Raw genomic sequence first — 72089 nt, 5'->3', positions numbered from 1 at the left:
CATGTGTGCTAAGGATTATAACTCAGGTCCTGATGTTTGTGCAGCAAGCACTCTTATCTGCTGAAACATCCCTTAACCTCTGATTATACTTTTCAAGTACTTTACATAGCAACTTTGTATCAGATAGTCTACATATCAATTTTAGTATATATCTATGTGTGCATATATGAATCTATTTATAGGCTACTTATTCAGTTATCTACGTACTATTCAACAATACATTATGGTATTATTGTTACTTTATAAAATGCATTTTATTGTCTTGCCAACTTCTTATAATTCTCTTTGAAATGCTTGTTTTTCATTCTCCTTTGATTAATCTTTTCCATGTTTTTCATGAACTTTTCTTCTCTGTCTACCTGAAATGAGTCTATTTAAAACCCTGTAACATGTGCTTCTAACTTGCTTTTCTAGCCATACTTTTGGATATTCTTCCCCCTTCATGCTTCAGCCCCAAACAATACATTCTTTGATCCCTGACCCACTTTCTTTAATGTCTTTGGGCATGGAGTTTCTTTTTTGGCTGTGAATTAAAAAAATATTGCATAGTTGACCCATCATGGCTCTGTGTATCTATGAGTACCTTCTGATTTAAGAGAGTCAACCTCTGGGATGTTCTGAAGGACCAGCCAGGGAGGGAGCTGCTACTCAAAGATCCTCTTGAATGGAATTCAGTGCTCAGACTGGGGTAGTCTGAGAGCACAGGAGCAGATAGGAAAGTGGGGCAGAAAATATGGCTGTTTGGAGAGTTGGATATAGGATCTTTCAAAAAAGAATACAAAGCTACATATGATTATTAATCATTAGTAAATGTTGAACTTCAAATAGGACATGCACTAAGGACTAGGTCACAAAATGGCACTTGGAATTAAAGCTAATGAGTACAATTAATGTGATAAGCTAAATAAAATGTGAGATGAGTTGTCTACTGCAGGGATCCACCCTTGGAAATTATTAAGTGTACTGCCAATGAGTAAAGTTGTTTCTCAATGTTCCCTCAAGGATATTAAGTGTGTTTGCAATGAGGGTAGGAAGAGGATGGATACTAATTAGTGTTTCTAGCAGTGTCAAGAAAGAGGAGGCTGCTCTGGCCTTCAATATTTGTAGTTTAATTACTGGAGTGTAAGACAGTGTGATGGTAGGAGACCTGTGTAAGGAGCAGATAGACTTGGATGTAAAATCTTTGTAGTGAAAACAAGTCACTTAACTTTTTAGAGTCTGTTTCCTCTTTAATAAAATGATTATAATACCATAAAGCATTGGGTTGTTATGAGAGTAAAATTAAATGATAAATAGTATGTTGAGTAATTTATACTAAGCACAGTGAATAAAGTAATGCTCCTAGCTTATAAGCATTACTTATTGAACAGTAAGGTCACTTTGTGTTGTTCCTTCCCTTTCATGAAAAATTATTGAAGTTTTCAGGTTACCATAGTGTGGTAATGGAATATTAGTACTGAAATCCTTTGCTCTAAAGCTCATCTAATCACCTTTGATATCTTTTAAACAAATTGATCAAATGGGAGAGAATATCCTATGACAACTGGTTCCAGTTTTTTTTTTGTTTTGTTTTTGACTTCATAGTTAGCAAAGTAGACCATCAACTTCTTGCTTAGTATGAATTAGCCTTCCAGATTGCAGCTGAATTACCAGGGAAATAAACCTGGAGAATTAGAACTTCTCCCCTTATCTTCAGAAGTGAGACCCAGCCCCTGGCTAAGGTGTTGACATCCTGCCGAGTTACTTAGCCCTCGGTTTTTCTCTTTTAGCAGCAACAGTTAGGTTCTGAGATTATGGAATCATAACAAGAAGAGAAATACCATAACAAGCTTGGCTTAGCTATACAGCTAAATATTTATTTGAAATTCTTTGTTTTTTTCTTAGAAAGATTTTCATATTACTTACCTCTTGAAATTTGGAAGGTAAGGAATAAGGTTGGAATGTTGTGTAGAAAAAGCCAGGGTCTGGGCCTGCTTTTTCCTTGTAGACCCAGAAACACACTAATACTAGTACCCTGGACTTGGTGAGAATCAGAAAAATCTCTTTCATGGTAACTTACCTTGCTAGGAACTGAAGCATGAAAAACAGAATGCTAGATTATTAACTTAAAACAGAAACGGGTGCTTTTTCCTTTTGGGAAATTGATGGGCAGAAGGCCCAGATTAATTGCAGGTTAGACAGAATATTTGCTATGTGACTCAGCTGATGACTATCATCATGGATTAATGTGGTGAGAAATTTATGTAAAAAACTGGGACATGCTAGACCAATATATCAATGGACTAGCTTGCTGGAGCACTTTCTCCCTGGAGCTGCTCTTGATGGGCATTCTAACAATGGTCTTTGGAGACATGTTTTTTTTTTTTTTTTTGGTTTTTCGAGACAGGGTTTCTCTGTGTAGCTTTGCGCCTTTCCTGGAGCTCACTTGGTAGCCCCGCTGCTCGAACTCACAAAGATCCGCCTGCTCTGCCTCCCGAGTGCTGGGATTAAAGGCGTGCGCCACCACGCCCAGCTTGGAGACATGTTTTTATTTTGAAATACTTTGTGGTTTACACACAAGTACAGGAAATCATGTAACAAATGGCATCTTGATTCATAGATGTTTGGGCCTTGTATATTGTTAGTCTCATTTTCTCCATTCCCTCCAGAGTACCCAGTATCATGAATTTGTATTTATTGTTTCCTGATCTTATATTTATCATATACATGTTCGATAAAATTTTCACTGAATATTTTGATTTTGAAGTTCGCACATATGTGGTGAAACATGTATATGTGACATGATTTCAATGTATGCAGTATTATAAAATTAACCAATATTACCATACATTTTGTGTTTAATAGCTAAGACAAGACAAAATTGTTTTTGTTTCTACTCAGGACTTTCTCTTTTTACTTTTTATGACAAATATTTCAGATATAAGGCTTTTTTGGGGGGTATGGAAAATTGTTAGATTTGTAAATTTGTGTCCAAAAGCAACTTCAAACTGGTATTGTACTAGCTTAGTTTACAATTTTTAAATATAAATGAGGAGCTTCTAAGATATATTTTTGGAGTTGTTCAAATTGATATTTTATTTCTCTTTTTTTTCTTTTTCTTTTTTTTTTTTAAGATTTATTTATTATGTATACAGAAGAGGGTGCCAAATCTCATTACAGATGGTTGTGAGCCCCCATGTGGGGGCTGGGAATTGAACTCAGGACCTCTGGAAGAGCAGTCGGTGCTCTTAACCTCTGAGCCATCTCTCCAGCCCTTATTTCTCTTTTTAATACTTAAAAATTATGTGTTTTAGAAAAAGAGTTGTGGTGTTTTTTTTTTTTTTTTCGGTAGTATAAGTATTAACTCCTCTGGAGACAATTACATGCTAGTTTAGATGACATGAAGGCAAACACACATGCTACTCAATTGCAACTGTTAAAAAACATTGGGTTCCTAACTAAATGTGAGAGTCCATAAGAGCTGTAATCTGAAACCACAGTAGACTCAAGTCAAGCGAAGCCAGTGCAGTTCAGCCAGTCTGTGTGGAGGTTATGCTGGAGAGACCCTTATCAGCATTTCCTCAGAGCGTTCCTTGTGCCCAGTGAGACAACAATGTTCCAAAGAGAAGACAGAAGCAGGAAACACATATTTACTAAGCATTTTTGAGTGTCTTCTGAGATTTTTTTTCATAATTTAAGATCTCAGTAATTCATGAAAACATTCACACAGTTCTTTAGAATGCCCCTTTGTTATTTGAAAGAGAAGGAAGTAAGTCTTCCTAATTCATTTTTGGTGTCTGAGACAGCTCTGTGACTGGACAGAATATAATCAGTGCTGTTCAACAGAGGCAGGCATAAGGAAAGAGAGAACAAGAAGAGAAAGTGTTTTCTGCAACACACTAAAATAGACTGATGGACAACATACTGCAGTATTAATGCTGTTTGATTAAATACAGTACTCAAGTTTGAACTTTTAAAGCATACAGAGATTGTCTTCTGAAAGAAAAGCTGTAGCTCCCTTTCTGTAACTTTATAAGCTTTCTCCTCACTAATGTCTGGTGTTCATACATGTAGAAGCTTTGATGTAAGATAATGCTGCTTCAGTGGTCAGAGATTTAGGAGGGTTCCTGCAGTCAGCCTTCAGACCTTCCATCAGAAGATTGGGCAACTTCATCTTCATCTCCAGTTTCTTCATATTTCCCTGAACACCCTTTCTGGATTGTAACTCTGCATTTAAATGTTGAATCTTTCAGCTGATTTTTGTGCTGGGAGCTCTGTTTTCATGTCTCATAATTCTATTTCTGTTGTTTCAGAACTGCCAAAGACTTTTCTACAGAGAAGAACCTATGTGGAGAGATGGTGAAGCTGGCATGGTTGTAATGCTGCTTATCCCTGCGCTGCCCAGCTGCTCTTCAGAGGAAACAGTGACAAATGGGTTATCCTGTTGTATGGGTAACATAGTGGTTTTAACTTAATGTGATGGGGGTGCTGGGGTTTTTGTTCACATTTCTAGTACTTCTGTGTAATATGACTTCTTAAGAGACCTACTGCAAAGACCTTTAAGTTCTCAGCATTCTTTTGCTTCTCAGGGGTGTTCACCATGGTCTACATTTGTGATATTTTGTAGCTTATTAATAAACAGGCTGTCAGAGCTGCTGGGAATATCTTCTGCTTGAAATACAGCACATGTAGAGGTGTTCCTTAATTTCAGGTGAGGACAGTGCCCTGGCTTCGCAGCTGGCAGCTGAGTCCTCTTTTACTGTGAGTCAGCCCAGGAAGTCTCTTCACTGCCTCTGTGAGTAGAATGTACAAGTCTCTTTTTTTTTCTGGATTTGTTTTAGATAATATGATGTCTAAACTAGGAACTAGTGATGAAGTGCCAAGTATCTGGTGGGAATCCTGAGCCTCAGCTATGCTCGCATCAAGCCTTGTAATTGCTTTTTGCCTTAGTTTACAATGGAAACTAACAGGATATACAGTACACTTTGTCCTTGAACCCCTTCATGCACTGCCAAGTCCAGTTCTCAACAGTATCTGCTATCTCTTTGTCTTTGTCAGCCATTTTTCTTGGTGCAAAAGTTTCTCCTGATGTTTCAACATCTGTAGCAGGTTTGCCAAAATTCAATGTCCTAATTTCCTGGGAGTCGGGAACTGTGATGCAATGAGGATGTTCTGCTAGGGCAGGTTAGCTGGGGCCTGAGCTGTTGGGTTCTTCCACAGACCTTGACCCTGGCACTGGCTTCATGGTCAGTGGAGACTCAAGGGCACAAATGGCACTTGACATTTTCCCTGCATAAGATACTTTGAAACAATCATATTTAGCTACATTTACTAACAAGGATGGCAAAACGGCTATGTAGATGTCCTTGCAGAAGGATTTTGGGGTAAGTTTGAGGTGGCTGTTTGTATAGGTTGTAGTCCCACTGGAGTCTTCTGTGGTGATTACAATTAGGCTAACATATGTGATACTCTTCCCTTATAACCTTCTGGCTTAAAAGTTTTATCTGTTTGTGAAAGAATGGGTAAACTTTTTACTTTCACATAAAATATTTACTTTTTATATATTTTTAACCCCAGGAACTTGAGTTACAGATGGTTGTGAACCACCATGTGGGTGCTGGATATCAAACCAGGTCCTCTAGAACAGCCAGTGCTCTTAACCATTAAGCCATCTCTCTAGCCCCATTTTTTATTTTTAAAAATATAATGATAATAGATGAAAACCAGTCTACTGTAATAATGTCTCCAGAACTTATAATAGAGTTCTTAACCTTTGACTAATGTCTCCCCATTTCTCCCTGATTCCTGGAGACCACTCTGCTGCTCTTCTTTCTGTGAGTTCAACTTTTAAAGATTCCACTAAGTGAAAGTGTGTATTAATTAACTGTATTTTTGTGTCTGCTTTATTTCAATTAGCATGATGTCCTCTAGATTCATCCTCGAGGTTGTAAATGACACTAATTCCTTCATTTTAAGGATAGAATAAGGTCTGGAGGGATGGCTTATCGAGTAAGAGTACTCACTGCTCTTGCAGAGGACCTGGATTCTGTTTGCCGCACCCACAATGTAAGTGTCCTTAACTCTAGTTCCAGAGGATCCAGTACCCTCTTTTGACTCCATGGGCATCAGGAGCACATGGGGTGCACACTATACTTGTAAGGAAAACACTCATAAAAGGAGTTTGGGAGTGCTCCTCTCAATTTTTAAAAATAGTTTAAGGTTTGGCTGTGGATCTTTTTTGAGAGTCTGGTAGACTATGCTATGAACCCATCTGGCCCTGAATTTTTTAGTTGCAAGGCTTTTCATTACTCTTTCAATGTCCTCATTTGTTGTGTGTCTGTTTAGGTTGTTGGCTTTTTGGTTTTGTGATGGTCCTCTCTTTCTTTCTTTTGGTTGGTTGGGACAAGGATCTGTCAATCTTTATTTTCTCGAAGAACCAGCTCTTAGATTTGTTGAGTATTTGCATTATTTATTTCATTTCTATTACATTAATTTCTGCTCTGATTTTTATTATTTCTTGCCCTCAACTGGTTTGGGATTTGGTTAGTTCTTATTTTTTCCAAAGTTTGAGTTTCATCATTAATTTTTTAATTTATGCTCTTTCTGATTTTTTTAATGTAGACATTTACAGCTGTAAGTTTACCCTATGGAGTTGATTTAAATATGTCCTAGAGGTTTTGCTGTGTTGTGATTTTCATTTAGTTCCAGAAAATTTTTTTATTTCTTTCCTGATTTCTTCTTTGACCCATTCATCATTTAGCAATGAATTGTTTAATCTCTATGGATTTTTGTATCTACAAGAAACTTGTTTGCTGTTACTTTTAAGTTTTATTGTATTATGGTCAGATAGGATAAACAAAACTATTTCAAACTTTTTGAACTTGTAAGGATTTGTTTTATGTCACAAGATGTGGTCTTATTGTAGAGACATGATGGAATGCTGCTGAGTAGAATGAATCAAAGACCTAAACATGAGACAGGGAAACTGCTGGAAGAAAACTAGGCAGTACCCTACATGATATAGGTGTAGGAAAGGACTTTCAGAAAAGAACTCCATTGCACAGGAATTCAGATCAATAATTCACACGTGGGACCTCAGAAAACAAACTTCTGCACATCTAATTAAACAATTAAGTGAAAAGGAAGCCCATAGTAGAGAATTTGGAGGAGAACCTATAGCTACAACTTTCCTAAAACATTTCTAACCACACTATATTTATCCTCATACCCACATGTAAGTGTGATCCTTACCCCTCATCAAGGAAGCTTTCTGTGCCACAGATGGAAACCATTATGGAAAATCATAACCAATCAAGTCCCAATTGATCCATCTACAAAGCAACTCCTGGACCCAAGGCTTGGGAAAGATCACTGAAGAGTGGACAGAAAGATTGTAAGTGCCAGGGGATCAGGGAATTTGATGTGAGAGTGTGTCTCCTAGGAATGTAGAAGTTACACTCAGAAAGTCTCGCCAGCAGGACTGCCCAAACCTAACCTGAAAGGGGCAATAATAGACATGCAAATATGGATGGGGTAGAGACCACAAGGCCTCAATCCTACACAAAGAGCTGCAGGAACTTAAGGAATGCTGAGAGTGGGAGAGATAGTGTTCCCTAGGGAAGATCACACCAACTGGTTTAGCACTACCAAATGGTCAGCCCTGAAAACATACAAGTACATTGTACAGACTAAGCAAGTTTTATTTATGTATTTAGGAATATACATGTATGTAACAACAATTAATGAAAAAAAAAGGCCGTGAATTTGAAAGAGTGCAAGGAGGGATATATAGGAGGGTTGGAGGGGGAAGGAAACGGAAGGGGGGAATGATGTAATTATATTATAGTCTCAAAAACTAAAACAAGTACTTTTAAAAAGCATTTTCCTTTATAATGTTCTGAACTGGTGTCTGTTGTCATGTTTGCCTGATCATTTCTGATTCTGTTCACTTGTGCTCTTTCTTTCCTTTGATTAGTTAGGCCAGTGATCTGACGATCTTGTTTATCTTCTCAAGGAAACAGCCCTGCGATTTGTTGACAGACTGTCTTGGCCTTTCATGTTAGTGTTTTTGCGATGAGACTTGGCATGCTGTTGGTGGTGTGTTTGATGTGAGCTTAGGTTTATTTTGTTTCTGTCCAGGATTGGTTGATTTCAGAGCAGGTATGAGGAACTATGAGGAACTGGTAGGTTGATCCGTCAGACACTCAGAGTTGATTTTTTTTTTTACTAGACTGAGTCCAGTTCTGTATTAAACAAGAAAATGTGTGAGTGGGACAAATGGATGGATCTCATTTGTCTGATGTGCAATCCATACTACTCAAGATTTAGCTGGGAATATGAGGATTCCATTGGTAGGCTGGATAATTCACTCACCACCTTAGGCTGGTATACAGGCTGTGGAACAGAGATGAAGATTTGGGATGGCATGGATGTTCTAGGGACTTAACTGTGTGACTGAGGCTCGACCTGAGGATTGGATAGGATGAACAACTGAGTTTCCAGGAACTCATCAGGCTTTGCCAGCACACAAGTATATATCCCAGGATAGGCATGGAGGTTAGATATGATACAGGCTGAGTAGAGTCCAGGAGACTCACTAGACTGGATTAGCATATAGGATGTATGACCTAGGCTAAGTCTGGAGGTTTGATATAGCATGAGTAGGATAGAATCTGGTGAACCCAACACCCACGCCTGGCACAGAAGTTTTGCCACTGGGTCCATGCCTGCAGATAGAGAATGGTATAAAGCTCTTCAGACTAGGCTGGGACACTCAGCATAAAAGTTGGCCTGGGTGTGGGAACTGGGGAGGGTGTAGGCAGAATAGGAGCAGGTGGAGTCGTCATCACTAGGCCAGGGCACAGGATGTGGAGCATGGGCTAGTCCTGGAGGGCCCCATTAACATTTCTTTCTTTAGTATTTCTCCTATCTTCTTCTCCCCTCCCTTGCCCTTCCCTCCCCTCCCCTCTCCTCTCCTCTCCTTTCTTCTCCTCTCCTCTCCTTTCCTTTCCCTTCCTATTAAGGCTGGATAAGGCAACCCAGTAGGAAGGAAGGGTCCCAAAAGCAGGTAACAGAGTCTGAGATAGTCCCTGCTCCCACTGTTAGGAGTCCCACAAGATCCAGTTACACAACTGTAAAATATGTGCAGAGGGCCCAAGTAGGTCCATGCAGACTCTCTGGTTGGCGGTTCAGTCTCTGTGAGCCCCTGTGCACCCAGGTGAGTTGATTCTGTCAGTTTTCTTGTGATGTCCTTGACCCCTCTGACTCCCCTAATTCTTCCTCCCCCTCTTCCACAGAATTCCCTGAGCTACGTCTAATGTTTGTCTGTGGGTTTCTGCATCTGTTTCCGTCAGAAACTGGGTGAAGCCTCTTTGATAACGATTATGCTAGACAACAATCTGTGAGTGTAATGTATAGCAAAATGTCATTAGGAATCATTTTGTTGACTTTTTATTTTTTGCCAGTCATGTTTGGCTCTATCCTAGGTCTCTGGGCTGTTCAGCCTCTGGGTCCTGGCCCTCCAGGCAATGTCAGGAGTGGGCTCCCTCTCATGATATGGGTCTCAAGCTGGGCCAGTCATTGGTTGGCTGCTCCCATAATTTCTGCACCACTTTACCCCAGCATATCTTGTAGGAAGGGCAAATTGTAGGTCAAAGGTTATGTATGTGACTGGGTTAGGGTTCCAGTCCCTCCAGGGGAAGTCTTGCCTGGTTACAGGAGATGACTGGTTCAGGCTCCATATCCACCATTGCTAGGAGTCTTAGCTATAGATTTCTAGGAGTTTCCATTGTACTAGGTTTCTAGCTCATCTCAGAGATACCCCCTGACGATGTTCATAGCAGCATTATTCATAATAGCTAGAGATTGGAAACAACCTATATGTCCATCAACCAAAGAATGGATAAAGAAAATGTGGTACATTTACACAATGGAGTGTTACTCAGCTGTTAAAAACAATGGCATCATGAGATTTTCAGGCAAATGGATGGAACTAGCAAAGATCATCCTGTGTGAGGTAACCCAAATATAGAAAGACAAGTATTGTATATACTGACTTATAAGTGGATATTAGCTGTAAAGTAAAGGATAACCATGCTACAATTCATAGCCCAAGAGAAGCTAAGTTAAAAGGAGGGCAAAGGTGAGAGGGGGCACATGATTCTCACTGTGAAGGGGAAATAGAATAGACATCACAGGTGAATTGGGGGAGGGGTCTGGATGAGGGTGGGCATGGGAACAGTAGGAATCAGGTGGGGAGAGGATGAAGGTAAAGAGTGCTGGGAGACTTTAAAACTTTCTATCTGGATTGACTGTAGATTATGGGACTTTGGGAAATAGCTACTTGCATTGATTTCTTTGACCACTTGTGTGAAAGAAGTGATGTGAAGCAGAGGAAAGACAAATCTTAGTATTTAATCACCACTAATTTATTGTCAATATTAATGCAATCCAGTTATTTGAATTAAAAGATTAGAAACAAATCCATTACAGTCAAAAGAAGAACTATGTAACAATGGCAAGCTTCCTTTCCATTGGGTTATTGATGATATCTCTGCATAGGAGGACCAGTAAGCCACTTATATTTCCGTGTATAATGTGCCTAACGTTTTCTAATCTGAAACAGTTTCTTAGAAATGAAAACAAAGATCTTTCTTGATGAAATAAAGTTAAGGCCCATATATGGATCCTTTGGTCATGTACCCCTTTTCCAGTGGCTAGGGAGAAGCATCTAAAGAAAATTTTAATGCCACTTGTTTACTTACTAATTTAAAATGTACCAAAGAAGTATCTTGGTGATTTTGGTAAAAATAGAAACCACCAATACTTTGTAACTTTTTCCCCACAATGTCTTGCCATCTAACATAATATACATTAAAATTCTGACTGTATATTGACATAAGATGAAGCTTTGACAACTGGAATGATAATAGATTAATAATATATTGCCCTTTAAAACTACAAGCTTATATCCCAAGCTAAATAATAATCTTTTAGATAGACACCTTAATGAAACCCCAAACTCTTTAAATTATTCTTCTAAACTTAATCCAAATAAACCCAAACTCTATAAGTTAATCTTCAACACTTAATTTCCCTAAAACCAAGCATTTTTTCTATTGCGATAGATCACAAGTATGCCAAATATCATACATTGTTTGAGAGGAACTCAGTAACAAGGAATATAGGCTAATTTTCATTTTAAAAGAAAAGAATGAGAGCAGACATGTCCATATTGAGAAAGAAATTGCATGATGAGTTCTACAACAATTTTTTAACTTCTTAAATTAACATTTAAGTTAATTTTACCTCAGTTCCTTACTCACTCTGAGAATTAGCGTCTCTGCTCTTGTACATACTCATAGAGTGGAGTGCTACTACTGAAACTATGAGAATCCAAGCCTCTATTTCTCATTCCAGAGTTACCTTCCCTGATTCTCCGATAGTCAGAGTCACCTTGTCTATTATCCACATTGCAAAGTGAAAATTGACCAGGAGTATTAGATCTACTATGTGCATGTGAAGGTGTAAATTGTCCAAATTCACAACCTGAGGAGGTTTCTACTTGCCTATACACACTTATTGATTGATTTTCATTATAAATTGAGGGGCTGCAGCCAGATTGCCAATTGTTGCCACATCTCCCATTTGATTGAGGCTGATCATAACTAGAATATTGACCATATCCAGAACCACATGATCCAGAACTAAATGAATGACATGAATCAGACCCATATTGTGGTGAACTAGGACATTGACCAGATCTGGGACAATTTTGTCTAGAGATAGAAGAGGGATACGAACCAGACCCATATTGTTCAGAGCTAAAACTCTGACTACACCCAGCCCTATGTTGACTGTGGCTAGAATGATGATTTGAGGGACATTCATGATGGCCATAGTAAGAAGACTGACTTGAACCAGATCCTTGTTGACCACAATAAGAAGACTGGTTTGAATTAGATCCACACTGACTACCACAGTATGACTGTTCTGATGTTGGACTATATTGTCCATAGCCTGAGGATTGGTTGATATTGGATCCCTGTTGGCTGTAAGTAGAATGACCTGAACTAGATACCTGGTTACCAAATCCAGAACACTCTACTGAGCTAGAACCACATTGGCCAAAGTTGGAAGACCCTCCAGAGGTAGATCCATGATGACTACAGGAGGATGGCTGATAAGATCCAGGCTGTTGCTGGTCATAGGAGGAAGACTGCCAAGAAGTAGAACCATGCTGACCACAGTTAGAGGACTGACCTGAGCTATATTGAGAAGGCCCAGAAAATGGTAAATGTCTAGATGATGAACAATGTTGGCCTCTGCTAGATAAGTGACCAGTGTCAGATCCATGCTGACTACAGACTGATGACTGTCTAGAGAAAGAACCATGTTCTCTACTACCAGAAGATTGACCTTGCCCAGATCCATGTTGACAACATTGAGAAGACTCTCTTGAGCTAGACCCATGTTGTTGGGAGCCAAAAGACTCACTTGAGCTACAACTGCTTCTCCTAGGCTTAGATGTCTGGTTTGATCCTGATCCTTGTGTGCCATGGAAAGTGGAGTGACCTGAGCTCAAGCCTGATGACTGTCCTGATGAAGCACCATAGTGTCCAGACCCAGAGGTGTGACCTTGCCATAACCTTGGCCTGTGGAGCCAGAAGACTGTCCTGATGCAGAACCATATTGACCTGAACCACAAGACTGTCCTGACCCAGAGCCATGTCTCCTCTGGGTAGAAGTATTGCTTGAGCCTGAGTAGTGTGAGCCAGAGCTGGAAGACTGACCATAACCAGAGGTCTGCTGGCCACTGCCTGATGACTGTCCAGAGAAAGAACCATGTTCCCCACTACTAGAAGATGGAAAATGCCCAGTACCATGTACACAACATCCAGAAGACCCTCCTGAGCCAGACCCATATTGCTGGGAGCCAGAAAACTCCTGTGAGTTACCCCTGCTTCTCCTCTGCATAGATGCCTGGCTTGATCCTGATCCTTGTGTGCCCTGAGAAGTGGAGTGACCTGAGCTCAAGCCTGATGACTGTCCTGATGAAGCACCATAGTGTCCAGAACCAGAGGAGTGACCTTGTCCAAACCCTTGGCCTGTGGAGCCAGAAGACTGTCCTGATGCAGAACCATATTGACCTGAACCACAAGACTGTCCTGACCTAGAGCCATGTCTCCTCTGGGTAGAAGTATTGCTTGAGCCTGAGTAGTGTGTGCCAGAGCTGGAAGACTGACCATAGCCAGAGACCTGCTGGCCACTGCCTGATGACTGTCCAGAGAAAGAACCATGTTCCCTACTACCAGAAGACTGACCTTGCCTAGATCCATGATGACTACATCCAGAAGACCCTCCTGAGCCAGACCCATGTTGCCGGGAGCCAAAAGTCTCACTTGAGCTAGAACTGCTTCTCCTATGCTTAGATGCTTGGCCTGATCCTGATCCTTGTGTGCCCTGAGAAGTGGAGTGACCTGAGCTCAAGCCTGATGACTGTCCTGATGAAGCACCATAGTGTCCAGAACCAGAGGAGTGACCTTGTCCAAACCCTTGGCCTGTGGAGCCAGAAGACTGTCCTGATGCAGAACCATATTGACCTGAACCACAAGACTGTCCTGACCTAGAGCCATGTCTCCTCTGGGTAGAAGTATTGCTTGAGCCTGAGTAGTGTGAGCCAGAGCTGGAAGACTGACCATAGCCAGAGACCTGCTGGCCACTGCCTGATGACTGTCCAGAGAAAGAACCATGTTCCCTACTACCAGAAGACTGACCTTGCCCAGATCCATGATGACTACATCCAGAAGACCCTCCTGAGCCAGACCCATGTTGCTGGGAGCCAAAAGTCTCACTTGAGCTAGAACTGCTTCTCCTATGCTTAGATGCTTGGCCTGATCCTGATCCTTGTGTGCCCTGAGAAGTGGAGTGACCTGAGCTCAAGCCTGATGACTGTCCTGATGAAGCACCATAGTGTCCAGAACCAGAGGAGTGACCTTGTCCAAACCCTTGGCCTGTGGAGCCAGAAGACTGTCCTGATGCAGAACCATATTGACCTGAACCACAAGACTGTCCTGACCTAGAGCCATGTCCCCTCTTGCTTGAGCCTGAGTAGTGTGTGCCAGAGCTGGAAGACTGACCATAACCTGAGTTCTGCTGGCCACTGCCTGATGACTGTCCAGAGAAAGAACCATGTTCCCTACTACCAGAAGACTGACCTTGCCCAGATCCATGATGACTACATCCAGAAGACCCTCCTGAGCCAGACCCATGTTGCTGGGAGCCAAAAGTCTCACTTGAACTAGAACTGCTTCTCCTATGCTTAGATGCTTGGCTTGATCCTGATCCTTGTGTGCCCTGAGAAGTGGAGTGACCTGAGCTCAAGCCTGATGACTGTCCTGATGAAGCACCATAGTGTCCAGAACCAGAGGAGTGACCTTGTCCAAACCCTTGGCCTGTGGAGCCAGAAGACTGTCCTGATGCAGAACCATATTGACCTGAACCACAAGACTGTCCTGACTAGAGCCATGTCTCCTCTGGGTAGAAGTATTGCTTGAGCCTGAGTAGTGTGTGCCAGAGCTGGAAGACTGACCATAACCTGAGTTCTGCTGGCCACTGCCTGATGACTGTCCAGAGAAAGAACCATGTTCCCTACTACCAGAAGACTGACCTTGCCTAGATCCATGATGACTACATCCAGAAGACCCTCCTGAGCCAGACCCATGTTGCTGGGAGCCAAAAGTCTCACTTGAACTAGAACTGCTTCTCCTATGCTTAGATGCTTGGCTTGATCCTGATCCTTGTGTGCCCTGAGAAGTGGAATGACCTGAGCTCAAGCCTGATGACTGTCCTGATGAAGCACCATAGTGTCCTGAACCAGAGGAGTGACCTTGTCCAAACCCTTGGCCTGTGGAGCCAGAAGACTGTCCTGATGAAGAACCATGTTGACCTGAACCACAAGACTGTCCTGACCTAGAGCCATGTCTCCTCTGGGTAGAAGTATTACTTGAGCCTGAGTAGTGTGTGCCAGAACTAGAAGACTGACCATAACCAGAGACCTGCTGGCCACTGCCTGATGACTGTCCAGAGAAAGAACCATGTTCCCTACTACCAGAAGACTGACCTTGCCCAGATCCATGATGACTACATCCAGAAGACCCTCCTGAGCCAGACCCATGTTGCTGGGAGCCAAAAGATTCACTTGAGCTAGAACTGCTTCTCCTATGCTTAGATGTCTTGCTTGATCCTGATCCTTGTGTGCCCTGAGAAGTGGAGTGACCTGAGCTCAAGCCTGATGACTGTCCTGATGAAGCACCATAGTGTCCAGAACCAGAGGAGTGACCTTGTCCAAACCCTTGGCCTGTGAAGCCAGAAGACTGTCCTGATGAAGAACCATGTTGACCTGAACAACAAGACTGTCCTGACTCAGAGCCATGTCTCCTCTGGGTAGAAGTATTGCTTGAGCCTGAGTAGTGTGTGCCAGAGCTGGAAGACTGACCATACCCAGAGGTCTGCTGGCCACTACCTGATGACTGTCCAGAGAAAGAACCATGTTCCCTACTACCAGAAGACTGACCTTGCCTAGATCCATGATGACTACATCCAGAAGACCCTCCTGAGCCAGACCCATGTTGCCGGGAGCCAAAAGTCTCACTTGAGCTAGAACTGCTTCTCCTATGCTTAGATGCTTGGCCTGATCCTGATCCTTGTGTGCCCTGAGAAGTGGAATGACCTGAGCTCAAGCCTGATGACTGTCCTGATGAAGCACCATAGTGTCCAGAACCAGAGGAGTGACCTTGTCCAAACCCTTGGCCTGTGGAGCCAGAAGACTGTCCTGATGCAGAACCATATTGACCTGAACAACAAGACTGTCCTGACCTAGAGCCATGTCTCCCTGGGTAGAAGTATTGCTTGAGCCTGAGTAGTGTGTGCCAGAACTGGAAGACTGACCATAACCAGAGCCTGCTGGCCACTGCCTGATGACTGTCCAGAGAAAGAACCATGTTCCCTACTACCAGAAGACTGACCTTGCCCAGATCCATGATGACTACATCCAGAAGACCCTCCTGAGCCAGACCCATGTTGCTGGGAGCCAAAAGTCTCACTTGAACTAGAACTGCTTCTCCTATGCTTAGATGCTTGGCTTGATCCTGATCCTTGTGTGCCCTGAGAAGTGGAATGACCTGAGCTCAAGCCTGATGACTGTCCTGATGAAGCACCATAGTGTCCAGAACCAGAGGAGTGACCTTGTCCAAACCCTTGGCCTGTGGAGCCAGAAGACTGTCCTGATGCAGAACCATATTGACCTGAACCACAAGACTGTCCTGATCTAGAGCCATGTCTCCCCTGGGTAGAAGTATTGCTTGAGCCTGAGTAGTGTGTGCCAGAGCTGGAAGACTGACCATAACCAGAGACCTGCTGGCCTCTGCCTGATGACTGTCCAGAGAAAGAACCATGTTCCCTACTACCAGAAGACTGACCTTGCCCAGATCCATGATGACTACATCCAGAAGACCCTCCTGAGCCAGACCCATGTTGCTGGGAGCCAAAAGTCTCACTTGAACTAGAACTGCTTCTCCTATGCTTAGATGCTTGGCTTGATCCTGATCCTTGTGTGCCCTGAGAAGTGGAATGACCTGAGCTCAAACCTGATGACTGTCCTGATGAAGCACCATAGTGTCCAGAACCAGAGGAGTGAGCTTGTCCAAACCCTTGGCCTGTGGAGCCAGAAGACTGTCCTGATGCAGAACCATATTGACCTGAACCACAAGACTGTCCTGACCTAGAGCCATGTCTCCTCTGGGTAGAAGTATTACTTGAGCCTGAGTAGTGTGTGCCAGAGCTGGAAGACTGACCATAACCAGAGACCTGCTGGCCTCTGCCTGATGACTGTCCAGAGAAAGAACCATGTTCCCTACTACCAGAAGACTGACCTTGCCCAGATCCATGATGACTACATCCAGAAGACCCTCCTGAGCCAGACCCATGTTGCTGGGAGCCAAAAGTCTCACTTGAACTAGAACTGCTTCTCCTATGCTTAGATGCTTGGCTTGATCCTGATCCCTGTGTGCCCTGAGAAGTGGAGTGACCTGAGCTCAAGCCTGATGACTGTCCTGATGAAGCACCATAGTGTCCAGAACCAGAGGAGTGACCTTGTCCAAACCCTTGGCCTGTGGAGCCAGAAGACTGTCCTGATGCAGAACCATATTGACCTGAACCACAAGACTGTCCTGACCTAGAGCCATGTCCCCTCTTGCTTGAGCCTGAGTAGTGTGTGCCAGAGCTGGAAGACTGACCATAACCTGAGTTCTGCTGGCCACTGCCTGATGACTGTCCAGAGAAAGAACCATGTTCCCTACTACCAGAAGACTGACCTTGCCCAGATCCATGATGACTACATCCAGAAGACCCTCCTGAGCCAGACCCATGTTGCTGGGAGCCAAAAGTCTCACTTGAGCTAGAACTGCTTCTCCTATGCTTAGATGCTTGGCTTGATCCTGATCCCTGTGTGCCCTGAGAAGTGGAGTGACCTGAGCTCAAGCCTGATGACTGTCCTGATGAAGCACCATAGCGTCCAGAACCAGAGGAGTGACCTTGTCCAAACCCTTGGCCTGTGGAGCCAGAAGACTGTCCTGATGCAGAACCATATTGACTTGAACCACAAGACTGTCCTGACCTAGAGCCATGTCTCCCCTGGGTAGAAGTATTGCTTGAGCCTGAGTAGTGTGTGCCAGAGCTGGAAGACTGACCATAACCAGAGTTCTGCTGGCCACTGCCTGATGACTGTCCAGAGAAAGAACCATGTTCCCTACTACCAGAAGACTGACCTTGCCCAGATCCATGATGACTACATCCAGAAGTCCCTCTTGAGCCAGACCCATGTTGCTGGGAGCCAAAAGTCTCACTTGAGCTAGAACTGCTTCTCCTCTGCTTAGATGCCTGTTTTGATCCTGATCCTTGTGTTCCATGGGAAGTGGAATGACCTGACCTCAAGCCTGATGACTCTCCTGATGAAGCACCATATTGTCTAGAACCAGAGGAGTGACCTTGTCCATACCCTTGCCCTGTGGAGCTATGAGAGGTTTCTGATGCTGTGCCATATTCTTGTGACCCAGAAGGTTGTCCTGACCCACAGTTATTTCTCCTCTGGCTGTTAGACTGTTCTGTCTCTGAGTTGTTTGTGTCATTGTTGGAAGATTGTCCTGAGCCCCAAACTGATGATTCTCTTGATGAAATATTTTGTTTTCTGTTACCACAAGACTGATGTTGGCCAGATCCTTGTCTCCTGGAGCCAGCAGACTGTTGTAATGTAGAGCCATTTTGGCTATAGCCAGAATCTTCCGTTTTGCTAATACCCCTTCTGCTTTGGTTTGATGAGTGGGTTGATCTCGATTCATTTTGGCTTTGTTGATATTTCTCACTATTTTCTAAGTGACTTGAATTTGTTTTCTTCCTTTCTTCATAATTTTGGTGTTTTTCATTCCTTTGTTTTCTAGAGGTCCTTGTAGACTTGTGTTTATTGCTTTCTCTCGAGCCCCTGGAATAAGCATCATTCTCTCCTGCACTAGAACTTGAATAACTTGAAGAGGCATCTTGCTCTTTGTCATCTTCATCTTTTTCACTCTGTTCCTTTTGGTGATGGTGACTGTGATTTCCCTGCTTTGACCCTGAAGCTTGGCAGTAATCTTTGCCAATAATTTTGTTACAAGCCTGAGCCAGCTTGATTATCATCAGAAGATACTCAGTAAAATCCACTTTGTTGTTATGATCTCGATCCAGACTTTGCATGATGATATCTACAGTTTCTGGATCATCTGGGTTCTGTAAAGGAATAATGTAGAAATGGAGTCTTTTTAACTATAGACTGTAAATCTAGTTTACCATTTGGGAGAAGTCTATACTATTGTGAATATTTAATAAATCAGTTTGAAATTGATCACAGAAGAAGAAGAAGAAGGAGGAGGAGGAGGAGGAGGAGAAGGAGGAGAAGGAGGAAATGGAGGAGAAGGAGGAGAAGGAGGAGAAGGAGGAAATGGAGGAGAAGGAGGAGAAGGAGAAGAAGGAGGAAATGGAGGAGAAGGAGGAGAAGGAGGAGGAGAAGAAGGAGAAGAAGAAGAAGAAGAAGAAGAAGAAGAAGAAGAAGAAGAAGAAGAAGAAGAAGAAGAAGAAAGAGAGAGAGAGAGAGAGAGAGAGAGAGAGAGAGAGAGAGAGAGAGAGAGAGAGAGATTGATTAGCCAGAAAGCTGTCAAGCAGTCAATTATTTCCAAGGAGAATTAGCCAGGAGGGGATGCAATTGAAAGGTTCAAGGGAGCAAGTGGACCAATCACTTTTGGTTAAGATAGTAGCTGAGACCAGTTCTTTGGAGGCCATGTAAGTATGACCCTGAAAAATGTGCATTGTGTGGCAAGTTCTTGGGTTCCTTGGAATAAAAAGTAAGGTCTTGTCAAACAAAAAAAAAAAAAAAAAAAAAAAAGAAGAAGAAGAAAGAAAGGTCAGTGTTTAATCAAGGATGATTAGTTAATCTATAAATAATAATTTGCAGACATCTGCATGAATATATAATTTTTTGTTGTTCAGTTAGTTAATTTGCTAATTACAGAATTTAAATCAGATATATTTTTGGCGTGGGGCATGTGTAGTTACTGTCTGCCTAGCACTGTTTTATGGAGGGTCTAAATCAGTGAAGGATTTCAGTGGTTATACTGCAAACTATGGTACATGCCAATAATCCCATCTCTCTGGAGGTGGAGGTACTATGATCAGGAGTTCAAGGTCATTTTCAGCTACATAGCAAGTAGCTATGACTAAGGCCTGACTATATTACCCTGTTTTAATAAAAATGAGCAAATAAATAAAATTTAAAAAGTAAAGGCTAGCAGTTCGTTATGCAAGTGTATAAATTCTTATAACTAATATGAGTGCAACAAAGGGGCACAAATTATGATTCAAGAAAGGTTAATGAAAGAATATGATGTTATGATATTTTGAAGGATGAATTAGAATTAGCTAAGTGAAGAAAGAGGCAGGAGGAAAGACTAGGGAGAAGATGCAGATCAAGGTGATAATATGAATAAAGGGTGAAAGAGAAGAGAAGTAGGATTTATTTAAAGAACTGATAGAAATTCAGGAGTGCTAGATTAAGTACAAGGAGTAAAGACATTCAGCTACAGAGTTAAATAGAGACTAGATCATAATTTTTAAATCATTTTGAGGAACTTTGACTTTTATATTAAGAGAAGATGAGACTAACTGGGGACTTTATATGGTGAGAGTAGAATAGAGGGTAGCCTGAACCAGAGGACTTGTGGTTTTGATGGAGAGAAGTGGAATGTTTTAGAAGTCTCTTTATGAACTGAATAGAGATGAGCAGGTGACAGTATCTTCTAAGACTGAGGAAATCAATACTAATCCTAGGATTCTATATTGAGCTAAAAGAGAAGGAATGAGTTTAGAGGGTAAGGGTGCTAGTCATATGTGACGTAAGAGATCCATAGTAATCCAATTACATGCAGTAAGCATTTGAATTTAAGGCTGGGTTTAAGTCCCACATGTTTATTTCCAGAGCTGATCATTTTAAGTTTTTTTTTTCCTTTTTAGTGATTTATAGGTTAATACAAATTTCCTGAATTTAAGAGGCCTTAGATTACCAGAACCCCAGGAATAGGCAGTGATTTATACTCTGCACTAAAGAGAACAAAATGTAAGAATATGAATTCAATATATTTTGCATATTTTCTGAGGGTCATAAGAATTGCTCTCACAGACAGAAAAAATTAAATATATGAATTTTCCTGTTCTTTGGTAGGATAATTTTAACTCAATAATGTTATAGAAACATTATTAGTCAATGGTTTATGGCATTTCAAGTGTGCCAAATTCAGTTCTCTTTTACCAAATAGGAGAGTCCTCTTGGTTATTTGACATATAAACAAAAGGTAGGGTAAATTAGAGAATTGCTTCAGAATTCAGTTCTGTTATAGAGTTCTTACCTTCAGAATTTGGTGAAACTCATTTTCCAGAAGTTCTTTCATCTCTTTTTGGCTCAACATGTCACATTCCCCATGTTCATTGGCATATTTGTAGAAAATATCGATGACCGTGACGATGCCTTGCAGGAGTTTAGGCATCTTGTTGCAAATTGAAGTTAACCTACATGGGGGAACAAGAGATCCATCGCTTAATGCTGAAACATATAAATACTTCCAGTCATTTGTAGTAATTATCAGGCATGATTAATTTTCTTTCTGTACTAATTGAGAATGAATCTGGAGTTGAATAACTTGTTCCAGATATGTAGCAAGAGAGTGATGAAATTAGAGCAAAAGCCCGATGTCTTACTTCAATTCCTGAATGAACGCAGGGGAGACTTTCTGTGTTGGGCTCCCTGATTTATTCTTAAACTATAGCAAACCTGAATATGCTCATCTATCAACTCCTTAGTTGTTTTCTAAGTCTCAACCATCGCACTATAGGGGACAGACATATCCTCAATAGAGTATGCCTAAATCTACCCAAAGATACCTAGTGGCTGACTTTGGATTCTCAAAATTTTCCAGGATAAATAAAGTAGAAAAAAATGAGCAAAGCCAACCACAGTGTTAAGTGATAGGAGCCGAGGAAGTGCCTATCAGAAGAATGTTTTCATTCTTCATGTTGGGCTGTTCCTCAGGCTTTCTGCTTATACTGCAGAGAGAAAAAGAGGCAAACTGCCAGGGATTACTAGGTTCCTAAACTCTCAAGGAAAGATCTCAAATAGGTACTATAAACAGTGTGGTTTTATATCAAAGTTCACCATAATTTACTAAAAAATAAGCTTTCAAGTGTAATGTTTACTTTAGTATTTAATAGACCTAAATATGGAGAATAACTGAAACTGCTCACTTACCTAAGTCACCAGAGGAACAGCAGGACAGAGATTGATGTTGCTTGCAGGGTGCTGCTCATTGGAAACACTGGCCTTTTTATAGAGGCAATGATGGTCCATCTTAGGGAGGAGTTGCTTTCTTTGAGATGTCCTAGTTCACTCCTAAACAAGTCCAGCTCCTTCTCCATCTGCACCTCCCAGGTGTTTACCTTCTTACTTCCTTACATGTTAACTTGAGATTGCAATAGCAGTTCCCAAATCTGGGCTAGTATCAGCCCCACCTGTCAGACTCCCAGGACACTTTGCAGAAAGGGTTTTCTTTTTTAATTTTTTTAGTGTGTGTGTGTGTGTGTGTGTGTGTGCACCCAACTATGTAATACCGCATTGACAGTCAGCATTATACTTTAATAGACGTTGAATGGAATGACATGAGAACTTAAATGTCAAAAAAATCATGGAATTTGATGTTTAGAAGAAACCTGAAATATCACTTAGTCAGATGCACCCATTTCAAACTAGTTTTATGTAAGAGTTTCCAGCCATGACTTTATCACCTCTTGGGAGTCAGTAGTGGCTGTAGAGAGGCTCTTCTTTTCATCTGTTTGTCTAACTCAACTTATCTAACTTACAATTCGTGAATGTCACTTTCATTTTAACTACCATATAACCATAGCAAGAAGCATATGTTCTCTAAGTCCCTCATGATCTTGCCTGTGGCTTCTCTTAAGTTCCATTGTTTCTATACATATATATTTACTTTTATGTCCATCTGGAGTTAATGACTTCAATATATCATGCTATTTCATCTTTTTTTCCCTTTAGATTACCTTTTAGCAGGATCTATCTACTGAGTTGCTATTCTTCACAATTAACTTTGGCCTTTCTGTAAGAAATGTTTCAAGTATTACTCAAGAGAGAATCATAACTTGTCCATGATTTTCAAGTTAATGTGTGAATACATGGGTTCGTGTGCGTGCGTGCGTGCGTGTGTGTGTGTGTGTGTGTGTGTGTGTGTGTGTGTGTGTGTGTGTGTAGGCTGGAAGACAAATTTGGGTGTCATCATCAGTAATGCCTTCCATCTTCCATTTTCTTGTTTTCTTGACACAGGATCTCACTTTGTAGCCCTAGCTGGAACTTGCTACATAAATCAGGCTGGTCTTAAACTTGTAGAGATCTATTTCTCTCTGCTTTCCTGGGTGCTGGGATTAAAAGCAAGTGTCACTAAGCCTCATCTCAATGTTTCTTCCACCTTCTTTGAGACAGGATCTCTCAATGGTCTGGAACTCACCATTAGCCTGCATTGGCTAGCTAGGGTTCCTCCTGTCTTCCTTTCCAGGGAGCTGGGTTTACGGACATGCTCCATCACACCCAGTATTCTTCCTCTAGAGCTCGAACTCTGGTCTTGATGATTGTGAAGCAAGCATGTTACTGGCTGAGCTATCTCCCCATTTTGATTTTATAGTTATATTAACTATAATATTTTACAGTTTTTCAAATCATATTATTATTATTATTATTATTATTTGAGACAAGGTTTCTCTGTGTAGTTTTGGTGCCTATCCTGGATCTCATGTAGACCAGTCTGCCCTCAAACTCACAGAGATCCCCCTGCTTCTGCATCCCGAGTACTGGGATTAAAGGCATGTGCCACCACTGCCCGGCCAAACCACTTTATTATTATTAACACTGTAAAAAACAGAAGATACAAAAATTGTGTGTGTGTGTGTGTGTGTGTGTGTGTGTGTGTGTGTCTATTTGCTTGTAGAAGCTAGAGGTCAATTTCAGGCATCTTCCTTCATCACATTCCATCTTGTCTTTTGAGACAGGGTCTCTCACTGGAGCCAGTGGTCAGTAATTACCTATACTGCCTAAACAGTGAGCTCTGGGGAGTCTGCTCCTCCCCCATGCTAGGATTACAGGTGCCCTGTGACCATGCCTGTTTTTTTTTTTTTTTTTTTTTTTTTTCTGGCTTGGATGCTGGATCTGAACTTAAGTCCTCATAGTTGTGTGGTAGGCACTTTAGTGACTGAGCCATTAGCTTAGCCTCCAAACTAGAAAGTTGAAAATGCTTAGAAAGAAAGAAAAATTACAGTACCTGTAAATGTACTAGAAAGAAACATCCATCACTAATTATTTGATTTGCTAGTAACTTATTTCTTCACACAAATATTTTTCTATGCCTTATATAATTTCTAGACTATGACTCCTGCAGAACAGGAACTGGGCATTACTAATCCCTGTGTCAGCTAGAGAACTAGGCTATTACTTGGTGTGTAAAGCTTCCCAAGAAACATTTGCCAGTTTGAGTTGAATTAAAAACGATCAGGGCATGCCTTCAGACCTCTGCACAGACCAACCTATACTTTTTTTTTTTTTTCAGAACTAGGATCTCTCTATTTTCTTGCCTTATTTGGTGTAGAAGACATAATTTCATACGGATATCAGTTGAATCTTATTATTAAGAATTAACAAGCTACTCTTTGCTCACTCTTGAGCTTGTCCCCAAATTCCATCCATTGTGAACAGATAACAAATTTTATTGAAGATATGCGAAGCTAAATGAACCTAAAATGTGTGTAATATAGTCATCAAATTTGAGAAGAGGTGGTAGCAATTATTGGCAAATGACAAATTACATGATTCCAAATTCAACTATCATTAGACTGTTTTTTTTTTTTCTCCCTGGAAACTACCCAGAGGGTGACAAGTCAGTGTCTCTTTCCCAGTCGTGCTTCCTTGGATGCCTGATTTGGGTCAGGTTGTCACACAGCATAAGAGCAATGACCTTCTTAAAGGTGTGACTGAGGCTGTGGGAGTGAAGGGGAGGTGGAATTTGCTGAGTGAAGAGTTATTATTTCAGAGGCAGGAAAGAGTTGTAAGGAGGGCTGTTGCAGATGAACATGCCTTTGAGGCCAGTGTTCTTCTAAACGAGGTGTCAGCAAATTTTCTATAAATGGCTAGACAGCAAATATAATCAGATTTGTAGGCCAAATGATCTTTCTTGCAGCTATTCAATTCTACTATTCTAGCATAAAAGCAGTCATAAATAATGTATTTTAAAATTATTTTATTTTAAAATAGATGTTATGTCTGCATATATGTCTATGTGTCTGGTGCCCATGAAGGCTAGATGAGGGTGTTGGTTCCTTCAGAACTGGAGTTATCAATAATTGTGAGCTGCCATGGGGATGCTGGGGATCAAACCCTGGGTCCTCAGGCAGAGCAGCTTATAAGTATTCTTAACCTCTGAGCCTTGTCTCCAGCCCCCTAGATGATATTTGTATAAAAGGTTTGTGTTTGGAAAGACATTTACTTATGGACACTGATTTTAGAATTCTGTATGTCATATACTCTTTCAACCAGTTATAAATGTAGGAAACAACCTTTATGGCAGCAGTTCAGTTCTCAACCTGTGGGTCACAACCCCTTTGGAGGGTTGAATGACCCTTTCACAGGGGTCACCTAAGACCACTGGAAAACACAGATATTTACATTATATTTCATACCAGTAGCAAAATTGCAGTTGTGAAGTAGCAATGAAATAATTTTATGATTTGGGGTCACCACAACATAAGGAACTGTATTAAAGGGTCATAGTTGTTAGGAAGGTTGAGAACCAGTGCTTTGTGGTCTGTGGCCTTACATGAACCGTGGTGAGCTTGTGATGGCCTAAGAGTCACAGTTACCACCTCTTACTTCATTCGCTTGTTGGGAAGGTCTTCCAGGAGAGCAGAATCTCACAGAGAGAATAAGGCTGGGATGTGTGGCACAACAGAGCTGCTGACTCTCACATACCTATTGTTTACTATGTATGGAAAGAAGACAGAGCAATGTTACTCGTGAAAAGGAAATATATTTTGACCTGATGTAAGTAAGGAAAACTTTAACATCTGAAACTAACCGAGAAATCAGTGTGTTCTTTCTGGAATAGTTTGTTGTCTGGATAGTATAGGGACTGCCATGTGCCCTATGCTTGATCTTTCAGTGCTTTGTTTTCTGAATGTCCTTATCAAGATACATTTTGTCAAGTGTTATTTCCTGGTTCATATAATAAAAACAAGGTACCTATTGAAATTGTGCTCTGGCTCTTTTCTTTCTATATTAAATATTACCAGTGTGAGATTTTAGTTAGGTTGTCCTGGAGGTTCAAAAGCTAAGGTTCACGAATTCCTTAGTGTGTACTCCACAGTAGCAAGGTTGGGCAAGGAAACTTCTCTCCTATAATTTTAGTTAATGCTTTCCTTTTTTTATTGATAACAGGCTTCAAGAGAAAAGATCCTTTCATTCCTTCTTTCCCTTCTTTCTGTCAGTGACAAGGTTTCATAGCCCAGACTATCCTAGAGCATGCTATATACTCGGGCTGGCCTTGAATCTCAATTCTCTTGCTTTCCCCTTATAAATGTTGGTATTATGGGAAGTTGCTACCATGCCTTGTATGAGAAAAGGTTTTTATGGTATGTGCCAGGATCTAGTTTTTTTTTAGTGCTTTTGATATGTTGAGAGGAGAAAAGACATTATTTTATCCTTTCTGCAAAGGCAGAGTGCACTGTGTGCTGATATACAGAATTTCTTTGAATGATGTGTCTTACTTCAAACTCACTATTAATGAAGCACGATTCAAACTCCATCTACATATTCTTAGGAAGTGGTGAGCAGGCACTGTGTTTTGGAAAAGGTAGAGTTTTGGAAATAATTCTTGGGGATAGAATTTTGCTCCCTGTATAGAAAGAACTTAAGAGACAGTCTGGAGATGAAATAGTGTCTTCTGGACATGATACAACCATTCCATTCAGGAACTCACCACAGCTGTGGTTACAAGTACCGGACCCATTACCATTTCACCTTGCATGGGGGAAAGACTCATGAAGGTCAACCCTCACTGAGGGACTATATGAAGTTACTGTGGTGTGTGTGTGTGTGTGTGTGTGTGTGTGTGTGCGTGTGCGTGTGCGTGTGCGTGTGCGTGTGCGTGCGTGTGCCATTTTCTCCAGTAGTATAACCATTGAGAAGTTGTCCATATTCCAATAAATAACCTCCAATTCATGTTCGTGCAAGCATGAATCAGGCCATAAATTGAAGTTAGTAGGTGATAGGTTAGTAGTAGTTAGTTAGTTGGTGGTGGGAAGAAGTGGGAAGAAGAGTTTTAGTGGAAGAGAGGAGAATGGAAGGGCAAAGAGAATGACAATGAACAAAATGTATCTGTGTATGTAATTATGAAAGAATGAAGAGGGATTATATTAGCTAGGGTCAAGACCATGATGGGAAACCTGCAGAGACAGCTGATCCGAGCTAGTTGGAGCTCATGGACTCTGGGCTGACAGCTGGGAAACCTGCATGGGACCAAACTAGACCCTCTGAAGGCAGGTGATGGTTGTGTGGCTTGGGCAGTTTGTGGGGCTCTTGGCAGTAGGACCAGGATTTATTCCTAATATATGAATTGACTTTTTGAAGCCTATTCCCTATGGGGGGATATCTTATTCAGCCTTGATCCAGGGAGGAGGGGCTTGGTCCTGCCTCAACTTGATATGCCAGATTTTGTTGACTCCCCATGGGAGGACTTACTCTATCTCAGGAGTAGATGGGGGGTGAGGAGGGATGTGGGGAGGAGTGGAAGGAGGGGAGGGAGAGGGAACTGTGGTTGGTATGTAAAATGAAAAGAAAAACTGGGAAATAAAAAAAGAAAAAGAAAAATTAAAAAGCCAACCTCAAATCACATTCAGAGCTTCTAATTATATAAAAGAATTAGATGCTGAAATAAATTGCTTCCCCAAACTGAAAATTTGCTCTTCAAGAATAAACTGGAACTCATTCCTGGTCTGGAAGCAGGTGAGATGTGTCTGTAGCACCATCTACTGGATACAGAGGAGATCCAGAACATTCTGTCCATTCTCTTTCTCCCATGTTGTTTCCAACAGTTCTTTGCAGCTAAAGCTCTATGAATGAGGATTCTTATGAGATAGGTAGATTATAGATAGATAGATAGATAGATAGATAGATAGATAGATAGATAGATAGATAGATAGATATGCCACGGACTGGCCCACCGGGGGTATCACAACCATAGGAGAACCAGGGCTTAGGTAGTCAGGAAGGCAAGGATTTGGCGAATGACAGACAACACACTCAGAAGTGGTTTGAATCTACTGCAATTTTACTTCTGTAAATCAGTAGTTTATATACAGAAAAGGAAACTATCAAGTCCTAGAAGGAACAAGAAGAGCTTGGCAATAATTCAATCACATCATCTTTAAAAAAGCAGCAAGCACACAATTATTAATTGGCGCTAGACATATCCCTTCACCCATAAGAACTTTATGACCCAAAAAGCAGTCTGTGTTTTTTAAACTTAGTGCAGTCCCTAGACTTGTGTAGACTTCTTTGCGGTTGCAGCTGTGTCCTTCATCTTATCCAGTTTATTATGCACTTCTACTTTTCTGGTTCTCATGACCCACTTAGCCAATTTGGATGCTGCAGACCCTCTCTAAGTCTTTCTTCAGTTCTCCACCACATATCTCTCTAATATAAAACCTTTTTACCTGCTGGAATATGGACTTGTACTTTTACGCCTATAAGGGGAAGGGGTACTGCTATAGTCTTTAAGTTTCTCATGCTGAACTTCCTCAACAGAGGGGCCACCATCTGCCTCCTATGAGATAACGTCTTTTTACCATAAATCACTTTAGTTGGGATTCCTAAAGGATTCCTATTGGGTGAGTGTTCATTCCCTAGAAGTGCCTTTATACATTCTTTATCTAGCAGCTTGGGGTCTTTAAGAAATAGCTCATTTTGCTATATTTGATTAAGATCCATGTCCAGCTTCCCCTTTCCTCCATAGTTCACAACCCAAGCACTCATTAATTTTGGCTGTGCTCCATAGATTAATTAGAACTTTATCAGAAAAGCAGTTATACAGAACCCATAGCCCAGGGAGCTCATGATCCATGAAGCACATCTTCTTTGAGAAGGAGGCATAACATGGGCACTCTGCCAGGGACCTCCAGGGAGCTTAGTCCCGTGGGACACGTATCTCCCACCCACTATCATTGACATAATTGTTCATGTCACATGGATGACACTGGAGTTGGTGTGACATAGATAGAGATGATAGATAGATAGATAGATAGATAGATAGATAGATAGATAGATAGATAGATGATAGACAGACAGATGATAGATAGATAGATAGATAGATAGATAGATAGATAGATAGATAGATAGATAGACACACAGACAGGAAGGAAGACAAAGATGCACACACAGAGGGACAGAGAAAGACAGGTAGTCAGAGACAGAATATTTAACAAGCCACGATTATGAGATTGTTTGTACTTATCCTCCTCAGCATACTTATGTGGTGTAAGTTTAAATGGTAATATTATATAAGATTTTTGTTTTCTGGCAATAAGTGTTAAGTATGAAATAGTAAGTCTTTGCTGATTTTATATTCCACACACTCAACACAGTACATTAGGTTTCCTAGTATCAGGTCACTGTGGCTGACTAGAATGCCTTAGAGATAGGACTTCTGAGTTTTTCTTTCAGCCAGTCTCACTGGGTGAGAATTGACAGTAACAAATTTTGAACAAGTAGTGAGTTTCACCTATTTACCTTATTATATAAATTTTAAGAGTGGACACAGACTTAAACTGGTAGATAATTGAGGACAGAACTTTAGGGAACACAAACATATGAGTACAAAGGCATGTAAATAAGCACAGAGACAGATGAGTTAAGATCTGCAAGAAGCTACAAAACTCTGTTTTAAAGGGTTGAAGAGCAAATGGAAGATAGGAGAGTCAGAGACAGAGAGCCTCATCTTAAGCTCCTTTGCTTCTCCTGTGCTGGCTCATCCTCATGGTCCATGGGCAGAACCAGAGCAAGAGTTAGTAGTTATCTGGCTTTGAAGCAGCCCTGTGTGCTGACATTGCCTCCTGATTAGCTGTATTATATTAGTACTATTTCTTCAGTTGAACTTACATCATCCATGGATTGTTTCTGACCATCACTTTGATGTTAAAATTGTGTTTCATTGACTCTGACTTGACTAGATAAGATCACTGATGTTTTCTTCTTATGGATTTACTCAGTATAGCTGATTGTCTATGATCCTGATTCTAGCTCTCCCATGAATAGAGTGACATCTTTCTCTTGTGTTGAATACAGATTCTCTGTGGGTAGATACAGTTTGCATGGGAGTTGGTGTCTAGATCCCTGGACCATCTTCTAACTTTTCTGTGGCAGTTGTCATCTCTTCTTTTTGTATTAGAGCAGACTCGCTATAATGTACTTTGGCTTGTAATGAGAAGGAAAAAATCTATTATCTATCTTCTACTTGTCCTTCACCAGCCTCAGGATGACTATAATTGGATCCTTCTTGTCTATTTATAATGGATCCAAACTGTATACGGTGATTGTGTCTAACTCTGACTGTCCACATCCATCTCTGCTTGTCCATATAAAAATTGCATGCTTTGGTACTAGATTTTGGCTGTTCATGGATAGTCCTTCCAATTTGTGTCTGCCCTTGGTAAGAGTCTGGGTGTCTAGATCTGTCCTCTACCTCTCTGTTTGAACATTTTCTTTTCTTTTATTTAAAGAACTTTTTTTTCTTATTTATTTTACATACCAACTGCAGTTTCTCCTCCCTCCAACCCCTTCCCATCTACCTCTCTCCCCATCCACTCCTCCTCCATCTCCATCCAGGAAGGAGCAGGCGAACTTTTTCTAATCATGTTCATACCATCCATGGACAGACTTATGTTGACTTTCTACATGAGTCTTCTGATCATGTCAGTATTACTATTGAGACCCCCGGTGTCTGTATATACTTGATCCAGATAGGTAGATGCAGATACTCTGTGAGCAGGTGGAATAGCTGGTTGTTTGCATTGAGATACAATGTTTGATGTTGTTATATTAGACTCTTACATCCTTGGGTGGGTCTAGAGTATTCCTGGTCATGTTGATACCCTGAAGGTTTACAAATATCCTTCTAATTCTCCATGACTGGTTAAAGCAACTTCAAGGATGGGTTTATTTTGGCTTAGAATTTGGGAGGATACAGTTCACCATGGTAAGGTAGGTAAAATGACTGGTCTCATTGTGTCTGTAGTTAGGGAGGCGAGAAATGAATACTAGTTCTTAGCTTGCTTTCTCAATTTTATTTAATCTGAGACCCCATTCTGTGGGGATAGTTTTCAACCCTTTTGAAATATCCTCATAGACACACTCAGAAATGTGTTTGTATAATGCTTCTAAATCCTTCTAAGTTGACAATGGAGATTAGCCATCAAATTTGTCTTCCTCTTGTATTGAACCATAACTGTTTATAACCATACTCAGAGGGGCCTTTGACAAAAGCTGACAGTCCATTTTGTTGATTGCCATTTACTATCACTATGTTGACTCTAACTGGGTGCCTGTCTTTTTTTGTTTTTGTTTTTTGTTTTTTTTTTTTTGCTTATAATATGTGCATAGACTCCAATCCATGTTGTTTTCTTTACAGTGGATAGGTCCTTTCCTTATGTCTCATACACTCAAGCTTTTCATGGGCTGTTACTGATTCTCCAAGTGTTCTGGTAGGGTTTTTGTCGTTTTTATACAGGTTACAGACTGTTATTGAACTTGTCTCCAGGCATATATAGTTATCCTCTGAGTATTCATGAGGGATTCTGTGTATTCCTTTTTTATTGGACTCAGCATCTCTGTGACTAGAACCAAGCTATCCATGAATTTATGTCTGGCCCTGAGAATATACTATTGTCTAGAGCTGTCTTCTGTCTCGTCACATAGCTGGATGTTTGACTGTTTATGGTGTTGTATCTGGATCATCTATGTGTAGATTTAGACTGATCATTAGTGGATATCTGGGTCTCTCTGATGAGGCCTAGAATTAGACTTTATAAAGAGTACACTAAATTTATATAATTTATGTCCTTTGTTCCCTATGACTGGATACTTATTATTTTTTTGTGATACATTCCACTACTTTTTCTACATACTGCCCAAGGATTGAACCACAATCCTGCCAGATTGAATTAATCATCACTATCTGAAGATGAACCCTTGATGTCTGCTTGTAGCAAATACAGAATATGCTAATAGTACTTGTTTGTAAGCTTAGCCTAAAACTACAGTGGTACCCTTTGATTGTTCATAAGTGAACCCATTTCTGTTCCTTAAGTTGAATCAGATTCTTCAGGGAGAGATCTGGATTGTCAGTGAGTAGATGACAATATTTGATGACCTCAGTTTTAAAAAGAAATTTGCACATAAAATAAACAAGCTTTATTTCCTGTAAGGTCAATGGATGGAAACAAGGCCCATAAACTTAGGAGAGAACCAATCACTTTCAGACCAATTTGGATCTACACATTTAACTAGATTGAACTATTTTTTCTAAACACTGTAAATAAGCAATTTTTCCACAAAAGCAAAACACATTAAAATTGGTTTCTAGAATTATTCAATTTACTCTTAAAGTATGATTTAAGTTTTTTTTGTACCTCTTTAAATACCAAATTTTCTTTGGCAAATCAATTCAAAATGCTTATTTTATTTTAGAGCTTCATTTACACAGTAGAGTGCTATAAGTTGACGTCCTCTATGTTCCAATGGCTAATATCTTCCACTTAAAATGTATATCTTTGTTGAATTGTCATTCTCAAAGATATTCTGGAGAAGACCTAGGGATATGGTTCAGTAGAGAGGGTATGCAAGGCCCTGTGTTCAATCCCCATCTCTGAGAGCAAAGTGGAACAGAGCAGAGTAAACAATATGCACCTAGCTGTATATGTCCACATGAATGTATGAAAATCATGATTTAAACACTATCAATTCTTCTTCATTTCTTAACTTTATCACTTAATCCATAGCAATCTATCACTTATCTAAAGCTTAATTTCATGTTCTCTTTAGACATAGCTGAATGAAACTTACAAAGCAACAGCAAAACAGCTTCCCCATATCGTTACTGACAAGTATAACTTATATAAGTCATTCTCTTTCCTTCCTTTTTTTTCCTTTCCTTTTCTTTTCGTTTTTTTTAAGACAAGAACTATTCATATAGCTTGGCTATAGCCCAGGCTTGCTTAGAACTAATGTATCCCAGCATGGCCTCAAAGTCATGCCAATTCTGCTTCAGCCACCCAAATGCTGAGATTATAGGTGTGAGCTACCACACCTATATAGTACATTCTTTGACCTAAACATTTTGGCTCATTTTAGCTTGAACAGAAGTCTTCATTCTCCTGAACCAGCTTCACCACTTTTGCTTTGCTGTATTAAGTATTCTCATCACCAAAATACTTTTTGAAGAATACTGTATGACCCAATATCAAGTGCCTCTTGGAAGATTTTAAAAAGTGATTTCTTCAGATTCATTTTTATTTATTTATACAACCTTCTTGAAATTTCAAATATTTTCTTCTGTTGAAGATATGATTTATCTGAAAATATCTGATTTTTTTTGTCGTTTTCTACTTAAAGTGTTTTAGTAAAGTACCACAGGAATTAAATGAAAGTCTTTCTTTATTTTTCTATGTGCTAGACTCATAGGTTCTATATGATCCTTGATTTTTATCAAAGAAACTTTCATGAGTGTACAAAACACTTCAAATAAGCCAGACATTTCTTCTAATTAGACTCAATTATAATTTATTTTTGAGCCTTTTATAGTTTTCCATTTACCAGTGAATAAATAAACCCATGAGTTTTTCAATGACAAATTAATATCTCACAAACACTTTTTTCATTCTGCCTTTATCTCAAAAAATATCATCAGAATATCTCTTCGCTGTCTTCATAATATCCCAATCTGACTCTGACTATTCATGGGTAAAGCATCTTTTAAAAAAGATGAACTAATTGATAATTAATGTGTATGCATATGTGCACATGCCCAGAGGCCAGATGAGGGCACCAAGTGTCCTTCTCTATCACTCTTTGTCTGTTCCTTTGATGTAGGATTTCTCCCTGAACATGAAATTTATGTTTTTCTTGGCTGGAGCTGGAAGCCGACAAGCCCCAGTAATCCCATCTTCATATCCTGCTTGGAGCTGGGTTTGTTACATGGGTAATGGGACCGCTATTCTGGTTATTGTGATTGTGAAGTGTTCTTAACCACTGAGCAATCTCTACAGCCTCTGAATCAATTTTCTTTTAAAAAATATTTCATTATGTGGGATCTAGTCTGCCAATGTCTATACACAGCTTGAGTGCAGAAAGCACAACTGTCCATCCAAATCTCCTGGTTATTCTTTGTCACTGGATTAAGTAAAATTAGATTTCTGTTTATGATGCATCTGGACTGTATGGAGAATGATCAGTGCCTATGAGAAGACATTGGATCTTGACTTACTGAATCTGGGTTTTCTTGTATTAGACCCAGGTTCTGCTCATGTAAGCCTAGATTGTCTATGGGTAAATGTCTGCACTAAATATCCAATTCTGTCTTGTCTGGAACCTTGATACATTTTTTCTTTCTTTCAGTTTTCTGTTGTTTATGGCTACATTAGTCTATTCATGAGTTGCTGTTATCTGAGTTTTTTGACTGTCTTTCACTATCATTATATTGATTATGCCTAGGTACTTTTGTCCACTTGTAATGAGTCAAGCCATTATAGATATTGGTTGAGTGTGATATAATCCTGAATATTTCATGCTTCTTCCTGATTGCTCAGTATTGGACTGATGTCCTTTGTTGCATAGAAACCCAAGGTCTATGACCAGGCATTTGGCCCTGTTGATATTTGATTGTCTAGGAATTTTTCCTGTTCACTTGTGGTTAGAGTTGACTCCTGTGTTGACTCCATTTTGCCTTTGGCTGTGTTTAGGCTGATCATGGATAGAAACTGACTGTTCTGAATCCTGTGACTACTCTTTACTGCTCTGGATTCTCACAGGATTGATAAGTGTCAAAGAAAACTAAGTGAAAATTGTGCAGATATATAATGAGAAAAGATAAATGGCAAAATTTGGAGCCGTTCCTTGTGGTGATAAGTCAAGCCGAGCAAGCCAACTAAGGTAGTGGTCAGGAAAGAAAGAGAAGCCAGCAGAAAATGGTATCATGAAAGCAAAAAGAAAGCTAATTATGCTAAATGCTGCTATGATATCAAGAGATTGAAAGGACTGTTGAATGTAGCAGCATGGACATTATCCATGTGCATGCCTGACATTTGACATATTTATAGTTATTTGAAATGTAACATGACCAAAACAGTGCCTCCAATTTCCCTTTCGTCAGACTATACTGTGTTCATCATTACCAAATGCATAGACATATAAAAATTTATTGATCAATGCTGACCTTGTAAGAGTGAAGATTTGTTTAATGTCTCCATCAGTATCTTAATTCACTTGCTTTTTACCTTTTTATAGTTTCCCAGAGATTTATCTTTATTTAAAAATTTCCAAACAACTTGGGACAGAATTCTCCTGGACTAGAGCACACGTCTGGATAGTATGCATAGCAGTGAAAGTATTTGTGACCCTTTGAGTCTTAGCTTCATCAAGATGAATTCCCTTCTTTGCTGGGGTATTCCTTAAAGGGTTATGGTCTTTTTCTTCCTTTGTTTAAAACTCTACATCCACAAATCCAACTCTTTTTTTAAAAGTTTCATAATAGATTTATTTTCAAAGAGTAAAACACTTAGACAATTTAAATATGAGTATAACATCCAGCTGTGATGCTATTGTATGTTATTGGAGTCCTATTAGTGAGGAAGAAGGCTCTGATACTTTGTCATATATATTCTTCTTACTTGCAATAAATCTACAACGTTTTTTGGATACATGAACTGCTCTGCATCTCTGTCAGGAATTTCAAAACCAAATTCATCTTCCATGCCATAATAATCTCCACTTGGTCCAAACCATCTAAGCCCAGGCCCTTTATAGGAAGAGAACTTACTGAAGGCTTCTTCTGGGTCAATCTTGTCATAGAGTTTCAAGACATAGAGTACTTGTCCTGGATTCCCTCTAACTTTAAAGGGAGTGCAGCAGTGTATTGGCAGTACCAGTGTGTGACCCTTCCAGGCGCCTATGGGAGTGCCAAGGCCAGCTGCAAAGTCCTGGACCTCCTCTGGGTTCTTCCAGGGACAGAGTGGTGCTGAGCAGCCGGACCAACGGTCAGTGTGGGAAGCCTGGGCAGCTGGGCAAAGACTACAGGGAGGCAGACACAGGCAGAAAGGAGACAAGTCACCATGGCTTCACTGACTCAGGATGCCCTTTTTATTCTTTCAGTTTGGGGATCCATTAGCACTCAAGCGAAGTGTACTATGGCTCAGAGTAAATTGCACTGAGTTAATTTCTGTGGGTTTATATCACCTAATATTTTCATGTTTTTCAATTCTTATTAAAAACCTTTTGTGATAAATTTAACTGATGAAATTGACTTAAGCAACACCATCACCACTATGCTGATGCCCTTTTTGTGAAAATCAAGCCATACACCAATCTAGAACCCTGTTAAGCACAAATGCTTTGGAGTTTGGTTTCCTTGAAGTTTGTCTTTTGGCTCCCCCTCCCCCCCATTGAATTCTGGCAAACTACTTAGTCTCCGAGTCTGTTTCCTCATCCTTAAAATGAGGATAATAATGCATTCTACAAGGGCCACTAAAGAATTAAGTAAGCTAATATGCCAATTATATGGCTTTTAGTTATATTAAGACTTAGAGCTATTATATAATTATCAGAGTTTAGGTGTTAGCCTAATATTGGCTGCCATATTTGGGTGAACTTCTGTACCTTTATGTCTTCACAGTAAGAAAGGATATGAGAATGTAAATGTCATCTTCTTTCTGCTCTTATAGGATATTTCCCCAGAGACCTTGTGAGGATGAGGGTCTTATAGAGTACAGTATGGCCTGGCCCTCCCTGATCCCTTTTCCAGGCTCCAGCAATCATGAAAACTTTCTTTTTGTTAGGTAGGGGAAAAGTTTAGTAAATGTGTTACCCATGAGCAGAGTACCTCAAAATATTGCCATTTATTTTTTATTTCCTCCATATTTTCAGGTCTTATAAATGAGAATCTCAGTAGAAAAATAGGGTATTTTTATATCTTTTAAGAATAGTAAAGTTATATTTAGGAAGTGATCTCCTATGCCAATGCATTCAAGACTACTTCCTACTTTCTCTTCCAGCAGGTTCAGAGTAGCTGGATTTATGTTGAGGTCTTTAATTCACTTGGACTTAAGTTTTGTGCACAGTGACAGATATGGATCTATTTGCAGCCTTCTACACGTTCACATCCAGTTATCAAATCAATCAATGGGACCTCTTGAAACTGAGAAGCTTTTGTAGAGCAAAGGATAGAGTCAACAAGGCAAAGTGACAGCCTACAGAATGGGAAAAGGTCTTCACCAACCCCACATCTGACAGAGGACTGATATCTGGAATATATAAAGAACTCAAGAAATTAGACATCAAAATACCCAACAGTCCAATTAAGAAATGGGCTATAGAACTAAACAGAGAATTCTCAACAGAGGAAATTCAAATGGCTGAAGACATTTAAGGAATTGCTCAATATTCCTAATCATCAGGGAAATGCAAATCAAAACGACTCTGAGATACCACCTTACACCTGTCAGAATGGCTAAGATCAAAAACACTGAAAACAGCTTATGCTGGAGAGGATGTGGAGCTAGGGGAACACTCCTCCACTGCTGGTGGGAATGCAAGCTTGTACAACCACTTTGGAAATCAATATGGCACTTTCTTAGAAAATTGGGAATCAATCTCCCCCAAGATCCAGCTATACCACTCTTGGGCATATACCCAAGGAATGTTCAATCATACCACAAGAGCACTTGCTCAGCTATGTTTATGTCAGCATTGTTTGTAATAGCCAGAACCTGGAAACAACCTAGATGCCCTTCAACTGAAGAATGGATAAATAAAATGTGGTACATATATACAATGGAATATTACTCAGAGAAAAACAATGACGTCATGAGGTTTGCAGGCAAATGGATGGATCTAGAAAAAATAATTCTGAGTAAGGTAACCCAAACTCAGAAAGACAAACATGGTATGTACTCACTCATAGGAGGATACTAGATGTAAAACAAAGATGACTAGACTGCTACTCACAATTCCAGGGAGGCTACCTAGAAAACACAATCCCAAGAAAGACACAGGGATCATCCAATGACAGAGAAATGGATGAGATCTACACGAACAACATGGATGTGAGTGGGCGTAAGGAAGGGCAAGGTTCGAGGGAAAGAGAGCTTAGGGGAGCAGGAGATCCCAGCTGGATCAAGAACAGAGAGGGAGAACAAGGAATAAAAGACCATGATAAATAAAGACCACATGAGAATAGGAAGAAGCAAAATGCTAGAGAGGTCCACAGAAATCCACAAATATCCCCACAATAGACTACTGGCAATGGTTGAGAGACAACCAGAACTGGGGATAGGATGGCCAAATACTCTAATTGTCATGCTAGAAACACCATGCAATGACTGAGGGAACCGGATGCAGAGATCCATGGCCAGGCCACAAATGGAGCTCCAGGAGTCCAATTGGCAAGAAAAAGGAGGCTTTATATGAGCGAGAATTGTTGAGACCAAGGTTGGAAAAAGCACAGGGACAAATATCCAAACGAAAGGAAACACATGAACTATGAACCAATAGCTGAGGAGCCCCCAACTAGATCAGGCCCTCTGGATAAATAAGACAGTTGATTAGCTTGATCTGCTTGGGAGGCATCCAGACAGTGGGATCGGATCCTGTCCTCCGTGCATGAACTGTCTGTTTGGAACCTGGGACTTATACAGGGACACTTGGGAGACAGCCTGGGAGGAGGCGACTTGACCTGCCTGGACTGAATCTACCATTTTGAACTCAATCCTCAGGGGAGTCTTTGCCCTGGAGGAGATGGGAATGGGGGGTGGGCTGGGGGGAAGAGCAAGGGAATCCATGGCTGATACGTAAAATTAAATTTAATAAATAAAAAAAAAGAATAGAAAAGTTATTTGAATGTCTCCATATTAGAAATTTTATGTTGAGATTTTGTTTGTTTGTTTTTTGACAGAGTAATATATTTCTTTTTAAAATTCCAACTATTTTTTCTTTTTTTCTTAATATATTGAACAACTTCAATTAAATGGATTATTTTCTTGACAAACTTCAATATATCAGAAATGATACAAAGAAAAATCTGAAATTTCCTGTGTCTACTGAAGATGCTAAATTTAGAGATACATCACCCTTTACAATAGCCATAAATGACATAAAATACCTTGGGGTAACACTAACCAAGCAAGTGAAGGACCTATATGACAAGAACTTTAAGTCCCTGAAAAAAGAAATTGAAGAAGATGTCAGAAAATGGAAAGATCTCCCATGCTCATAGATAGGCAGGGTTAACATAGTAAAAATGGCAATCTTACCAAAAGCAATCTACAGATTCAATGCAGTCCCCATCAAAATACCAACACAATTCTTCACAGACCTGGAAAGAATAATACTCAACTTCATATGGAAAAACAAAAAACCCAGGATAGCCAAAAGAATCCTGTACAATGAAACAACCTCTGGAGGCATCACAATCCCTGACTTCAAGCTCTACTATAGAGCTACAGTAATAAAAACAGCTTGATATTGGCATAAAAACCGACATGTGGACCAATGGAATCGAATTGAAGACCCTGACATTAACCCACACATCTATGGACATATAATTTTTGACAAAGAAGCCAAAAGTGTACAATGGAAAAAAGAAAGCATCTTCAACAAATGGTGCTGGCATAACTGGATATCAACATGTAGAAGGCTGCAAATAGATCCATATCTGTTACCGTGCACAAAACTTAAGTCCAAGTGGATCAAGGACCTCAACATAAATCCAGCTACTCTGAACCTGCTAGAAGAGAAAGTAGGAAGTAGTCTTGAACGCATTGGCATAGGAGATCACTTCCTAAATATAACACGAGTAGCACAGACACTGAGACAAACAATCAATCAATGGGACCTCTTGAAACTGAGAAGCTTTTGTAGAGCAAAGGATACGGTCACCAAGGCAAAGCGACAGCCTACAGAATGGGAAAAGGTCTTCACCAACCCCACATCTGACAGAGGACTGATATCTGGAATATATAAAGAACTCAAGAAATTAGACATCAAAATACCCAACAGTCCAATTAAGAAATGGGCTATAGAACTAAACAGAGAATTCTCAACAGAGGAAACTCAAATGGCTGAAAGACATTTAAGGAATTGCTCAACATCCCTAATCATCAGGGAAATGCAAATCAAATTCTCAAGGAAACAGGACGGTAGGCAGTTTCAGTGATATATTCTGTCAACCATGTAATGAGGAAATAGTAATGATCTTAATCTATCTTTAAAAATAGAGGTGTATGGTGGTGCATGCCTTTAATCTCAGAGGAGGCAGGTGGATCTCCGAAAGCAGCCTGGTCTACAGAGTGAATTAGAGGACAGCAAGAATTATAGAGAGAGACCCTGTCCCAAAACAAAACAAAACAAAAGCCCATTTCTTTTCTTTTCTTTCTTTTTTTTTTTTTTTAAAGATTTATTCTTTTTATTTTTGTGTACTGATAAATGCCTGGTCAGAAGAGCATCAGATCTGAAACTGGAATTACAGAGGGTTGTGGCTTCTGTATGGGTGCCAGGAATTAAACCCAGGCCTTCTGGAAGAGCAGCCAGTCCTCCTAACTGCTTAACCATCTCTCCAGATTTTAACTATTTTTTTCATCCCGGAGGTTTTTTTCTTTATATATTTATGAATAACTTTTTTTGTTTCATTTGGCCTCCTTCTACTACTTTCTTTTTTCCTTTCTCCCCCCTTCCCTCCCTCCCTCCCCTTTTATTTTCTGATGCTGAGGACTAGACACATGCTTGTATCATTGAGCTCTATTCTTAACTCTATTTTGTTCTTTGTTGTAGATTCATAAGTTATCTTCATATCAGCAAGCTTCTCTTTAGTGGCTTTGATTCCTTTGTCATTTTTCTGTGTATTCTTTGGGATTGTTCGAACTTTTCCGCACTGTTAGTAACATGATTTCTTTCCATCTGGGCCTATAATCCACATGTGGGGTTTATAAATGTATATTCTTGATTTCTTTAACTTTCCAATATCCTGTTGAATACCATTCTCCTATTTTATCACCGTTTTGAGTATAGTATTTTTAATAATTCATATTCTTTTAAAATGATTTCTCTTTTTACTAATTAGTTTGTTTCTCTGACAATTTCATGTATGTAGTGATTACTCTCACCCCTCTATCCCCTCTTAACTCCTTCCCATACTGGTCTACTTACCATTCCCTATGAATCTTTATTAAATTCCTGCTTTTGGTTTGTTTGGTTTTTGTCATTGTTGTTTGTTTTTTAGTCTGTAACTCACTGAACTTGACCAGGGCATCTGGATGACCATGGGTCTGGAGCTATCTATTGGAGCCTGGTAGACTCACCTGGGTGTACAGATGAAGACAAAGACTCCCCTCCTCCCAGAATCTATCAATAACAAATAGTTCAGCAGTAAGGGGTATGACCTAATGAGCTCTTCATTTATGATAAGACAGGGCCAGTCTTATACAGGCCCATAGTAAGAAGCCACCACTGTGTGAGTTCGATGATCATAGTGATTGTGCTGTCTAGATGGCATTTCACAGCCCTTCTCTTCTGTCCTCTCTCTCTCTCTCTCTCCCTCTCTTTTAACTTACTGTACTTTTTCTTTTTCTTTTTCTATGTGTCTTTTACATCATGTATCTTGATCTCATTCATTTCCCTGTCTCTTCCCATCTGCCTTTTGCCCCTGCACCACCCCCCTAAAATAAAACAAAATTTAAGAGAAAAAAAGGAAAAAAATTAAAAAAGGGAAAAATTAAAAATCTTGTCATGGAAGCTGCAGTGTGACACAGGGAGTCACATCATAAACCCCTTTGTACATATATCTTTACTTATAAGTATTCATTGCAAAGAGTCGTTGGTCTGGTTCGAGGCCTCTGGCTTCTATTGCACTATGGATGCTGGGCATCACTAGGACTCTTCTTGGATATTCCGTTGTTACGCTGTGTTGTGGAGATTCTACAGCTTTGTGTCTGTGGGTCAGGTCCCTTCGCATGCTCCAGCAGATCATAGATGGGGTGGATGTTGGGACGGGCCAAGTTGCAGCCCTGGGTCTGAGCCTGGGCAGCTATAGAGTTGGTCTGCTGGATGAGAAATAGGAACAGCTCCCATGCTTACAACTTTGGGGCTGGCTCATTCACACCTGTGCTAACAGGGTTGGCTCTGCTGCTCTTATGACCACAGGGCCAGCTCTCCCATATGCCCCAGGTGTTGACGGGCAGGTGGGAGAGGCAACTCTCCCCTGCCCATGCTGCCCCAAGACAGATGGGTAATGGGGACAGCTCTTCCAATCTCACAATTTTGGGGCTGCTCACCCATGCCTGCACTAACAAAGTTGGCTCTATTGTGTTGCCCTGGCAAGGTGCATGGCCTGCTCTCCTGAGTGTTGGAGCTGGTTGGGGTCAGGGATGGCTCTCCCACTTTTGAGACCAGAGAACCAGCTCTCTCACCTGCCTCAGGTGTTGATGGGTAGCCGGAGTAGGGGGGCAGGGCATCATTCCCCCACCCATGCTGCCTGTCTTGTGGCTCTTAACTTCTTCCTGACCCCTCTTCTACAATGTTCCCTGAGCCTTCGAGGAGGGGTGGTCCTTCTTTAAGGCTGGGCCCTCAATGTTTTATCCTCAGCACATTGGGGATCCATATGTCTTTGCATTTACTACTGTTCACTTAAGAGAATGACTTCTCTAGTTAAGGATGAAAGTAACTTTTGTCTATGAGTAAATACACAGATATTTAGAAGACAATTTGATACTATGACAGTTGAATTAAACAACAGTAGTAGTTATGTCTTGAGCCTATGAGCTCCCTAGGCATGAGTTGTTGACTGGACCTCTGTACCAGGTGTAGATTTCATCTGTGAAGCAGGCTTCAAATCTAGCTAGGGAGTAGCTGCTTTGTTCCTGTAATAGTCATGCCACTAGTACACCAATGGGCACATCTTACCTGATTGTTCATAGCGTGAAACCACTGATGCCTTTTCTTCCACTGATGCCTGCATTGCACCATTGGCTTGATTTCTCTGTATCCTGCAACTGAAATATGTGGTATCTTCAGCACTAAGGTCTTATTTATCCACTAGTTATGATGGGCAAACACAAGGACTGGCAAGAGCCTGCATTGTTTGAGAGGCCTTTGGAGCCTCCTTGACTAATAACTCTTACAGAGGTATTTGCACTGGGAATTTTGTTTAGAAACTCACTGCTTCTATGAACAGCATTACTTTCAATCTCTCTTCCTTAGTTTTTAAACTGAGTTATAAGATAGTAAGTTTCCATATAACCTTTTCATACACTCCTTGTTTTGACGAACTCTTCCCCTACCCCTTCCCTCTTTAAATTCTTCTTCCTCTTTTACCTGTGTCTACTCTCTCTGCTCCCTTAAGCCACACTTCTCTCAATGTACCCTTCCTAGTTTCGTGGTTTCTACAGCCACTCCAGATTAAGTAAACAAAACTAAAGAATAAAAGCTAGGATCTGCATATGAGAGAGAACATGTTGCATTTCTACTTCTGGGCTTGTGCCATCTCACTCTGTCCTGTTGATCTATCTGTCTGTCTGTCATGTATCATCTCTAGTTCATCCATTTTTCCTGAAAATTTCATTTTTCTTTAAAGTTGAGTAAATTTCCATTGTGTACATGTACCACATTTTCATTATCTAGTCACCAGTTAATGAATATTTAGGCTGTTTCCATTTCCTAGTGTCCTTATTAGGATTCTATTGCTGTGATAAACACCATGACCAAAAGCAACTTGGGGAGAAGAGGGTTTAGTTCATCTAACAGTTCCACTCCATCATAAAGAGAAGTCAGGGCAGGACCCAGAGGCAGAAACTGAAACAGACATCATGGAGGAACACTGTTTACTGGCTTGCTTCCATGGTCTTCCCAGTTTGTTTTCTTATACAACTTGCCCAGGGATGGCACTGCTCCCAGTGGTCTGGGCCCACTCACATCAATCGTTAATCATGAGAATGTCCTACAGACTTGCCTACAGGCAGTCTGTTAAAGGCATTTTCCTTATTGTGGTTCCTCTTCCCTAGCTTGTGCCCAGCTGACAAAAATCAAAACAAAACAAAAACTAGCTAACACACCTCATTATTGTGACTAGAGCAGCAAGGACCATGGATGCTCAAGTATCTCTAATACAATACAGAGTCCTTTGGGTATATGCCCATGAGTGGTCTCACTGGGTCATCTAGTACTGTTAATTCTATTTTTTTCTCTTTTGAGGAAACTCCAGACTGATTTTCAAAGGAACTGCACTAGCGTACACTTCCAAGCTGGGGTCAGTGTTTTCCAGCACATGCACTAGCAATTATTTGTTTGTTTGTATTCTTGATGATGGCCATTCTGATTGGGATGAGATAAAATCTTAAAGTAATTTTAGTTTGCATTTACCCTATAGCTAAAGATGTTGAGCACTTAAAAAAATGTTTCCTAGCTATTTTTATTTCTTAAGTCTCTGTTTAGTTCAATAGTCCATTTTAAAACTTGGGTTGTTTGTTTTCTTGATGTTTAGTTTCATTTGTATATTCTAGACACCAATCCTCTATCAGATGAATAACTGCCAAAGATTTTCTCCTGTTCTGTGGATTACCTCTTCACTTGATTGACAGTCTCCTTTGATGTAAGAAGCTTTTACTGTTTTTTGAGATCCTGTGTGTTGACTTTTGGTTTTATTTCCTGTGTTGCTGGAGTCCTATTCAGAAAGAGAGCCTTTAATCCCAGCACTTGGGAGGCAGACGCAGGTGAATCTCTGTGAGTTCGAGGCCAGCCTGGTCTACAGAGTGAGTTCCAGGGCAGCCTAGGCTTCATAAAGAGAATCTGTCTTTAAAAAAATCAGCTGTTGTGTTGAGGACTTCAATCCATTTGTAGCTTATTTAAAAATGTGGAATAATTTGTGAATTTCCATGTCATCCTTGGGCAGGGACTATGCTAGTGTTCTCTGTGTGTTTCCAGATGTAATATCTGTGCTGCAGAGGTGACCATTACAATTCACATCCTCATGAAGTTCATTCTATAACACTGAAGAGAAATTTCCTTTTCCCCTATACTGATTTCTTTTCCTTCATCCTTCCTTCCACTCCCCTTCCTCTCCCCTGTCCTTCTCTCCCCATCCCCTTAACTCCCTTTTCACACTAAGTCCCCTTCCCATCCAGTTCATCTGTAATGGTTTTGTGTTTTCTGTGCCTATGTATACTCCTAAGCCTCAGACTGATGTTTTTTGGACGTCTCAGTAACACCACTAACTTCAAGCTCTTCTGACCGACTTCAGAGTGAAGTGGGGGGTAGGAGGTGATGAGGGAAACTTCAGAATATTTTAGTCATTATAGGAGGAGGCATATAGCCACATACCTAAGCGGGGAAAAACTGATAGATGATCTAAACAAGTAAGGCAATTTTGTGGTTTGGAGAAAAGACTAATAGGACCAAATGAACAGTCCCTTCTCTGTTCAGCCAGTAGGTGGCAGTGGTTCTTAATAGTCTGTCTTCAGGAGATCCTTCTTTCCCATGTCCTTTACTTGCCTGAATATGTACATTTTATTTGTAAGTAGTTATCATGGTTGTGAGGCTTCCGGACACCATCTCCTTATTTATACCCATAAATTGCATATATGGTGGCAATAATGTCAGATTATAATAGAACTGAAAATTTCCTATCACCTAGTGACCTTGTGGCCATCCTAGTTTTGTAGCAGAATGCATCACTTGTGTGTCTATGATTGTACTGGTACAAACAGGTCTGTGTTCTGGCCAGTTATGTGAAAGTATAGCACAGGGTAGTAAAAGTCTTGCTGCACAAACATGAGGATCTTAATTTGGATCCTGAGCATCCATGTAAAAGTTGACCAGGGCAGTGTGGATTTGTTATAGCATAGGGAAGTAGAGACAGATGGATTCCTGTAGCTCAGTAGTTAATTGATGAGCTCTAGCTTTAGTGGGAGATTCTATCACAAAAACTAACCACTGAGGAAGACACTCAACTACCTCTGGCCACCACATACATGTGTACACGAATTCATACATCCACATAAACATACATGTATACTACACCTCCAAAAATATAACACATGCAATTATGTATAGCATATAATACTTTATAATGATAATAAATGACTGTATTTCTAGTGTATGTATTTCACATACCACATTTTCATTGTTAGTGTAAAATAGTATGACATATAGTGTTGGCAACACCTTATATGTTTCATGTTTACATTATTGCCTCAACAGGCCATGTGAAGTGGTTGATCTATACCATTTAGGTTTGTGTTATGTACTCTGTGATGTTAATATAATGGCAGAGTTACTTAACAAGGTATTTTTCAAAATATATCCTTGTTGTTAATGGATGTCTGATTGTATACACAAGGAAATATTAGTCAGCCTTAAGATTAAGGGAGATTTGTGATTTGCAGCAATATAGGTGAACCCAGAGGGCATAATTCTAAGTCAACAGAAAGATAAACATTGCATGATTCATATATATACAATCTAAAGAAAAGTCAAACTCATAAAATCAAAGTGAGTAGAATAGTGGCTACCAGGGGTGAGAGTGTATGAAAAAATATCTGTTGAACAAAGGATTAAACCCTTCTGTTACCAGAAGAGTGATTACTGTAGACAATGTACAATTAACTATAGTCAATAATTATGTGTTGTGTTTTGGAACTTGTTAAGAGGCTAGATCTCAAGTGTCCCCACCACATACACACCTTGAAAAGGTAACTATGTGAGGTAATTGATATCTTAAACTTAGCTAGACCATAGTGATTATTTCACATTGTATACTTATATCAATACATTGAATTGTATACTCAAAACACACTATTTAAAAATGCTATTTATTCTTCAGAAATTTGGGGAAGGGAAGTCTAGCCTTGAACTCTGGTTTCCAATGTTCCATCCATGATCTGGTCTCTTATTTTCTCAGAAGGTAGCTCCTGAAAACTATCTTCCCTAGCCTCACTTCACAAATCCTCACAGGCCAGTCCTCAGATGGATGTGAAAACCTGGATGATTTGGTTAGACAGTAGGGTTTTTTTTGCTTCCTCATAGAAGTAGTCTATATTTATTGTGTCTGGTTTATTGGAAACCATTCATTGCTAACCTTTCCAATAATTTCTTCATATCACTGCCTCTCTATAGAAATGGCTTTTCCTTATATCACAGATTTCAAGATACCAAAAATGACTGTATTTTATTGTTCTCTTTATTTGATTTTTCTGGGCTATTTGATAATACTTTTTATTGATAGAAGTATGACTTGAAAGACAGAATTAGCTTTGGAAATTTTATTTTCTTTAATTTGAGGCAGGATATCATCCATGTATATCCTCTGATGGCCTAGAGCTTTGTAATATTGTCTAGACTAGCCTTGAACACACTATCTTTACTTCTGCCTCCAAAGTACTGCATTACAGGCAAACACCACCATGCCTAGCACAAAGAAATTATCTTTAAATAAATTCATGTTTGGTTTGTTTTTACTATTGTTTTCTTGTGTAGGGGATTAAATTCAGGGTTTATACATGCTAGAAACTACTAGTGAACTACATGTTTCTAGGTTTCAAATCTTCTACCTACCACATACTTGTAATTTAACTATGGGCAGACCTTTAATGGTATATTTTCTCAATATTTTATTCTTCATTTTGTTATTTAACTCATGCCTAAAACTTTGCCCCAAATGACAATTTTTTTTTTTTTGTTGTTTTGTTTTTCGAGACAGGGTTTCTCTGTTTAGCTTTGTGCCTTTTCCTGGAACTCACTGTATAGCCCATGCTGGCCTCAAATTCACAGAGATCCACCTGCCTCTGCCTCCCGAGTGCTGGGATTAAAGGCGTGCGCCACCACCGCCCTGCCCAAATCACAAACATTTATTGAATGCTTACTATGTGCCAGGTCCAATTCTAAGTGTTTTCCATGGACCTACTAGGTCTTTGTGACCCTCTAATTTTGTTATGAGGGTTAGCTACTCAAGAAGATGGACAAACATGTCATGAGGAAACAAGAAAACAGAGAAAAACTTATGTTTCTAGTGAACATTGTTTCATCCAAATGGGTAAGCTGATTTTCTGTCAGCTGACAAAAAGGATGTTCTGTTAATTCTGTCCTTTGAGTGAGCAGGAATATAAAAGAAAGCAATTTCAGTTGGCTGTGGGTCTGTCAGAAAATTGAGAGTTTATTTTTGTAGAGAACACATACCTATCTGTCTCTGTTGCATTGCCTATCAGTACATCCACCTTGGTCAAGCCAGGTCTGTACAGTTAACTCGCAGCATTTTACTCCTAACCCCATAGGTAGGCCTAACTAAATGTATAGAAGGGCTGCTTGAAGGAGCTGAATAGACTGTCTGTGGCAGCACTGCTAAGTTATCAGCTCTGGCAACGTAAGGAATATGCAGTTTTATGGTTTTATATGGGACAGCATTGCATGGAGGGGAGTACCACCATCTGGGGCTTGTGGAAGCCAATGGAAACATGAAAGAAGGCTAATGAAAACAAGGAACTTGCTTACTGCCTTTGATTCAATGACATTCTCCATTGAAGATCATTGAAATTTTGACAGTTTCACTTCATCTTGAGTTTGATTTATTTCAGTAAAGACTCAAGAAAGGTAGTTCTTATGTGAACGTTTTATAAAACCACCAAACAAAAAACTTGGTTATCTGCTTGTCTTAAGAGAAGTTATTTGTGTGGTAAACTCATCTGCAAATTGAGGATGTGTGCCTATGGATCTCTCCAGTTTGATATTTTGGGAAGTAAAATCCAGGTACAGTTCAGATGGAAAGATATCCCTTTTACTGAAGTGATTTTGTGCACTTCTTACTTGGTTCCTTTCTCTCTCCTGACCCATTCCTAATGATAAATGCGGCTGTGTTTCTTCCTTCCCTCTGTAAATGTACACCAGGACCTTGTCTCTGCTCCCATTGGTTGTCAATAGAAACATTAAGTGCCATGTTCTTTGGAAGGAAGAACTTCATTTTTTCTTCAAAAATTCCTATTTGTGATCTTGGCTTGATAGAGATAATTACTGCATGGATAAATGATTTCCTATTTGGAACAAAGCTATTTTGCTTTGTAAGACACTACTATGTAACAACAATTCCATTAGAGAAATATATGAGTATATTTTTAATTTTAAGTCATTAATCATTGAAAAGCAGATATTTCTATATGGTTATCCAGCTTTCTGTAAAGTTTGAAGGATGCAGTTCTGACATACAGAAAGAAGTCTTCGAATTTATGAAAAGAAAAAATGAAAGACGCAAACAATATTAGATAGCCAATTATTTATTTCCAATTATCATACAGTTTAACATGTTAAATTCCATATGTCCAATATGATTTCAAAGATTGCTTCAATTGATTTCAATGATTCAATGGAGTGGAAAATTGGTTATACATTTTGAACACTGATTTCAGAGAGAGGGCTAGGGCCTCCAAAAGACTGGTCGGAGACTTTGGGCTTTCTTACAAGGTTTTGGCAAAAATTAACATCCAAAATTCAGTTGATTGAAAATGAAATCTTTCAAGGTAAATGAATTTACTCTTACACCAATGATTCCTACTACTAAAAATAAATCCCCCATAACATGGAATGTTCCAGGTAATAAATCCTGAATCATTTAAAAACATATTAATTAAATGAAAAGAAACTACCACCAAGAAGGAAAAAATTGAATTTTTAAATGACAAAACAAAACAAAAGCAAAAAAAAAAAAAAGGGAAAAAAATAAAAACCCCAGGAAACTATGATTTCCAAAACTACAATATAAGACCTACAATCAAGGATAATATATGGTTTTGTAGGGCATTACCATTTCTATCTCACTTAAAATACTTGTTCATTGATAGTAGTAATATCTCTGTGACATACTGAACTCAAGGTGTTTTGGAGTATCACTTGAACTATCTCCTGATTGGTCACCTGGGTAGGTCCCCTGGACCCCAGAGCCAGACACGGTCCTCCCCTGGGTCCCTGGGGCCTGTCTGTGCCCGACTTGGACTTCTGAGTGTCCCTCGCTGTCACTGGCCTGGCTGGCGCTGTCCTCCTGGTGTCTGCCCCTCCTGGAAGTGGCTTGCCTGTGACCATCAGTTGACTGCTGGCCGGCTGGGGACTGGTGTGTTCTTCTGTGTCCTGTTCTTGTGCTGGTCCGGGGAGACTCGCTCCTCTGACGGGAACCGGACTGCCTAGGGCTGTCTGGAGACTGTTCTCGGCCAGCTGGGTGCTTGCTAGCCCTGCCTCTGCCCTCTGCCTGACCATGGGAGGTGTGGTTCCCAGTGTGGGCGGCTACCTGGTCTTGCCTTGTGTGCGAGCGTCCAGAGGCGCCGTGGATGTCTTCGTGGCCCCTTGTGGACTGGTGGTGCTCAGAGCTGTCTGTTACGTGGGACCCCTGTCCCCCTCTAGCACTGATTCCGGACCTTCCTCTGGAGGCTCTAGCCTGGACGTCAGAGGAGCTCTGTCCTTCGTGAGAGCGTCCGATCCTGTGGCTGTCCCTTCCTTGTTCTGGGCCGACCCCTGCGGAGCCCTGCCACTGGACTTCTGCTGTCTGTGTCCAGACTCGGGGTGTTCCTGCTCGTAGTAGTACACCTGGTAGTGTCCAGAGCCATGCTGGCCTCGAGAGGATGTCTGCTCCTGCCTCTGGCTGGCTCCAGACCCACCGTGGGCTCCCACTGCGTGGCCTTCTGAGGCTTCGGAGTGGCCTTCGCTGTCGCTGGCCTGACTCTCGCTGGGCCTCTGATGTCTGCGTTCAGCAGAGGTGGCTTGGCCTCGTGTGTGAGCAGTCCGGGAGGTCGCGGAGCTGTCAGCAGAGTGGCCGTGTCCACGGTTCCCTCGTGCTTCTCTGGTGCGGGATCCTGACTCAGACCGTCCGTGTCCCTGGCTGGATGCCTGGCTTTGACGGGCCCCCGAGTGCCTGACGTTGTCATGTGCCTGGCCACCGCTGCTGGATGCCCGCTGGACGCCTGAGCCGGTCCCCGTCCTCCCGTGGGTCTCTGGGGCCTGCCTGTGCCCGACTTGGACTTCTGAGTGGCCCTCGCTGTCACTGGCCTGGCTGGCGCTGTCCTCCTGGTGTCTGCCCCTCCTGGAAGTGGCTTGCCTGTGACCATCGGTTGACTGCTGGCCAGCTGGGGACTGGTGTGTTCCTCTGTGTCCTGTTCTTGTGCTGGTCTGGGGAGACTCGCTCCTCTGACGGGAACCGGACTGCCTAGGGCTGTCTGGAGACTGTTCTCGGCCGGCTGGGTGCCAGCTAGCCCTGCCTCTGCCCTCTGCCTGACCATGGGAGGTGTCGTTCCCAGTGTGGGAGACTACCTGGCCTTGCCTGGTTCGCGAGCGTCCAGCGGCGCCATGGATGTCTTCGTGGCCCCTTGTGGACTGGTGGTCCTCAGAGCTGTCCGCTCTAGCACTGGTTCCGGACCTTCCTCGAGAGACTCTAGCCTGGACGTCAGAGGAGCTCTGTCCTTCGTGAGAGCGTCCGATCCCGTGGCTGTCCCTTCCTTGTTCTGGGCCGGACCCCTGAGGAGCCCTGCCACTGGTCCTCTGCTGTCTGTGTCCAGACTCAGGGTGTTCCTGCTCGTAGTAGTACACCTGGTAGTGTCCAGAGCCATGCTGGCCTCGAGAGGATGTCTGCTCGTGCCTCTGGCTGGCTCCAGACCCACCGTGGACTCCCACTGCCTGGCCTTCGCTGTCGCTGGCCTGACTCTCGCTGGGCCTCTGATGTCTGCGTTCAGCAGAGGTGGCTTGGCCTTGTGCGTGAGCAGTCCGGGAGGTGCCGGAGCTGTCAGCAGAGTGGCCGTGTCCACGGTTCCCTCGTGCTTCCCTGGTGCGGGATCCTGACTCGGACCGTCTTTGCCCCTGCACGGATGCCTGGCTTTGACGGGTCCCCGAGTGCCTGACGTTGTCAGCTGCCTGGCCACCGCTGCTGGATTCCCGCTGGACCCCTGAGCCGGACCTGGTCCTCCCGTGGGTCTCTGGGGCCTGCCTGTGCCTGACTTCGACTTCTGAGTGTCCCTCGCTGTCACTGGCCTGGCTGGCGCTGTCCTCCTGGTGTCTGCCCCTCCTGGAAGTGGCTTGCTTGTGACCATCGGTTGACTGCTGGCCGGCTGGGGACTGGTGTGTTCTTCTGTGTCCTGTTCTTGTGCTGGTCTGGGGAGACTCGCTCCTCTGACGGGAACCGGACTGCCTAGGGCTGTCTGGAGACTGTTCTTGGCCGGCTGGGTGCCTGCTAGCCCTGCCCCTGCTCTCTGCCTGACCATTCGAGGTGTCGTTCCCAGTGTGGGAGACTACCTGGCCTTGCCTGGTTCGTGAGCGTCCAGCGGGGCTGTGGATGTCTTCGTGGCCCCTTGTGGACTGGTGGTCCTCAGAGCTGTCCGTTGCGGGGGACCCCTGCCACCCTCTAACACTGGTTCCGGACCTTCCTCGGGAGACTCTAGCCTGGACGTCAGAGGAGCTCTGTCCTTCGTGAGAGCGTCCGATCCTGTGGCTGTCCCTTCCTTGTTCTGGGCCGGACCCCTGTGGAGCCCTGCCACTGGACTTCTGCTTTCTGTGTCCAGACTCAGGGTGTTCCTGCTCGTAGTAGTACACCTGGTAGTGTCCAGAGCCATGCTGGCCTCGAGAGGATGTCTGCTCCTGCCTCTGGCTGGCTCCAGACCCACCGTGGGCTCCCACTGTGTGGCCTTCTGAGGCTTCGGAGTGGCCTTCGCTGTCGCTGGCCTGACTCTCGCTGGGCCTCTGATGTCTGCGTTCAGCAGAGGTGGCTTGGCCTCGTGTGTGAGCAGTCCGGGAGGTGCCAGAGCTGTCAGCAGAGTGGCCATGTCCACGGTTCCCTCGTGCTTCCCTGGTGCGGGATCCTGACTCGGACCGTCTTTGCCCCTGCACGGATGCCTGGCTTTGACGGGTCCCCGAGTGCCTGACGTTGTCAGCTGCCTGGCCACCGCTGCTGGATTCCCGCTGGACCCCTGAGCCGGACCTGGTCCTCCCGTGGGTCTCTGGGGCCTGCCTGTGCCTGACTTGGACTTCTGAGTGGCCCTCGCTGTCACTGGCCTGGCTGGCGCTGTCCTCCTGGTGTCTGCCCCTCCTGGAAGTGGCTTGCTTGTGACCATCGGTTGACTGCTGGCCGGCTGGGGACTGGTGTGTTCTTCTGTGTCCTGTTCTTATGCTGGTCTGGGGAGACTCGCTCCTCTGACGGGAACCGGACTGCCTAGGGCTGTCTGGAGACTGTTCTCGGCCGGCTGGGTGCCTGCTAGCCCTGCCTTTGCTCTCTGCCTGACCATGGGAGGTGTCGTTCCCAGTGTGGGAGACTACCTGGCCTTGCCTGGTTCGCGAGCGTCCAGCGGCGCTGTGGATGTCTTCGTGGCCCCTTGTGGACCGGTGGTCCTCAGAGCTGTCCGTTGCGGGGGACCCCTGGCCCCCTCTAACACTGGTTCCGGACCTTCCACGAGAGACTCTAGCCTGGACGTCAGAGGAGCTCTGTCCTTCGTGAGAGCGTCCGATCCTGTGGCTGTCCCTTCCTTGTTCTGGGCCGGACCCCTGCGGAGCCCTGCCACTGGACTTCTGCTGTCTGTGTCCAGACTCGGGGTGTTCCTGCTCGTAGTAGTACACCTGGTAGTGTCCAGAGCCATGCTGGCCTCGAGAGGATGTCTGCTCCTGCCTCTGGCTGGCTCCAGACCCACCGTGGGCTCCCACTGCGTGGCCTTCTGAGGCTTCGGAGTGGACTTCGCTGTCGCTGGCCTGACTCTCGCTGGGCCTCTGATGTCTGCGTTCAGCAGAGGTGGCTTGGCCTCGTGTGTGAGCAGTCCGGGAGGTGCCGGAGCTGTCAGCAGAGTGGCCGTGTCCACGGTTCCCTCGTGCTTCCCTGGTGCGGGATCCTGACTCGGACCGTCTTTGCCCCTGCACGGATGCCTGGCTTTGACGGGTCCCCGAGTGCCTGACGTTGTCAGCTGCCTGGCCACCGCTGCTGGATGCCCGCTGGACCCCTGAGCCGGAATTGGTCCTCCCGTGGGTCTCTGGGGCCTGCCTGTGCCTGACTTCGACTTCTGAGTGTCCCTCGCTGTCACTGGCCTGGCTGGCGCTGTCCTCCTGGTGTCTGCCCCTCCTGGAAGTGGCTTGCCTGTGACCATCGGTTGACTGCTGGCCGGCTGGGGACTGGTGTGTTCTTCTGTGTCCTGTTCTTGTGCTGGTCTGGGGAGACTCGCTCCTCTGACGGGAACCGGACTGCCTAGGGCTGTCTGGAGACTGTTCTCGGCCGGCTGGGTGCCTGCTAGCCCTGCCCCTGCCCTCTGCCTGACCATGGGAGGTGTCGTTCCCAGTGTGGGAGACTACCTGGCCTTGCCTGGTTCGCGAGCGTCCAGCGGCGCTGTGGATGTCTTCGTGGCCCCTTGTGGACCGGTGGTCCTCAGAGCTGTCCGTTGCGGGGACCCCTGGCCCCCTCTAACACTGGTTCCGGACCTTCCTCGAGAGACTCTAGCCTGGACTTCAGAGGAGCTCTGTCCTTCGTGAGAGCGTCCGATCCTGTGGCTGTCCCTTCCTTGTTCTGGGCCGGACCCCTGAGGAGCCCTGCCACTGGACTTCTGCTTTCTGTGTCCAGACTCGGGGTGTTCCTGCTCGTAGTAGTACACCTGGTAGTGTCCAGAGCCATGCTGGCCTCGAGAGGATGTCTGCTCGTGCCTCTGGCTGGCTCCAGACCCACCGTGGACTCCCACTGCCTGGCCTTCGCTGTCGCTGGCCTGACTCTCGCTGGGCCTCTGATGTCTGCGTTCAGCAGAGGTGGCTTGGCCTCGTGCGTGAGCAGTCCGGGAGGTGCCGGAGCTGTCAGCAGAGTGGCCGTGTCCACGGTTCCCTCGTGCTTCCCTGGTGCGGGATCCTGACTCGGACCGTCTTTGCCCCTGCACGGATACCTGGCTTTGACGGTTCCCCGAGTGCCTGACGTTGTCAGCTGCCTGGCCACCGCTGCTGGATGCCCGCTGGACCCCTGAGCCGGACCCGGTCCTCCCGTGGGTCCCTGGGGCCTGCCTGTGCCTGACTTCGACTTCTGAGTGTCCCTCGCTGTCACTGGCCTGGCTGGCGCTATCCTCCTGGTCTCTACCTCTCCTGGAAGTGACTTGCCTGTGACCATCGGTTGACTGCTGGCCGGCTGGGGACTGGTGTGTTCCTCTGTGTCCTGTTCTTGTGCTGGTCTGGGGAGACTCGCTCCTCTGACGGGAACTGGACTGCCTAGGGCTGTCTGGAGACTGTTCTCGGCCGGCTGGTTGCCTGCTAGCCCTGCCTCTGCCCTCTGCCTGACCATGGGAGGTGTCGTTCCCAGTGTGGGCGGCTACCTGGTCTTGCCTTGTGCGCGAGCGTCCAGAGGCGCCGTGGATGTCTTCATGGCCCCTTGTGGACTGGTGGTGCTCAGAGCTGTCCGTTGCGGAGGACCCCTGCCCCCCTCTAGCACTGGTTCCAGACCTTCCTCTGGAGGCTCTAGCCTGGACGTCAGAGGAGCTCTGTCCTTCGTGAGAGCGCCCGATCCTGTGGCTGTCCCTTCCTTGTTCTGGGCCGGACCCCTGTGGAGCCCTGCCACTGGTCCTCTGCTGTCTGTGTCCAGACTCGGGGTGTTCCTGCTCGTAGTAGTAGTACACCTGGTAGTTTCCAGAGCCATGCTGGCCTCGAGAGGATGTCTGCTCGTGCCTGTGGCTGGCTCCAGACCCACCGTGGGCTCCCACTTCGTGACCTTGGGAGGCTTCGTAATGGCCTTCACTGTCGCTGGCCTGACTCTCGCTGGGCCTCTGATGTCTGCGTTCAGCAGAGGTGGCTTGGCCTCGTGTGTGAGCAGTCCGGGAGGTCCCGGAGCTGTCAGCAGAGTGGCCGTGTCCACGGTTTCCTCGTGCTTCCCTGGTGCGGGATCCTGACTCGGACCGTCTTTGCCCCTGCAGGGATGCCTGGCTTTGACGGGTCCCTGAGTGCCTGACGTTGTCAGCTGCCTGGCCACCGCTGCTGGATGCCCGCTGGACCCCTGAGCCGGACCTGGTCCTCCCGTGGGTCTCTGGGGCCTGCCTGTGCCTGACTTCGACTTCTGAGTGTCCCTCGCTGTCACTGGCCTGGCTGGCGCTGTCCTCCTGGTGTCTGCCCCTCCTGGAAGTGGCTTGCCTGTGACCATCGGTTGACTGCTGGCCGGCTGGGGACTGGTGTGTTCCTCTGTGTCCTGTTCTTGTGCTGGTCTGGGGAGACTCGCTCCTCTGACGGGAACCGGACTGCCTAGGGCTGTCTGGAGCCTGTTCTTGGCCGGCTGGGTGCCTGCTAGCCCTGCCCCTGCCCTCTGCCTGACCATGGGAGGTGTCGTTCCCAGTGTGGGAGACTACCTGGCCTTGATTGGTTCGCGAGCGTCCAGCGGCGCTGTGGATGTCTTCATGGCCCCTTGTGGACTGGTGGTCCTCAGAGCTGTCCGTTGCGGGGGACCCCTGCCCCCCTCTAACACTGGTTCCGGACCTTCCTCGAGAGACTCTAGCCTGGACGTCAGAGGAGCTCTGTCCTTCGTGAGAGCGTCCGATCCTGTGGCTGTCCCTTCCTTGTTCTGGGCCGGACCCCTGCGGAGCCCTGCCACTGGACCTCTGCTGTCTGTGTCCAGACTCGGGGTGTTCCTGCTCGTAGTAGTACACCTGGTAGTGTCCAGAGCCATGCTGGCCTCGAGAGGATGTCTGCTCCTGCCTCTGGCTGGCTCCAGACCCACCGTGGGCTCCCACTGCGTGACCTTGGGAGGCTTCGGAGTGGCCTTCGCTGTCACTGGCCTGACTCTCGCTGGGCCTCTGATGTCTGCGTTCAGCAGAGGTGGCTTGGCCTCGTGTGTGAGCAGTCCGGGAGGTCGCGGAGCTGTCAGCAGAGTGGCCGTGTCCACGGTTCCCTCGTGCTTCCCTGGTGCTTGATCCTGACTCGGACCGTCCTTGCCCCTGGCCAGATGCCTGGCTTTGACGGGGCCCCGAGTGCCTGACGTTGTCATGTGCCTGGCCACCGCTGCTGGATGCCCGCTGGACGCCTGAGCCGGACCCGGTCCTCCCGTGGGTTCCTGGTGCCTCCCTGTGCCGGACTTCGACTTCTGAGTGTCCCTCGCTGTCACTGGCCTGGCTGGCACTGTCCTCCTGGTGTCTCCCCCTCCTGGAAGTGGCTTGCCTGTGACCATCGGTTGACTGCTGGCCGGCTGGGGACTGGTGTGTTCCTCTGTGTCCTGTTCTTGTGCTGGTCCGGGGAGACTCGCTCCTCTGACGGGAACTGGACTGCCTAGGGCTGTCTGGAGACTGTTCTCGGCCAGATTTATCCCTCTTAGAGTTTCTTTTTCCTTCTCTCTCTTCACTTTCGCTATGCTCGATTTCATAATAATATTCAGCACAGCTTTCCCCCCACTCTTCTTCTTTTTTGTTTTCGTTATTTATGGCATCATATTTTGTGTCTTTTCTCCCCTTTGATCTTCTTTCTTTCTTACCTCTCGCACCTCTTTCAGTTGAATTAGATCCTCCCCGTTGCTTTCCAGTTGAACTGTGGTGTTTTCCATGTTTTTCGGTGTCTCTGTGCGTAGTTCTGTCCCTATTCTGATTTTTCACAGCCTGATCCATGTCTTTTTTCCCCTCTCCCTCTTGGGCTTCTTGAGCTCTCTTTTTTTTCCTTTCCCTCGGATCTCCTATGGCTTGATCTGTGTCTTCTTTCTTCTTCTTTTTCTTCTTCTTCTTCTCCATCTTCTCCTACTCTTTTGTGATGACTTTTACTCCTTCTCTTTGATCCAGTTTGAAGACTTTTGTTCTGAGATGACTCATAATATGCTTGAGCCAACTTCACCACCATCAGTAAATACTCAGTGAAGTCTATTTTTTCATTATGGTCTATATCTAAGATTTGCATGAAGACATCTGCAATATCTTCGTCATCTGGATTCTGTAAGAATTAGAGAGATTGTCCTTCTTACCAACTAATTTCAACTTTATAATTCAAATTCAATGTAAATTTATGGCTATCAACAAACATTTGTGCAAAGTCATTTACATTTTTTCACTTGTCGTATTTGTACATTATTCTATTATTTCACATGTGTTGGTAGTTTATGAAATAATGTTTAGAGATCAGCTAGAAATCCTGACTTGTTTCATGTTGTCAATTACTCTTTTCCTCATTTCATGAGTCTGAATTTTATTCATTTCATTATTTAATTTTCTTCTAAGTATACCCCACTAATATTCTTGATGATGGGAAAAATACTGTGAAAAATTAAGTTACTTTCATATTTTTGTTATTAAATATGGATAGTATTTATTTTTCACATCTGGCATCTCTATATGAAAAACATGTTGGCACACATTTAAATTCTTTCTAAATAAATTCATGCCTGCCTATTTCATTTACAAATAAAGTAGTTAAATAAGGTTTTAAACAGTCTTAGGTTGCATTGTTTTTAAGTCACAGAAAGTCTGCTCTTTTTGGTTATTTTGTCTGTTTGTTACCTTCAAGACTGCCCGTAATTCTACTTCCAGAAGTTCCTTCAGCTCTTTTTTGCTCAGAGTTTCTGTTTCCTTATCGTTGTTTGAGTATTGCTGGAATATTTCAATCATGCCAGTGATGTTTTCCAGGAGAGTGGACATCTTTCAGCAGTATATATGTACCTGTTAAAGTGAAACAAAATTCATTTTCTTTTTTACTTTATTTCATACATTGTATTTATTATTGTAATGATTAGTTATATTTTAATCCCATAGTTTTCCTTAAATAGTGCATTTTTGAAATGAAGCTTATTTATGAACAACTTCTCCCTACCATCTACAAAGTAAAATATTGAGTAACTTTGTGAGCTGACCCTGCCTGTTTTGGGGCTTTAAATATATTCATGATAGTAGATTCTTAAACTCCTAGATGTCGGTGTTCTCTCTGCAACATAGTCCCTCTTGGTGAACTGAATATTCTTCTTGGCGGGGTAATAACAAGCTCAGTTGTTTGTTTACTTAGAGACCAGAAATTAGTAGGCATATCAATAAATGAAATAATTATTCATTATATAACAGCATTACAATGATGATTTTTAGATTTGCATAGCAGGCAAAGCCAAAATACTACAGGGAACATAAATTTGTCAAATATGGTTATACAATCTGACCTAAATCATTATGGACCTTGGACTTGCGTACAAAATGAAATGTGTTTGCTAATTTTTGTTGTGATTTATTTATATATAGTTTAGCAAGCTCATTTTTATCCCCTGAAAGAACTGAATTTAAGCCTTATGAAGCATTCAAAATGAAGGGGAAAACAAAATCAATGATTCATGCAAATTAATGTGAGAGATCTAGATATGGGTCAGGTAGAGTCTTTAAATAGTGGAACACTGTTGCATTTTACTTAAATGTGATAGAATGAAGATTTTTTTCAGAAAATGATCAAATTGATTGTGTACTAAAATGCTACTTTTTACAATAGTTTATTTGATTGTTTTAGGTTAACGCTTCTTTTGAGAACAGTGATAGCTAGTGTGCATTTGTGGTGGGGGTGTTGGTACTGCAGAACTATAAAGGTCATGATAGTGTACTATGGTTTATGTTCAAACTCAAAAAGAACTCATCACGAGGCAGATACTATAATAAAAATATTAAGGTATAATACTACTTGGGAACTCAGAGAAGCAGTAAAGAATGAGGAATAATGAAAAGAATTGATACACAGAAAAATTTTAGTGTATATTGATATAATAAAATGATAATACTAATATCTTTCAGCATTCCTATAATAGGTTGAGTTATTTAACCTCACAAAGTGGGTTGGATTTATTAACTCCATGTCTAGTGGTTTTTTATAGCTTAAATGAATGCAGTTTTTAAAGAGAGGATAAAAAAATTAATAAGCACACTTCTCAAGAAGTTTGAATGAGGACAAGAAATTAAGGCTGATAGTATAATGAAGGAAAAATAAGGTAACTGACGTTAATGAAATAACAAATTTAGAGAAGCAACAGAGATAATGTTCCACCATAAAAGCATCTAATAAAGTCAATAAACCCACAAAATTAATCAGGAAGGGAGACACAGCGGGAGCACAGTTAGAAAGCCTTTGTTGAAATCAGTTTGGAATGTAGGTGAAGCAGACATTTCTAGAAATATACTTCTTATCTAAACAGAACAAGCCATAGATAAAAAGTGTAAATAGCCCTCTATTTATTAAGGAAGTTGCATCTTAAATGAATATAGGTTCTAGTGGGAAAAAGCTCTTAGTCAAATGGCTTCAGTTGGTGAATTCTGTTAAAGTTCTCGGAAAGAAATCATACTAACATCACAGAGATTTCTCTAGAGTGAAAAAGACTAAAAACACTTATTTGTGAGTCTAGCATCACCTCATGAAACAAAAATTTTGGGACTATTTCATAAATACACACACAAAAATATGAATGAAGGGGTGGTAAACATATCCCAGTGTTAAACAAATAAGAATACACAAGCTAATATCAAATCTAAGCAAGTTTTATCCCTAAATTCATTCACCTTAGCATCAGAAAACCTATTAGTTAAGTTTGGAAGTAGAACAATTGGGGGCTCACTGAGTAGACTAGGGTAGCTAACCAATGAGCCCAGGATCTGTCTGCTTTTGTCCACCTCCCAGCATGGGTTATAGGCATGTGCCTCTATGCCAGAGTATGGTCCACATAATTTCTGGGGTTTAGTTCGAGTTCTCATGCTTGCATGGGAAACACTTTACTAACTGAGCCATCTCTTGAACCAAGGATAGATAGCCTATTGAGTAAATGGTTCTGGGTTAATTAGATTACAGTGTGGAAAAAAATGTTTTCAGTAGATTCAACAATACAAAAGATTACATTGGAGAATATATTTAAGCCTTTGGGATAGGAAACACTTCTTAAGTTGAACTCAGAAATGCTAATTATAAGTGCTAGTGCTTGAGAGATTGAGGCAGGAGGACCACACAGCTACACTGAAAGTTTCAGACCAGTGGGCTACATAGTGAGACCTTGTCTCCATAGGCAGAATATTATAATCATAAAGGAAATTGAAAAATTGGATGACACTGAATATAGAAATCTCTGTTCATTTCTGATACCACTAAAGCTAGAATGGGAGAATATATACAACACATCTAATCAACAGAAAACTCTGTTTTTAATATAAAAATAATACCTATCAAATGCAGACATTTCAACAGAAAAAAATTAGTCTCTCCCAGAAGCACTTTACAGAAAATATCAAATTGCTAAGGAATGCATCATAAATATTCAGCCTCATGAATTACTAGGAAGAGACAGATTGCAATGACAGCATGAGGATGCAATACAATCACAAGAGACTAAAATAAAGGTCAAAGAAACATGACAACATCAAATATTGATGAAGGCATGGAGAACTGAAGTCTCTCATATTACTAGAGTGTGCTTAAACTGACAGAGGTCCTTTGGAATATTGTTTGGTAGTATCCAAGACCCATAAGTTTACTCCTAGAATATTCCTACCTAACAGAAACACACACACACACACACACACACACACACACACACAGAGAGAGAGAGAGAGAGAGAGAGAGAGAGAGAGAGAGAGAGAGAGTTATTGCACAGAAATGCTATAGGCCATTTAAAATCTTTATAATAGAAATGACTCAAGTGTTCATGAATAGAAAAATGGGGAAACTTGTGGTATTTTCTTATAATAATCAGAGGTAGGACCCAAGTGTACACTGAGTTGAAATGATCATGTAGACTGAGAGACAAAAGTAAATAGATTTGAAATGCTATGTATGCAGCACTGACTGGCTACAGTGATGAATCAGTATGGTCCAAAGTTAAGAATCATGGAATATAATTATGTAATGTTGATTCTATAATAATGATTATTATTGTATATTATCATTGTAGAATCATAGATCAATGATTATAAATTTGAGTAGGTTTTGGCTTCAAGCAGAGGTTTTGATTTTTATTATTCTCATCTCTCATAAGTTTTAAGCACTATAAGTATTTAAGATAATAGGTATGATAATTTTCCTGATCTTATGATTACACATCATATAGATGCACTATATATCCATTTATTATGTACAATTCTATGTCAACAGAAATTTTTATTCAATGATCAGAAAGAAAAGAGAAGGAAAAAAAAACAAAGGAAAGATAATTTTCCAGAGAGGGCGTCCCTGACCATCCAATCTATAATACTCTTGTGCTGCCATTATGCTGCTATGTGACTTTCCATTTTTCTTCATCATTCTTGCCATTAGTAGACATACTGATTTATTGTTTTAATATTTTATATACTTTATAGTATATACTATTTTTTTTTTTTTTTTTTTTTTTTTTTTTTTTTTTTTTTTTTTTTTTTTTTTTTTTTTATATATATACCTTTAATGATAGTAACAAGAGAAGTAATAAAAAACTCTAAATATCTAGACCTTTTGCCTAAGGATGCATATTTATACAGGTGTCTACTTGTCTTAACACTAATCTAGCAAAGTTAAATGTATTTCGCCTTACCTTGTTTGGAAGAAGAGTGAATATAATGCAGCTGAAGGAGCTTGCTGGGTACTGCAGTCTGAGGGAATGGCCTTTTTATACAGTTAAGTCCATCCAGGGAGGAGCCACCCTCTGTGGGATGGTCTGATTCATTCTTAACCAAACCCAGATCCACCCATATCTCCACCTCTATTTCTCCAATGACATGTGTTTACTTCCCAACTTCCTCACGTACTCATGTGTACTTGTTTTAGCAAGCTCCAAATTTGGATTTACATAAGCCCTGTGGTTATTGGTGATTTTCTGAAAGGGTCTTTACTAAAGGTTCATGTATGCAGACCCATACCTATGTTTTTGTAGCTCCCAATTTGACCTGGTAAGCATAAACTGATCCTTATTTCTAGAATATATATATATATATATATATATATATATATATACATATATATATATATAATTCATCACAAGTTCAGTGTCTACCTTCATGCCCCGTTTAACTATAAATATCATCTCTGGCTAATAAGACAACTTGCTATGAGATGAATATTGATTCTATAATAATTGGAGAGGAGATAGTCACATTAATTTTGATTTTTCAAAATGGAACAAGAATGTGAGTTCTTGAGTTAGAAGTTGTGATCAATAGGAATGCAAGTTTATTCGTCAAAATCCATTAGTCTGCCATGTTTTCCAGGTTATTGCACTGAGGCACCCTCCTGTGTAACCCACAAATGGAGCTTGGTTGCAGGCATGGATGAGTATGTGAGGAAGATGGGTAAACCATTATTCCTGCTATTCCTGAACACATACAGGAGACTCTTATCCTGGATCTCTCTTTTGATTTTTATACTAGTTTGTGCTAAACTAGCTATACTTCCATTTGGATGTGTCCTCAACACCTCAGTCCATGTTGTTTAATATGGCTAATACTTTGGTATCCCCTACCAAAGTACCTTTCTTCCAGAAGCTGTACACTGTTTATTTTTTTCTTTTTCCTATGTTCCATGCTTATGCCACATAATGTGTATTCTTTTTAGACTTATATTCTTTATGCAGGCCTATTCTACATCTCCTATGTGACAGTTTTGGTTCTGGACTGTAACATCTGTCAATTGGGTGTTTGTAATAAATATTATAACTCATCCATTTTTTTATTCATCTTTTAGCTTTTAATGTCATTCTCCGTGCTGGCTTCTAAATTCCTTTATTTGACATAAAAGCCCCGTCACAATTAAGCATGCACTCATATCCTTCAAGCTCCTCTCTTACTCATCAAACATCGTGGAAAAGTCACATTAGAGAAATCAATCCTGCTGGAAATGTATGCATGCTCTCCTCACTATGTGAAAGTCCATCAGCTTTAACTTCAGTCATTCTTAGGACCCTCTTGAATCATCACTTTGTGCATAGAACCTTATTTGCCATTTCCATATAAGTTACTGTTTTCCACACATGCTGGGCTTACCACTTACAAAACATGCATTTTATTTCAATTATTTATGTATGTGTCTGGGCCCTAATTTACATTTCTATTTCTTTTCATTTTGACACTGGCTATTTCTGAGTCCTCTTTTGTTTTCTTGGGTCCTGTTAACCATGTCTGAAACACGAGCAAAGAAGAGCGAACAAGGGGGTTGCCAATATTGTTTAGGTTAAAAAGTACAATATTTTAATGTCCACATTCCTAATTTCAATAGACTCCTGGCTCTTTCATTTTGAACACCAGTTAGCACTCACAGAACACAGGTCTTCTTTTTTAAATTTTGGGTGTAAGTGTCTTTGTGTGCCAGTAGTTATTGTGTCTTTGTATCTTGACATGGTGTAACAATGCTAATCATAAGACTAATCTCTATTGTGTACTGGCTATGTGATAAGAATGTGCTAAGGTTTTCAATGCATTACTTCTCTGCCTCAGAGCAACCCTGTGAGGTCATTGTTATTATCCCTATTTCAAAGATGAGAGAACTGATTGTGACAAGGTGAGCAAGGAGGACTTAATCCCAGGTCACCAAGGTTCCTATTTCCACCACTTCATGCTCCTTGGAATTTTCCTCCTCTTTTCCCAGATTTTCCTATAGTTCTCATTTTTTTTTTTCAATATGCCCCCCACCCCCCAGGTCCAGAGCAAACTTACGTATAGAAATCATTACAAAAGCAACTAAAAGACTAGATCATTGTGGATGAGAGCACGGAAGGTAAATACAAAGAGTGACAAGACCAGGCACCCAAAGATGTGGCATTTTAGTGGTCAGAAGACCCAAATCTTGTAGATTCATATCACTGTGGAGGGGAATCTCTGGTGTCATGTTCCAGGACTGACTTTGAAAACTATTATAGTTAGTGTGTTTCATCAATAACTTGGATGGATATGTAAAAAGATGGAAGATATTTTTACGAGTAAAAATCAAAGAAGATTTTTGGCATGAAGTACCAGTGGTTGAAATGTTATAGAATGAATTTTACAGAAACAAAAGTAAAAATCTGACTTTGGTTCCAAAATACATTTCATAAGAGTGCTGCAGAATCACAAGTAAAGAAGTTTTATTGTGACAGTGGCAATGATAAGACAGCCAGCAGACAGTGCAATGGTAGACTATGTTAAAAGGAGCAAAGTGACCAGAACTCAGTCTGTGGTGATTCTCTTTATTTGGCACATATCAGATTATTTCTGTAGTATTTCATTTACTTCTGGTGGTCACAGTTCAATTCAGTTCAATAAGGCTATGGACAACTTCATATGTATTCTAAAGGAAACAAATGTCATGATTAGGTGGATAAGTAGCAAAGAGAAAAGGCTTAGATGGATTAGTGTATGGATGGGCCATGAATGGATGGCACAGTATCTGTCTACAGTTATGTGGGTGGCTGTTTAGCTAAAGCTGTGTGGTACAAGGGTAGGTGGAACTCAGGTACATGAGTGAAAACTTTAAGAAAAATTTTATTTTCATCTTTAGAATTGTTCAAATGTTACAGCAATTAGTTTTGGAGGTGGTAGTTCCTTATTACTTAGGTGACTTGAACTAGATGAGACCTTTCTTGGCCATGAGGTAATCTAGCTCTTTCGCACTGTAGGTGAGGACCAGGAGTTCTAGTGTTGTGTGACTGCTAAATACAAGAGTAAAGACCCTGGTCTGTAACTCAGGACTTTCCATCCTACTTCCTCCCTCACACTGAGCCAGTATGCATCACTTGCTAGGAAATGAGCTCAAGACAGGGATGTTTTTGAGGGAGTTAAGTGTAGGAATTTGGGTACATGTTTAATAAAACCCACTTTCACCCTAAGAGCTGTGTTTCAAGAAGATGTCTTTCTCTGACTTGATTTATCAAAACTCAGATGCTGTTTGATCAGTGTGGTTTAGTGACTGCAGGGTAACATATCCAATAATGTCACTTTGTGGTGTGAACAAAAAGTACTTGGATTCCAACTTCTGTCTCAATTCATTCCAGCATAGCTGATCCCATTTGCATACTAGCTTTTTAACTTTAGAATCCAAAGGATTTTTTTCCCTTGAAGTCTTTAATATAGAGTCATGAGCTCTGATATAGAGGATGTCTCTACTCCAGAGAGTCCATATTCTTCATTACAATGAATGGCTTCAGAGGTTTCTTAGGTGTCTATAGTTATATATTATAGCTGCTAGGATTTGTTAAGGGGTGAAGAGAACTCTCCAAAAGGCAAGTGTTATTGACAAATCATAAATTATAGGATTTCAATCACAATCATTCAATTGGTTGTCCCTCCCTTTCCCTATCCAGTAGGCTGGAAAGACATATGTTGCCATATGGCCTCTGGGCTGCTGATGTGGGTCAGGTTGTCACAATTCAAGGGATCAGCCCTTTGAGATGTGTGACTGAGGCTGTAGGAGTGAAGGGGAGTTGGAATTTGTGGTTAAATGATTTCCTACAGGAGCAGTAGTCATCTCCTGGGAGGTGCTCTTTTGGGGTTAGAATTTTTCCAGGTCAATATTCTCTTGGGTTCCTTGGCATAGTAGGAGCTGAATTTCCTGCTTTGCAATTCAGTGATAGAGCAGAGAAGTAACTGAATACATCTCTAGTTAAAGCCTGAATTTTTTCAGAACACTGGTAGAAGGAAGTACTATTGATCTCAAGCAAGCTTTTCGAGTTGCTTTCAGTTCTCCACCTCTTCTGTCTCTCTATCTCCTTTCCTCTCCTTCTTTCCTGTGTTAAGTGAGTAGTTTTTTGTAACAAGAACAAAATAAGAGAAAAAGAATGGTTATCCTATGTTGTGCAGTTGAGGAAAAAAACTTATAACTTGATTCTTTTATTATTATTATTATTATTTATTTTTACAATACTATTCAGTTCTAATAATAGCCACAGATTCCCTTGTTCTCTCCCTTCCTGGCCCCCTCCCCTTCCCCCCAGCACACCTCCCATTCCCACCTCCTCCAGATCAAGGTCTCCCCCGAGGACTGGGATTGACCTGATAGACTCAATCCAGGCAGGTTCAGTCCCCTCCTCCCAGATTGAACCAAGCATCCCTGCATAAGTCCCAGGTTTCAAACAGCTAACTCATGCAACGAGCCCAGGACCTGGTAACACTGCCTAGATGTCTCCCAAACAGATCAAGCCAATCAACTGTCTCACCCATTTAGAGGGCCTGATCCTGTTGGGGGCCCCTCAGCCATTGGTTCATAGTTCATGTGTTTCCATTCATTTAGCTATTTGTCCCTGTACTTTATCCAAACTTGGTATAACTTGATTCTTGAATCATAAGATTTTGAGGTCTTTGAGTGGCTGTATTGGCAATGAGCATCGACATCATCATTAGTGAAGAACACACCACTAGGCTTTCCATGCCTTACAGAAGCGAATAGTAATTAAGGATTAATGAGGGTGATGGAGCATCAGAATATTGAATAAAAGAATTCAGCCAGGGTTAAGACATACAGCTATTTTCAAGGCTTTACCAATCTTATTTGTTCAGACAGATTCTATCATAGTACATTAATCAGAGGAGAATGTGGAAGATCAAGGAGATAGAATTTGAAATATGCTCTCACTCTCCTTTTGCCTTTTCCCTTGAGCATATTCTGATAGTATAAATAGAAAGCAAGAGAAAGAGAAGTAAGTAGATATGTAAGAATATATTTTTGAGGGGAAGTTTTTTCATGTACTGGGGGAAAATCAGATGTAGATAAGTCATAATATTCAGGCATAATTCACTCATTCAATAAACATGTGATGCCAGTTGTCAACTCATTCATCACCATGCTTGTCACAGGACTATAAATGAGGAAGGCATGCTCTCTGTCCTCAAAGAGTTCATAGTTGAATGAGGAAAGCAGTATATTATATCACATGTAAGCAGTGTGATATAATAAAGGTATCTGTAGATGACTACAAGAGACAAGAAGACAACTCACTGTTTATAGGTTAAGAGGAGGTGATGTGTGAACAGAGGTTAAAAGGATCAAGTTATGGGAGGCTGGAGAGATGGCTGAGTGGTTAATAGCACTGAAAGTCCTTCCAGAGGACCCAGGTTCTAGTCCCAGCACTCACATGGCACCTCATTGATAACACACTAGTTCCAGGGGATTTGACACTCTTTTCTGGCCACAGCACGCACCAAGCACACATGTGGTACACAGACATACAAGTAGCCAAAGCATTTGCATATATAACAATAAAATAAAATGAATAAAGTATAAAGGAAAAAGAGCAGGAGTTTTAACCTGAAAGGCCAGATAAGAAAGCCTCAAAAGCCAGGTTAAGTTATATGGATGTTATCTGATTGAGTATTAGCTTATCTATATTGGGCAGCAGCAGTGGAAGTTGTTTCAAAGTAGAACAGTGACAAGATCAGATATTTTCAGTTAAAAAATGACTTTTAGGCATATGGATTGAAGATTAAGTTGGAATAGGCCATTTAAATAAAAGAGAATAGGTAATAAATTCTTAAATTAAGGCTGAAGGAAGAGATGTTTCCAGAAGCAGTTCTTAATGATGCACTGGATGTGGGGGATGAAGCAGAGTGAAGAACAAGAGGCAATAGGTTAGTTAAAGCTCTGCCAAACAGCTGGTATTGGGCAACCTAGTGAGGACAGCCCAACGGTGTCTTTCAGAATTCTGTGATTAAATAAGAGGTTTAGATAAGCAGGTATTTGGAACTTGATATCAACTGACATCTCATCAATTGATAGAAGGACTTTAGGACTCATCTTTCACATCAACATTTTAATCTTGGATCTAGGCTTTTGAAGAACAAACAAGAGTTCCTATCATAAGGACAAGGAATCAGAGAGACTATGTTTTCATGTGTGTAAGGGATCAAGGACAGAGTAGCAGCATAAGTGACCTGATGCCTGCTCCAGAATTTCCAGTAACTTCTATCTTTAAGTTCCTCCTATAGAAGGTTACTACTTATTCTGAGTGATAGGGGCCTTACTAAACTTCTAGTACCCGAAGACTATGTATCTACTCAGCATTTACTTTCTGTCAACATGGACTTTATTTTCCCTTTGTTTGTCTCTGGGTTACTCACACATCACATTGCACCACCTACATGTTGTAGAATAGGCAGATGTTTGATTGATAATCTCCATGATTATTGGTGTAGCCAGCCTCAGCCTTTGTTACAACACACCCCTCTCAACCAGATGTAGTCAGAGCAGGGACCAGAATAGTGTGCATGGCTTAGCTCTTGTCCATAAGGGTTGCATAGCCTAATAGTCTGTGAACTTGATGAGTTCAGGAGGTGAACATCAGAATAACTCTGGAGTTACTCAGGCATATTATGTGTAATTTCTGCTTATAGCAAAAGTTAAAAAAAAAAAAAGGACTCTAAAACTACCAGGTATATAGAAAAGCCATTGAGACCCAAGGATCCAGGCTGTGGAGTTTGACTTTGTGAGGCTAATGATGTTTTTTTGGTTGACCTCATAGATTCTGATAAAGGTTAAAGGTGATCATGTTGTTGTGCAGGTGGACGCATCACACCAACATTTCTGCTTGTTAGCAGCATCCCCTTTAAGTGTGACTTCCCTGGTTTCTTAGAATCTTTGTCTCAAGGAATTTATCTTATTTTAGGATATCCAAACAACTTGGGACAAAGTCTAACAGGGCTGGGTCAAATAAATTTTGGAACCACCTCATAGTGTGGATAACCAAATTATTGTATCCATTTAGAACTTTCAGGTCTTTTGTCTTGGGATTTTTTTGGAGGATGACTTTTTGTCCTTCTGTGGCAAGTAGTACTTGAGAGGCTGAGTAAGGGTGGGGGGGACTTTTTATCAACATTTGTTTAATAATTGAACTCATATTTTCTAGAATGTCCCTTTTTACCACATTTCACCATTTCTCTAACAAGACCATAGGTTTAATTATCCTAGTAAAGTATAATCTGACAACACTTTATATGATAGTTATGTTTAAAATAATCCATAGAAAACTATACCAGGTGTGGTATTCTGTTGTGGAATATTATTTTTAACTATGTAAAGATGTTACATTTGCTTATGCTACATTTGTTTAATAATGTAAAGACGTGTTGCATTTGTTTAATGATGTAAACATGTGTTGCTTTGTGTGCCTAAGGTACCAGATTAGTCTAGAAAAAGCTGAATGGCCAGTAGCTAGGCAGTAGAGGAATAGCCTACTACAGTGGTTCACGCCCTTAATCCCAGCACTCCAGAGGTAGAGGCAGGCCAGGTGGATCTCTGTGAGTTCAAGGCCAGGTCTACCAAGGGAGCTCCAGACTACCTGGAACAGAGTAAAATCAAAACAAGCAAGCAAGCAAAAACAAAAGAAAATTACATTTACTTTCACAGTATGGATTTAATAGTCCTCAAGTTAGGATGAAGTTCCTAATTATAAGAACTCTTTAGATGAGGTACTTGAAATGTACTTCTATGAACTGTACTCATATGTACCACTATGCTTCCAATATTGGTCTTCCAGTTAGTGCTAATGTTACAAAAATCCACACTGTGGTGGTGACAGTCTCACAGACCTCCCAGCCTTGCATTGGAGTACTGGCTCCTCCAGTTACAAGCTGTGTGGCTGAGCAAATGTCTTAACCTCTCCTGGTCTGTTTCCTCATATTCAAAGTGAAGACTCTGCTTTGCATGGTTCTTGCAGGTATTAAAGGAATTATAAATCAATACCATGGCTTTTTGCCTGACATTGTAACAGATAGTAAATGGCAATTGTTGGTACTGCATAACTATGACCTCTTACTGAATTGGTAAGCACAACATGAGGCACTTTTACCATGATATTTTTGCATGTTTGTATATGTCTTTCAAGAGATGGTTGTGAGCCACTGATATGGATACTAGGAACCAAACTCAGGTTCTCTGCTAAGCACTGAAGCATCTCTCCTGCTCCAACAACTGTATTTTAAAGTTTGGTAGAATTCCTTAGTGCTCCAGATGTGATGTTTTTGTTTTTTGAGATGGAAAAGTAAATCTTTGATTATTGTGTTAATACTTAAATACTTTTTGACCCATTGAGTTTATCTGTCTCTTCTTAGACCAGGTTTTAGTAATTCATATTTTTTGTAGGAAATTATAAATTTTGTATCTTATGTGTCACATTTCCTTTCTTGTTGTATATCACTGTAAGGTAGCCTTCTTTCATCATTCCCAGTTTCTTTCCAGTGATTTCCCCCCACTTTTCTTCACAGACTTTCTCATTAGCATCATTATCTGAAATATTTTGTTGTATAGTACCAGTCTGCCCATCATTACTGTAACAATATTTTTGAAGACACAGAGTGTGTGAATAAATCTGTATCCCAAGTATCTATAAAACTGGATGTAGAGTATGCAATAAGCTTTATTATCTGAAAAAAATGTTAGCAAACAAAATTCCCATGTATTTTGATCTATATGCCTATTACAATAGAAACAATATTTAGTTCACAGTAGTTTTTCCCTTTAAGAAATTTGCATTTTTGTTAGGCAACACAAAGATATAAAAGATAAAATTAGACACCAGTGTAAACAACTCTGTAAAGCCAGCATTTGCAAAACAGTGATTGGATACTCTCATGACTGGATGCTCTGTCATGGATCTCAGTTCCTGTTTTGTAATTTAACTGTTGTGAGTACAGAGTTCTCCCTTCCCATTCCCCACCCCTCAACACCCAGGCTATCTAGGACCTTGCAGCTACATGGGCAGTGATGCTTTCTTACTGCTTTTGAGAGCAATAGCATCAGATAGAGGCATGGATGTGCAAAATAAGCAACACATTATATCATCCAGATATATCTTCAAGCATTAAGAACTATATTCCAGTTTTATTTTGATTCATATTTGCCTAACTTACTTTTTTCACTTTTATTCATTCTATGTTTTGCAGATACTGTATTCTCGAGTCTTTTTATTGTTGTCATCAAATCTAAAAGACTTTTCCAAATCTAAAAAACTCTTCCTTTTCCTTGATTAGCTCATTTGCTTCATTGAAATTTTGTTATTAAGACTTATTTCTTCTATCCTATTTCATCCTTAGCCTTTCTGCAGTTTCCCTAAGTTGTTAGCATTTTCTCCTAGGTTAATTGAGAAGGTCATCTTTTATATTATAAAATACAAACTCAGATTGTATAAATAAATTCAAAAATCAACAGTAACCTCTAAATTGTTTATTATACATTGTCCTGTGTGTTTTTGTTTGCTTGTTTGTTTGTTTCTTTGTTTTGTCAGCTTGACAGAGGTTGAATTCATTTGAGA

General features: G+C 41.6%; 2 protein-coding genes, 1 non-coding gene and 1 pseudogene across 3 annotated transcripts; all 4 read right to left on the bottom strand.

Annotated features, from left to right (window-relative positions):
• Window positions 1–12473: 12473 nt before the first annotated feature.
• Window positions 12474–21941, bottom strand: LOC114687245 (hornerin). The gene is made up of 4 exons (XM_037206720.1): window positions 21863–21941; window positions 20967–21126; window positions 17781–18798; window positions 12474–12824 (listed from the first exon to the last, which is right to left on the bottom strand). The coding sequence occupies exons 2-4, from the start codon at window positions 21102–21104 to the stop codon at window positions 12559–12561; spliced, it is 1422 nt and encodes a 473-aa protein (XP_037062615.1). The 5' UTR covers window positions 21105–21126; window positions 21863–21941; the 3' UTR covers window positions 12474–12558.
• A 13598-nt stretch (window positions 21942–35539) lies between these two features.
• On the bottom strand, window positions 35540–36044 carry LOC114687244 (annotated as a pseudogene).
• An 8775-nt stretch (window positions 36045–44819) lies between these two features.
• On the bottom strand, window positions 44820–44923 carry LOC114687253. Its single transcript, XR_003733665.1, has one exon. It is a non-coding gene; the product is annotated as a U6 spliceosomal RNA (small nuclear RNA).
• Window positions 44924–50323: 5400 nt separating this feature from the next.
• LOC119088254 (filaggrin-like) lies at window positions 50324–62467 on the bottom strand. The gene is made up of 4 exons (XM_037207299.1): window positions 62418–62467; window positions 58402–58560; window positions 54667–57838; window positions 50324–52654 (listed from the first exon to the last, which is right to left on the bottom strand). The coding sequence occupies exons 3-4, from the start codon at window positions 57640–57642 to the stop codon at window positions 50324–50326; spliced, it is 5307 nt and encodes a 1768-aa protein (XP_037063194.1). The 5' UTR covers window positions 57643–57838; window positions 58402–58560; window positions 62418–62467.
• Window positions 62468–72089: the final 9622 nt, after the last annotated feature.

This window comes from Peromyscus leucopus, chromosome 6, assembly GCF_004664715.2.
Source record: "Peromyscus leucopus breed LL Stock chromosome 6, UCI_PerLeu_2.1, whole genome shotgun sequence".
Classification (NCBI taxonomy): domain Eukaryota; kingdom Metazoa; phylum Chordata; class Mammalia; order Rodentia; family Cricetidae; genus Peromyscus; species Peromyscus leucopus.
Note: the sequence above shows the minus strand (reverse complement) of the source record. Positions and strands in the feature narration are given on the sequence as shown.

What these genes read in the sequence shown, in the direction of transcription:
- LOC114687245 (XM_037206720.1), bottom strand. Translation starts at nt 21,104, where the DNA reads ATGCCTAAACTCCTGCAAGGCATCGTCACGGTCATCGATATTTTCTAC. An exon ending in AGTTTCACCAAATTCTGAAG is followed by an intron (nt 18,799 to 20,966) that starts GTAAGAACTCTA and finishes ATTCCTTTACAG; the next exon opens with AACCCAGATGATCCAGAAAC. An exon ending in GTCTTCTGGTAGTAGGGAAC is followed by an intron (nt 12,825 to 17,780) that starts ATGGTTCTTTCT and finishes GTAGTGGGGAAC; the next exon opens with ATGGTTCTTTCTCTGGACAG.
- LOC119088254 (XM_037207299.1), bottom strand. Translation starts at nt 57,642, where the DNA reads ATGGAGAAGAAGAAGAAGAAAAAGAAGAAGAAAGAAGACACAGATCAA. An exon ending in AGAGGCCCAGCGAGAGTCAG is followed by an intron (nt 52,655 to 54,666) that starts GCCAGCGACAGC and finishes AGCGAGAGTCAG; the next exon opens with GCCAGCGACAGCGAAGGCCA.